The sequence below is a fragment of the Alexandromys fortis genome, unplaced genomic scaffold (assembly GCF_014885135.2).
Source record: "Alexandromys fortis isolate MF-2015 unplaced genomic scaffold, M_Fortis_MF-2015_v1.1 scaffold_258, whole genome shotgun sequence".
Classification (NCBI taxonomy): Eukaryota; Metazoa; Chordata; class Mammalia; order Rodentia; family Cricetidae; genus Alexandromys; species Alexandromys fortis.
This window is the reverse complement of record NW_026068132.1, coordinates 1,399,964-1,466,447: the sequence shown is the minus strand read 5'-3', so window position 1 is coordinate 1,466,447 and position 66,484 is coordinate 1,399,964. Positions and strand designations below refer to the sequence as shown.

Genomic DNA, 66,484 nt, shown 5'->3' with positions numbered 1-66,484 from the left:
CAGCCACAGGCTTGAACGCCACGTCTGGACAGGATACACAACAGGTACAGCCACCCCTTCCTGCCAACCCTCCTGGGGGGCTTCCGCTGGTGGGCGTTTTCATGAGCCGGACTTATTTCTCTGCCCATCATGGTGGGTGGACCCATTTACCAGGACGTCGATCGAAGTTGCAGCCATCTGGGCACCATGGTGGAATTTGCAGTGGCCCTGGGGTCTAAGCTGGATATCATCAACAAGCACTCATTCAATAACTTCCGCCTGCGTGTGGGTGAGGGGCCTCCTTTGCTGGGGCAAGGGGGTACCTCCCCTCCCCTCCCTAAGACCTTCCTTAGCTGCTCTCCAGCTCATCCCTGAACACCCTCCCTCTAGACTTGCTCTCTAGCCTGAAACATAAGCCCACGATCTGAGAGCTAAGAGATTCATCCTTCCCTTCCCTTTTCTTCCCCAATCCTCTCTCCACCAACCTCTAAGACTCTTACTAAACCATCTCCTTTAATCTCCTTCTTCAAAGTTCGCCCCCATCAAAGTCCCTCCTTACCACATTTCTTATCAGGGTTGAACCATGGACCAGTAGTAGCAGGAGTGATTGGGGCGCAGAAGCCACAATATGACATCTGGGGGAACACAGTGAATGTGGCCAGCCGCATGGAGAGTACAGGAGTTCTTGGCAAGATCCAAGTGAGAGAACTATGATGTAGGGGTGGGGGAGGGAACACGGAAAGGCTACGCTCCCTTACCCTTCTTCCAATTGCAGGTGACTGAGGAGACAGCTAGGGCCCTGCAATCCCTGGGGTATATATGCTACAGCCGGGGTGTCATCAAGGTCAAAGGCAAAGGGCAACTCTGTACGTACTTCCTGAACACAGACCTGACAAGAACTGGATCTCCCTCAGCACCCTAGGCACCTCAGCAACCCCTCCTTTAAGATCTTCAATAAAACGTTTCCTGGGCATCTGAAATCAGTCCATGGATCAGAAGCTGCTGAGGTAGCTGGAAATCGCCTCCTTGCTCCTCAGTGGCACAGTTTCTTCCCGAACTGTCTTCCTAAACATCTTGTTTACGGGATTGGGCATGGCTTCTGAGAGATGGCAGGTACTGATGCACAGAATTCTGGAAGATGGGATTTGATGCCTGAGTCCCCAGACTTCTTTGGGAGATGAAAAGATGGAAAACCTTCTCCCAGGACTCTCCTGAGAGGGTGTTAGGTTTACATCATCAAGGATATGTACCACCAACTTCTGGGAAGACATTTCACAAGAACTGGTTTTCTTAGGAGGTGCCTTGAGTCATGACTCTAGGGCCACACAACGAACCCCTTTAATATCTCCTTTAGGAGTCAGTAGTGTGTTTTTCTAAGTCGGATCTGCAGGTCATCTATTTCCGAATTAGGAAGGTAGAGAGCTCTATCTGCCCATGTGTTCCTTCCAAAACTGCAAACCACAGGGAACTGTTGAGAGGGACCCCACCAGAGTGGTCCCTTCTGGAAACCAATAAACATCCCCCAGTGCCCCATAATGTACACCTCATTCACAGGCTTAAGCTTATTTCAGACTTTAGTTTTAATCGTAAAGCTGCCTGCAGAAGCCAGGCCAAAGCATACAGTCTCTTTGCCCTGACTCCCCCCACCCTTCCCTCTTTTCCTCTTGCGTCCAGTCCCCAACCTGTTCTCCAGATACAGAAGTGGGTCAGACCAACCTACTACAGTTCACCTCACTCAGGAGGGGGTGGAGGAGGTCATGGAGGCTTCGGTGGGACCTTGCTCAGGACAAGCAGGTGTGGCCTTCTGGGACTGGCACAGGGTGCCCCCGCGGCGGGTACTGTACACCTCGGAGCCAGTGGCCTCCAGCAGCTTGACTACGAAGCCCACGCCCGCTGAGCGGAGCAAGCCGCCGCCCGCGCACGCATACAGCACCGGGTTCACGCTGCTGCTCAGGAAGGCCAGAGCGATGAGGACGTTGCGGGCCATCTTCAGATGCCTCCCCACAGAGTCGGTCTTGTCCCAGCCCGCCAGCGCGCGGCCGGCTTCCACCAGGTTCACCAGGTGGTAAGGCAGCCAGAAGGCGGCGAAGGCCAGGATGATAAGGACCACCAGGCGGCCGGTGCGGCGGCTGCGACGGAAGCGCCGAGCCTGCAGCCTGCGTCCGATGTCAGAGTAGCTGGCCACCACCGCCAGAAAGGGCAGCAGGAAGCCAGTGATGGTTTCAAAAAGCAGATGGAAGGCCATATGCCCATCGCTGGGATAAGACGGCCGGCAGATCAGAGTCCTGTTGAACCGTTCTTCTACGGAACGGTACACAATGACCGGTGTAGCCAGCAGAAAAGACACCACCCAGATGCTTGCCAGCACCCATCTGGCAATCGTCTTAGTGCGCACCTTCTGGGACACAAAGGGCTTGGCCACTGCCAATGAGCGGTCCAGACTCATGATGGTGATAAGCAGGACGCTGGCATACATGCTTACTCCACAAACATAGTGGCACAGGCGACAACCGGTCACTCCAAAATTCCACGTGCGTCGAGCCAGGAAGTGTAGAAAAAAGGGAGCAGTGAGCAACACAGCCAAGTCGGCCAGAGCTAAGTTCAGCACCAGCAGGGCGGTGACGGAGCGTTTGTGCATCCTCTTCAGGATGCTCCACACCACAAAGCCATTGCCAGGAAGCCCCACAGCCAGGGCCACAGACAACAGGGCAATAGGCAGAGACAGAGACATGCCACCAGGAGAGGAAGGTGCCGCAGGAGATGTAGTGTTTGGAGCCATCAAAAGGACCTAGAGAGTAGGAAGTGGGCACACCCATGAGAGAAAGTCAAAGAATTCTTGACACCTCATCACATGAATATGAATACTCTGATTTCCAAAATCGCCTCCAAATATATACCACACCCTCACTGTCAACCCCGTTGTCTTCAAGAGACCTGGTTGAATAGGAAGACTAATTTCCTAACTGGCCTGTGGGGCCCCTTCTTCTCCACAAGCCCTGTTGCAAAATAAACAGCAACAGCCGCATTTCACCGTCTTTCCCTTAAGGGACCCGGGAACCCAGCACCAGACTGGGCGACTTTCCTCCCCACGGCTGAATCCCGTGAGAGACCAGCTCTTCCATCTCCTCTCCTGAGAGGCCGCTTCACTTACCCACTCTCTCAAGAGCTGACCAGCCTGCACCAGGGAGGATTGGGACAGGGCGGGGTTAGTGGACAGACACTAAGAACAAGTCCTTTTACACAGGTCAGACTTTCTTTGGAGTTTCTTTCTCACCGTCTCCCCAGCTACACCTGCCACACACACACACACACCACGGACACACTCACATACACAAACTCACACACAACACACTGTCACACTCATATTCACGCTCAAACACTCATATACAACACACTGACAAACACACACACACACACACCACACACACACCATCCAATTCCTAGGATACTTACAAGGTTTTCCAGATGCTGATCAGAAGTCAGTGCCACGTCTAGGGTCAGGGCAAAGTGGTCGGACAGAGAATTCCTGAATCTGTCCTAGTGCTAGGTCTTGGTCCTGCTTCTAAATCTGCCAGTTAAATCAGCCAGAGAGGAAGTACCACAGAGCAGAGGAGGGGGAAGATGCATCTCTGAGGGTGAGGGCTGTACAAAAGCCCCACACCCTCCTTCACCGTTAAGGAGGGACAGTCTGTGTTCCAGAGCAGCCCAGAGGGAGGACCGCTCCTGGGGTGGAGCTAACTGAGGAGTACCCAGGAAAGGCTGGTGAACTAGAACAGAGGGGTGTCAGGAGTGAGCTGGCTGGGGTGTGGTCTAAAAATGCAGGTCTAGACTGGAGAGGTGAACAGAGTTAGGGATTATATCACAGGCGAAGGAAGCAAGGACATGGGCTCAGAATAAGAGTGCTGGTTTAAAAAATAATATCTTTGTACTTCATGTTAAAAATGTGAACACGGTACAGTTTTTAGATTCACGGGAATCATATGTATTGGTCTATGTATTGTTGTGGGTTAGGTGACATCATGATATAAAAACAACATATTGGTGTCAATGCCACCCTAGGTTATATGAGCTTGAGAGAGCGCTAGATCAACACACACGGGGGGGGGGGGTCAATGAGAATATGCAAAAAGTGGATGAAGGGGGAAGCAGCCTATTCTTGCCTTCAGGTCAGACCATGATCTTGGTGAGGATGTAGGGACAAAGCCATCTCCAGCACCTCCCATTACAGGTTAGCCACCTCTCCATTCTTTTTGAGAGAAGAATATGGCTTTCTTCCCTTTCCCCTGCCCATTTACCACATAGTAACCCTGATGGACTTTCTCAGCGGGTGCTAGGCAAGGATTGGTACCACTTCCTCCCTACATCCTTACAGCCTTGCTGTTCGCCTTTTAACTTGCCACTTGCCAGGAAAGATAAGAAGCTTACTGGTGGCCATCGAGGTCCCCTATGTTTTCCAGTGCCCTCACTTGCTGTACACTGAGGAAAGCCAGATCAGCACTGACCCAGTAACTGTCAAGCAGAGGATATGATGTAAAAAGGCTGAAACCACAACGCGAACTGAAGGCGGAGTTGAGGAAGAGCTCTCTGACCACACCGGCTGTGTAAGGTGAAGCACTTAAAACAGGAAGTTCGGGAACCTCTACTCCAGAATGCCAGGCTAGGAAGAATTCTGTGTTCGTGGACAGAAGCTTCTGGATCAGAGCTCTAGGGCCATCCAGAACCGTTTTGAGCAGACGGTGGGCTGCACTTTCCCTCACTCAGCGTGCTCCATCTTCCTTTGGGAGCAGTCTCCCCAGAGACCAGGCACTCTAAACATACTTCCTCCCTAGGTCAGAGGTCACTTCAGCACCAATTCCAGTGTTTCTAGCATGACCCTGGAGACTGGCTTTCTCTTTTTTTTCTCTTGGCCTCTGCTTGAAGGGTGAGAAAAGTCATTGAAGAAGAGCCCAGAGTAACCATTTGGGAGGTCAGCCACCTCAGTTGGCTGGGGACCGAAGGGTCTAGGAATAAGAAATTGAGGGCTAGTAAGAATGTTCTGAGACAACTAGATGGACCGGTCATATGTGTGTCCGCATTGTCCCCTAAAGAAAAAAAAAGTGCATTCTACTGTCACCCAAATCAAAAGGGTCATTCAGGTTCTAGATCTAATCATAGGGAGAGTCCAGAGGTGGAGGCTGGGAAGCAATGGGGACAGGCTAGGGACAGCTAGCATCCTGGGAAGAGGGAGGCAGCAGAGAGAAAAAGACAGGAAGGAAAGGCGCCACCTTCCAGAATGGTTCTTTCAGTTTTCCCTATCTTCTAGCCATTCTCCACATGGCCTCCACATCAATCCTCATGCTTCCTCTTGCAAAGTGTGCTGGCTCCTGAGGCTCCCCACAGGCCTGGTGGCTTTTGGAGGGGTGTAGGGGTGAGCAGGGGGATAGAGGGAGAGGTTCAGTCTTGCAGCCCCAGGCTCCTGTACTACCCTTCAGCCCTGTGCCTCCCTCTCCCTGCGCTGACTGTAAGACAAGCAGAACCCTTCCCTTTTATACTGCACAGATTTACTTCCTCCTCCTACGTGCCTCTAAGAATGGATTTTATACATCCCTATCCAAAATCCACAGTGCTTCTAGAAACGGGTCTGGGAAATCGGGTCCCCTGGATGGGGAGGCAGGACAGAAAGCCACTGAAGACCGGCACTGTCTAGTCCTGGCCTTGCCCAGCCGAGAGCAGGTGGCTTCAGTACAGCACAGGCATATGACTAACCACTAACAGGAACACATCTAAGCCATTAGTTGATGGCTTCCCCGTCTATTTCACAAGAATAGCTGCTGGCAACAGGTAAGCATTTCTGGAACTTGAATCCAGGCTGTACTGCAAGCCCCAGTTTTGAATATAGGCCACAGTCACCCACACAATCCCATGGTTTGGAATAATCTGGGCCTATGGAGTAAACCTGTCCAGCCCAACCCAAACTGCAATCCGAGGAGGATCCCTCCAACTACCCTAGAGCTCCAGGAACAATGGAAAGCGGAAGGGAAGTCCCGAGTTTGAGGCCTTGGCTACCATTCCTGATTGTCCTTCTCCATCCTGCCTCCGCCTCCAGGATCTCCATTGCCCCTGCCCTGCCCCACTACTTTCAGCCTCGGTGTAGTTCGGAGCTCCATGGTACCCTCCCTAGAGCGGCTGCCCCCTCTGGTCTCCCCAGAGCCCTCAAAGAGCCGAGTGAGGAACCGGGGCCCCGCCCGGGGCAGCAGATCCCCCGCAGTGAAGACGTAGAGCACCGGGTTGACGCTGGAACTGAAAAATGCCAAGGCTGTAGTTCCAGCGCGCGCCGCCTGGCCTGCCCCTCCAAGCCTGGCCAGGAGCCCTTCCGGTGGAGCGAGCGCAGCCACCGCCTGCAAGAGATTGACCGCGTGGTAGGGGGTCCAGAGCAAGGCAAAGGCCAGCACGATGGCGCTCACCAGACGTCCCACCCGTGTGCCGTGTCGCCCAGAGCCCCAGCGCGCGCCCCGCAAACGCGTCAGCGTCACGCCGTAGCAGCTGAGTACTGTTCCAAACGGCAGGACGAAGGCAGTCAGGGTCTCCAGGCTCAGATGAGCAGCGGCGTGCACGGCCGATGGGTGGCACAGTTGACACACGCGATCGCCCCAGAGGTGGCGGTAGACAGCGGCCGGAACGGCGAGCACCAGGGCGGCCAGCCAGACCCCCAGCAACAGGCGGCGGGCCAGAGCCGGGCTACGTAGTCGAGGAGCCAGAAAGGGTCGAGTGACAGCTAGGCAGCGCTGCAGGCTGAGCAGTCCGGTGAGCAGCACGCTGGCGTACATGCTGAGAGCGCACACGTAGTACACCGCCTTGCAGCCCACCTGGCCCAGGGGCCAGGCCTGCCCGCTCAGGAAGGCCACAAAGAGCGGGGTGAGCAGAAGGACCGCGCCGTCGGCCAGCGCCAAGTGCAGCACAAGTGTGGCCGCCAGCGGCCGCCCCGCGGTGGGTCGCCACCCCACCAAACTCCACACTACGAAGCCGTTGCCCGGCAGTCCCAGCAATGCCGCCAGCAGTAGGAAGGCGGTGCCGGTGGCCCGCGAGGCCTTCCAGCTCAGCAGCGTCTCATTCCCAGGCGGACGGTAGCAGACTGACATCCTCCTAAAAGGGGGCTGCAAAAATCCACCGGGTGGAGCATTCAAGATTGGGGCAAAGGCCCACACTATCTCTAATACTAGATGAGAAGGCACTGTGCCCACCCCACCACCACCCCCAGCTTCTCTGCAGCTTGCCTGTGTCTTCTTTCCAGGAAACCAATTCAAACATTTCCTTAGAACCTATGGTCCCTGTTCCCAGTCAGCTGAACTCCCCAGGTCTCAGCATGATTCCAGAGGCCGCTGGTACCGAAGCACTGGTGTTCCCAGTCCTCCCTGCAGACAGCCACTATCTCCACATCCGGCCTTCTGGCGTAGCCCCCTCTTTATCCAATCCCATTGGTAATACTTCAGGGCAAAGGTGGCTGGTGGGGAGTGAAGGAGAATGAACAGATCTACTTACCCAGCTGGGAGAGGACAGCGTTGGGTGTCAAGTTTAGGAAGGATGACAGGTGAAGCCACAGTGAATGAGATCCCTAACCCTGCCTCATGCCTGTCACAGTGGCAGAGGGTGAGGCAAGAATGAAGAGGGACAAGATGGTGCTCATCCCCAGCCTTCCTGGGCCCTCCTTCACCCTACTCCTTCCCATCACTGACAGGCCCGGGCACGCAGGCCAGCCTCCCTGGGAAATAGAATAAGGCTGAAGAGGTGCAGGAAGGCACTTGGGCCATTTTAGAAGAGTAGGAGTTCTCTGCTAAAGGCTGCTGGCACAGCTGCCCACCTTTGGCCCCTGCCCTTTGAGCCCACCTTCTGCAATGGTTATGTTCTCTAGGCTCCTTGGTTTGCCGTGAACAAAGAAGGCGAGCCAAGCAACCCACTTTCCCAGCTGCTCTCTCTTTGCTGGTCTCAGCCTCCTCTCCCTGCCAAGCTTCCTTTTCTTCTGCTTCAATCTGCTTGTGAGCCTGTCAGAGTCCCTCCACTCTCCAGCTGTTACTGAGTGGTCAGGGACAACTTTTCCGTGTGAGACGTGATATTCAGTCCCAGGGGAATAGGCTAAACGTGTAGGTACAAGGAGCTCGCAACCTGCTTGGGGGGAATCCGCGGCATACAGGAGTGAGGGAGCATGCTAAGGTCAGGGAGAGGCCAGCCATTCCGTGCATTTTCATTGCACGCCAGCAGAACCCCGAGGTATACAGAATGCCCGGGGTAGAAGACTGGGGAACGTTTTATGGCTGAGGATTGTCCCAGGGGCACTCGTGCCCCTATATTTGCCCTTTATTGGGGCCTGGCTGGGGCTCCAGCCTGCATGAGAAATGAAGCTTGTCCAGCCACAAAGCTGGCCAGGACACAGGAAGCTGGGAGACGCAGAGAGGCGAGAAAATGGGGACTGTGATGATTTAAGGGCTAACAGTGAACCTCAGTTTCTGTGCAGCTGTCCATCATAGCTACAACTAAAGTCATATGAAACCCAGAGCATCAAAACTGAAGTCCCCAGGCTGGGGAGAGGCTCAGTCGGCAAAGTCCTTGCCCTACAAACATGAGGACCTGAGCTCAGTATGTTAAAGGGGTGCATTTAGGAGCTAAGATATGGAGATCGGGAGTTCAAGGTGGCCAAACTAGGCTAGAAAGTAAAACTGTATTTGGGTAAGGGGGAGGGGAGAGTCAAATACCAAATTTCACCCTTCACAACACATCTCTAAAGAAGGCACAAAGTACTTCCATCACTACACACAGGCTCCTCCTCCTCCTCTTAGACTTTGTCCCTTTTACTCACCAGGCAAGGGGGGACAGAGTCCAGGCTTGACACATCTCTTACTTCACCAGGGCTAAGATCTCAGCTTTATTCAGAAACAAGACGTCAGCCTCGGAACAACAGAGAAGCGCACAGCCCCAAAGCCACAGGAGCCTTACCATGGAGTACCTCTCAGCCTTGAACCCCAATGGACTGCTGAGGTGATTTCTAACCCTTTCCTTTATACTCCAGTGCTGGAGATACGGGCAGACAAGGCTAACATTCGTTCCTAGAAGACTCACTTCCCTGCCTCTACAGATTTATCCAACTTGTAAACTACTCTTGTTCTCTCTCCATAGTCTCTCCTTTGGCTCTGTAAACCTAGACCCTCTTAGCCACCCCACCCCCATCATTATCACTAAATTTACCAAATCCGCCCCCTTGCCCCTTCCGGTGTTTTCTTCCCAACCACCAGGTCGGTATCCACTATGGGCTCTGAGCTTGGCCGTAGGGTCTGGAACTCAGCTCCACCTCAACGACCCTTCCGTGTCTGCGATCACAAGCGGAGAGTCCGGAAAGGTCTGACAGCGGCCACCCGCGAGGAACTGCTAGATAAGGTAAGCGGTCAGGCTCCCGGAGTAGAGAAGCCAAGGGACTCAAAAATAGTAGGATGGCGGAGCAGAAAGTGTGCAGGTTACGAAGTTACCACCCCCAGGTGGCTGAGAAACACTAGGCCCGGTGACCCATGTTGCATTTGGGTAAATTACCTATTTTCTGAGTAGTGAGCTTTCTTTGGCAGTCAGGGAACAGTCAAATAAGGGCCGGACAAATGGGCTCAGAAGTAATTCTGATTTGCATGTTTTCTTGTGATGCTGGGAATTAGAGCTCTAGGTAAGGGCTCTGCCGCCCATTTAAGCTCCTGACCCTTGATTTTTATGAAAAGCCAGCTTCAAATTCTGATTTTGCTACTTCCTAGCAGTCAACCTTTGGAAAGTCGTTCAATCCATCAAAACCTGTTTTGTGAACGTTTGCCTTTCTTTTGAAACAGGCTTTTACTTTTTAGCCCAGGCTGACCTTGCCCTTATTCCTCCTGCTTCAGGTTTCCAAATACTGAAATTACAGACACATGCCACAAAACCTAACCTGAAAATGTTTTCAATGGTGGGCATCAAATTGAGGTCCTTGTACATACTAGGCAAACCATTCACTTCTAAATCATTCCGCAAGCCTTCAGTTTCTTCATCTTCTCAAGAGAAAAATAAACCAGCTTTGAGGGTTACTGATAGGAATAAATGAAAAGGTCCTTATAGCTATTTTAGCAGATATTGGGGAGGGGATGCCTCTTGGCTCTAACCTTGAAGGAACAAATTCAGTCGAGACAATTTGAGCAGGTCTTTATTTAGCAAACCCCAATCTAGTTAGTAAGGCTAGTTAGACTACCCCAGAGACTGGAGTGGGCTGCCCACCGAGGGAGCAGCCTACGGACTGAGTTGTGCTGGGTAGTACTCTTGAGGTTAGGAGACTTTCTTTCCCCAATCATGGTGGAGTGGACTTTCCTTTTGGAGAATTTTCTCCTGTAATCCCCACAAAGGGGAGAGGGGTGCAGAACTGGGGAGATGGCTCAGTAGTTAAGAGCATGTGATGCTTTTGCAGAGGACCAGGGGTGAGTTCCCAGTCCCCAGCTGGTGGCTCACAACCAGTGTAACTCCAGCTCCAGAGTCAATGGCTCCTTCTGATCTCTACACACTCAAATGCACAATACCCACTCACCCTCACACACTATCTAAAAAATATATAAAAATGGCTTGTTTAAGGAAGGTGTGTCAATCCACAAGCTGAGTGGTATGAGGTTGTCTTTAGAAGACTCAGACCTGCCGGGCGGTGGAGACACACTTAATCCCAGCACTTGACGGCAGAGACAGGCAGATCTCTGTGAGTTTGAGGCTAGCCTAGCCTGGTCTAGAGGAAGCTCCAGGAGAGCCAAAGATACAGAGAAACCCTGCCTCGAAAAAGAGATTCAGACCCTTTGTGAATTCCACATCCTGGTGGAAACCCTGGGGCCTTCATTCCTGATGTAGGGCAACAACCTCAGGGCAGCTTCAAGGATGTTTAACCAGAGTCCTATCAAGATGCACCACTAAGATGCAGCTGAAGCTGTCCAGCTCCTTCTCGACAGGGTGGTCTGGGGTAGTCTGGTCCCTAGGATAGGTGGGTTACTCAGAAGCTGTCCTTAGAACCGAGTCTGCTGCAATCAGATGCATTAGAATGAGTCAAAGGGTAACAGCGCCTGTATGTCCCTCAAGAGGGCCTCACAGGAGCCGGTCGTAGCCTTGCCCTTCCTGGTTACCTGTCAGCTGAAGTCCTTTTATTTCCCACCGCTATTATTCCTAACCTAATTCAACCCTGACATTTCTTTCAACACTCCCAAGTTCTCACTTGGCACACAGTGAGCCCTCAGAATGGTTAAACAGTGCTAACACTGAAAATAGTTATGAAAACAGGAAGACATGGGAGGACACTGGAGATAAGAGAACATAGGTTTTACCTGTTTAGATTTTGTTTTGTTTTTACTTTATTCATATTTGGAGTCAGAGTCCAAAACTGTTAAAGTCTGGTCTTAAACTTCTGGGCTCCAGTGGTCCCTCTGCCTCTGCCCCCTAAGCAGCTAGGACTGTACGTGTTTTACCACACCTGACTATGACTAATTGTCAATTAACACGAGTGGGAGTGGCTTAGAAGGGAGCAAGAGTAGATGAACAGGAGCAAAATGAAAAAAAAAGGTCTACCTCTGGTGAGAGGCAAAAAACCCAAACAAAAAGAATCACCATGTTTACAAAGAATGAGATGGAGTATTCATGTCTACAATCCCAGGACCCAGAAAGCTAACAGAATTGCTTGCTGAGTTTGGGAGCAGGCTGAACTACACAAATACTCGGTCTCAAAAAACAACACATGGAAGATGGCAAACCAGGAAGCAGAGTAGATACCAGTGCCTGACCGATGGCCATCTAAATGGGGAGGGGGGGGGGAGCATGCAATAAGACCTGTCCTTTGTCACCAACAGGTACTGGAGACCCTGCTGCTCAGTGGAGTGCTAACCCTGGTGCTAGAGGAGGACGGGACCGCCGTGGAAAGTGAGGAATTCTTCCAGCTGCTCGAAGATGACACGTGCTTGATGGTGCTAGAGCAGGGACAGAGCTGGAGCCCCAGGGTGAGAGGCCCATCGTGGGCTGCTTAGGCCATCAATCCTTTCTGGTTCTCCCCATCTTCTTCCCTAGCCTATCTGGGGGCAGAGGCACTGGGGGCGTTGGGACAATACTGGGGAGGCAAAAGGGGTCTGACCTGGCACTGACAGAACTAGATGTCAGGGTACGAAGGAGGCCCCACTTCAGTAATGGACCTCTGTGTCCCACAGAGTGGGATGTTGTTACACGGCCTAGGACGGGAGAAGCCCAAACACAGCAAAGACATTGCCCGCATCACCTTTGATGTCTACAAGGAAAATCCTCGAGACCTCTTCGGCAGCCTCAATGTCAAAGCTACATTCTACGGGCTCTACTCCATGAGCTGTGATTTTCAAGGAGTTGGGCCCAAAAAAGTCCTCAGGTCAGAGAACACGTCATACAACCCTACAGATGGGTAGTCCTTCAAGTTCCATCTCTTGTACCCACCCTGTACCCCCACCCCAAGCTTACAGACTCAAGGCCTCCTCTTAGCTTTCCCTAATCACGTGGTTTCCTCTCACCCTGCCCTTCAGGGAGCTCCTCCGTTGGACTTCCTCCCTGCTGCAAGGCCTGGGCCATATCCTGCTAGGCATCTCATCTACCCTTCGCCACGTGGTGGAGGGGGCTGAGCGGTGGCAGTGGCACAAGCAGAGTCACCTCCATTAATAATGAAAAATGCTTTGAGCCTGTGCCAAGACTGGTTCCACGAGACACCCGAGAGCTATAAGGCACCATCGTATCAGAAGCAGTCAGCACATTGCCTTGGTCCTCCAGCCTGCACATTTCCCGAAGGATGCTGACCCTGACCTACATCTCCTGTCTTCTACTTACCCCGCAGACACACAACCCTGTCCCCTGGCATCCTGACCCACCATAATTGCTGCTACACCTAGGTTCTTACTGATCCTATCCCAAAGATCTACATACCAATGACCACTGTCCCCAGCTTTGCCTTGAGATACTGTTCCCCTAAAAAATAAAATATTCCCAAAAAAATACAAAAATGTTTATCAGTATGCCTGGAGCGGGGGGGGGGGGGGGGGGGGGGGGGGGGGGGGGGGGGGGGGGGGGGGGGGACGGACAGATGGACAGAGACAAACAAAAGGATGAACAGGATCTGGCTACCACAGACCAGGCTAGCATTGAATTCTTGGCTTGGGGTTTTTTTTGTTGTTGTTGTTTTTGTTTTTCAGTCTTGTTGGCATACCTTTAATCCCAGTGAAGTCTTTATGTTCTCGTTTCAACCTTCTGAGTAGTGTAGGTTTACAGGTTTGTGTGTGTTACTACATCTTCTCCGATTTAGAGCAGGAAGGACAGTTATGTCCCCTCACCCTCCCATCAACACCTATCCCCAGGCCTTGAGGCCTCAGTCTCCAAGTATAGAGTTCAATGCCTGTCTCCTCTTGGCCACAGCACTCTGCTCCTGTTCCCAAGTCGCTCGCCGCTTCAAGAAGGTAGTCAGGGCCACATTCCGGGCCACATGGTGGCCAAAAGCATCTTGAATCAACTGCTGGTTCTGCTCTCCTGCAGTACGAAGATTCATAAAAATGGGTTAATTTAAGTTACAAGCACTAGTTACAAACAAGCCTAAGCTAAGGCCAAGCTCTCCATAATTAGTCTCTGTGCCATTATTTGTGAACTGGTGGCCCAAAGAAAACTCTAGCTACAAAACACCTCACCCATTAAAAGCCAGATAAAGGGGGAGGGGTAAAGTGCAGAGTCTGCAAAAAGAAAGAAAAAGCAGAGCAAGACTCAGAGCCAGCCCATCCTCCTGACATCAGCTACCAGGCGCAGGAGAAGTCAGTTTGGAGACATCACCCAGTGGCAGTGGAACTCACCCAGTTCTGCAGCGATTTCCTTCCGGGCCCCTAAAGCTGCTCCACTCCAGATGGCATCTAATACTCGGCTGCCATGGCGGCTACAGGCAAGAGCCACATACTGCCCCTGCATTGAGACAAGCAGGGTAAAGTCCCTCAAGGGAAGGACACAAATGTGTTTTGGGAGTGGGGGACTAACTCCAGAAGACTCGAGAGGCACAGTTAAAACAGCACAGGAACTATATATGTACCCTGCCTCCGGCTCTCAGGTCGTCCTGAAGGAAGCGCATTTTCTCTAAAGCAATAATGCAGGGACTGGCGCAGAAGTCTAACCTTTAGGGTCTTCAGCACACGGCGACGCTGCTTCTGCGTCACAGAGGGGCTAGTCAGGATGGCATCGAATACATGAGAACCAGCAGGGCTTTGGGCCAGAGCCAGGAGCTGTGGTCCTGTCAAGGCGCTCAGACTCCGAAGTACAAGTCCAGGGTTGGAGAAATACAACAAATGCTGGAGCAGCAGAGACCCAAGTACGGTCACTTCCCTCAGAGCTCTGGCTGAGGCAATTTCTTCCTGGGAGTACAATAAGACGGAATTAGGAGGCAGTGATCAGACCAGATGGATGAACTCATCCCGAGAGCACTGTTGCCTTCTCTCCAAAAAGGTTAGAAATCTCAACACCTCAAACACTAAGACGCCTGGCCCCCAAATAGTCACTGGCTTGGCCCCTTCCCTACCTTACCTGATGCTCTGCAGGCACTGCCCCCTCCTCCTCCGTCAGTTCATAGTAAACCTCATAAGCCAACAGAGAGGCAAAGAGAGGTGCACAGGCTACTTGCCGGGATGAGGGCTCTGCACAGTGGAATGCCTGGATAGCAAGACAAAGCACAATGATGCTTAAGAACCGTCCCATCCCTAACACAATGATGCTCTGGACAGGAGAGGCCTAACTCAACAGCAAAGGACGCTCTGTGAGGGCAAAATCTCATTTGCCTTGTTCTGTCTCCCACTTGTAGGGATTGTTGTGTCTGCACTTGTAGGGATTGAACCCACATTTATCTCTCAGAGTTCTCTAACTTCTGGAGGAACAATTTCATTTCAGGGCTGTTCTTGGACTCACCTGTCTCTGTATCTATAAGTTCCTCCACATTAAACCTCTCACATGCAAATCAGACAAATCCTAAGTAGCAGAATTACATCGAGGACCGGCATGGATGGCTCACACGTAGTACCCACTCACCTCCAATAACAGCTGCAAGACCTGGGCTTGGTGAGTCCCAACCCTGCGGCAGGCTTCCACCAGAGCCACAACTACCCCTGGGTGGCCCTGGGCCAACACAGCTTCCAAGGCAGGACTCAGCTCCTCAAACACAAGTGACAGCTGAGAGGAAACATGGATTGAAGAATCGTTGTCAGTCAATGATGGTTAACGAAAAAGTTAATCAGAAAAATCTTCCTACTTAAAAAAAAAAAGCTAGATAAGACAGATAAACCATCGCCAACATCAGAATTTACACTGTGCTGTGTAAGACTCAGAAGAGGAGTCACCCTAGAGGGAAGAATCTAAATATCCCTTCTGTACAAGTCAGGGAGAACCAAGGGCAGGCAAGTCTAAAATTAAACCTGCCTTCTACTCCATGTGTCAACCTAAGGGACCGCAGGACACCCCTACCCTCCTTCCTGTGGGGAGCAACAGGGAAAAGGGGAAGCTACAGCAATGGCTTCAGTGCCCCCTGAGGATTTAAAGACAAGCAGCCACAGAACTTCTAGCTGCAAACTAGAACTAAGAGGACAGGCGGTCAGACCTGAGAAGCTAAAACAAATCTCAAGGAGAAGGGTACCATGATCCTAATTTTTGGAAAACTCTCCAATAACTTCCCATGGACAATGGGCAGTAAATTGTTAGAGAGGCACAGAGACAAGCACACAATAAAGTAAGGCCCCAAAGTGATGCACGCCTTTAATTCCCACACTCGGGAGACAGAGACAGGCAGAGCTCTGTGAGTTTAAGGCCAGCCTGATCTACAGAGTGAGTTCTAGGGCAGCCAGGGCTACATACAGAGAAACCCTATCCCAAACAAACAAGTAAATAAACAAATAAATAATAAGTAAATAAGGCCCAATGATTAAGAACAGCAGAAAGAGACCAGGTCGCATTTCCAACTCACCAGCTCAGGTGAAGTGATTGCATTCAGTAGGCGCTGCAAGGGGAAGTTAGCAATGGGATGCGCAGCCAAGGAATGCAGCTGACCCTGGAAGTGATCCTCAAAGAGGCGCTGGAGCCTCGCTGGTTCTAATACCAGCAGCACCTGCTCCAAGAGTCTGGAGCTCGTCTGATCCCGGAGAAACAGGAGTAGAGGGCTAGCGGGAAGAAGAGTGAGACGGGGCTGGAGCAATGGCTGTTAGTTAAGACTACTACTGTGCCTGCAGTGAGCCTGGGTCCAGGGGCCCTCTTCTGCCCTCCACTGGCCCCTGCACAAATGTGGTGTACATACATATACACAGGCAAAACACTCAGACAAATGAAATACAAATAAATAATTTTAAAAAAAAGTTGGTTTGGTAGTGGACCGCTTTAATCTCAGCATTCAAGAGGCAGAAGCAGGTGAGCTCAAGGCCAGCCTGGTCTATAAACTGGAATCCAGGTGAGCTGGCACTACATAGAGACCTTGTCACACATAGACGAAGAACAGACTGGGGCTCAGTGGTTAAGAGCACGTTCTGCTCTTGCAGAGGACCCAAGAAGTTCAGTTCCCAGCACCCACAAGGCAGCTTCTAACTATCTACAACTCCAGTTCAAGAAGCTCAGACATACTTTTCCAGTCTCCAAGGGCACTGCACGCATGTGGTACACATATATACATATATAGGCACAACTTCATAAATATAAAATAAAAAGAAATCTCTGTGTAGCTTTGGAGCCTGTCCTGGAACTCACTCTGTAGACCAGACTGGCCTCGAATCAGAGATCCGCCTGCCTCTGCCTCCCAAGTGCTGGGATGAAAGGTGTGTGCCACCACCGCCTGGCCAAAATAAAAGTATATCTTAAAATAAAACTAAGTCAGGCATGGGGAATGTAAGTTTTTAATACCAGTACCTGGGAAGCAGAGGGAGGAGGATCTCTCTGACTTTGAGGCCAGCAGGATTACACAGTGAGTCTGTGCCTCCCGGGTGCTGGGATTAAAGTCATGCACCACTGCCCAGCAGTAACTATTGTTAAGAAGATCAAAGAGTCTAAACTTTATTCGCACAGCTCCACTAACTCCATTCATCTCCCCAGCTGCGGTTACTCCTGACAACCAATCATACCTGCCATCTGCTGAAGAATTACGAGAACTCAGGTAATCAATTATAGCATCACAGAGATGAGCACAATGCTGAGGTAATTTATGGTGTAAGATCTGTAAGGCCACTTGAAGACAAAAGCTGGAGATCTTGCCGGTGATAAACACTGTAGGAGGAGGCAGAAATAATAGCTTGTCCCAAGCCCAGATTACCCATACAATTCACAAAACACAAGTAACAAGGAGGGCTATATACATAAAAATGTCCATACAGAATGCCTTCTAGCATTGAACCAGACAGGCATTAAAGAGGAATGACCTGCAGTGAGGGTCCTGCCTGGGGGAAATCCTCAGAGAAGATTACAGTCTCTTCCTACTTTCCTTCTATGATGGTTAACCCTGACTGATCACTTGATGGGATTTAGAATCATTACAAAACTAACCTCTGGCCAGGCAGTGGTAGGGCACACCTTTAATCCCAGCACTGGGAGGCAGAGGCAGGCGGATCTCGGGAGTTCGAGGTCAGCCTGGTCTACAAGAGCTAGTTCCAGGACAGGCACCAAAGCTACAGAGAAACCCTGTCTCGAAAAACCAAAAAAAAAAAAAACAAAAAACCAACCTCTGGCCATGTCTGTGAGTTTCTAGAGTAGGTTAATTGGAGGGGTGGGAGGGGGCAGAGAGTGGGACAACAACCGCCCAATATGTGGGTAGCACTAGCTGTGGCTGGGGTCCTAGACCGAATAAAAAAGAAAACACAGCTAAGCAAAGAATTTATCTACCTCTGCTTCCTCACTGTGGCTACAGTACAGCTAGCTACAGCCATGATAACAATGGACTAGACCCTTTGGCTGGGAGTCAAACCTCTTCCTTAAGCTATTTTGGTCAGGTATTTGTCTCAGCAACTTGTAAATTAACTAATACATCTTTTTACCTGCAATGTCCTTCAGAAAGCAGGCGCTCAGGTCCTGAAGGTGATTCAAGAAGGTTTTAGGAATCTCAAAATCAGTGCGCTTACATTCCCGAGCTGAGGTCCTTTGTGTTTCTAGAGAAAGATCAAGAGCATGAACAATAGTGAAATTATAAATAGGAAGAACTCCACAGAATAATAATGGCTCAACTTAGAGATGCAGGACAGAGGTAATACAACACAACTCAATGTCTCTTGTGGATGAGTAAAAAATTGTTTTAATTTTTCTAAGGATCTTCAACTTCCTTCCCTATGGTCTAGGGATCATATTTCTCAGTCAGGTATTTAAAGTAATCCAAATTCAGACCTCATTTATACTCTAACCTTATTTTCCAGAATCCTAAAATGTAGGTCATATCCTATGACTGTACCGTGAGACAAAGTTAGTGGTCTCAGTCAGCATATTTTTAATAAAATAGAGAATAAAATTTAAAAGGAAAGAAAATATCAGAAAAACAGAAAAGGTATCTTTTCCTGAACTTTTGTTTGAATTCAACACACACACACACAGAGAGAGACTAAAAACACATCAGGGAAGCCAGGCCATGGTGGTGCATGCCTTTAAGCCCAGCACTTGGGAGGCAGTGGCAGGCGGATCTCTGTGAGTTCAAGGCCACCCTGGTCTACAAGAGCTAGTTCCTGGAGTCGGGCAGTGGTGACCCATGCCTCTAACCCAAGCACTCAGGAGACAACGGCAAAGGGACCTCTGTGAGATTGAGGCCAGCCTGGTTGGCAAAAAGAGTTCCAGGACAGCCAGGGAAACACAGGGAAACCCTATTTCAAAAAAGAAAAAATAAATAAATAAATAAATGTTAAAAGTCAATCTCCTAGGCAGTGTAAAGGTATGCATCCCTGATTCCAGTATTTGAGAGGCTGAAGCAGTGAGTTCCAGACCTTGTCCAAAGGGAAAAAAACAAAACAACAACAACAAAAAAATCAAAACCGAACAGCAAATAGGCAGGCATGGAAGCACAGGTCTGTAACCCCAGCACTCAGAAAGGCAGAAGCAAGCAGGAGAAACAAGCGTTGAAGGCCAGACTCTGCTACATTCCCAAGTCAAAAACCAGCCTAGGTTATACGGGAGACTCTGTCTCAAAATAAAGGGCCAGGAAGGTTGTGGTAAGGGAGACTGCGGCTAAGCCTGACAACCTGAGTTCAATATACAGAACCTGAAGAACCTGAATGGTGGAAGGACAACCGACTTCCCCAAGTTGTCTTCTCCCCTCCAGAAGCACATGTATGTGCAGAAGGCACATAATTTAGTGTGTACACGCGCACATACATATTTTAAAAATTAAAAAAAAATAAATTTCTTACTGAGAGTTGTGGAAATAAAAATGTGAAATCCATTGCTTTAAGTGAATTATCTCCTCGCCCTGTCCCTATGCGAGTAGCTGCTCTCTAAGTATAGGCACACCCTTTCGTCTGTCTAGACACACTGTTCTTTGGCCTTCTAGGCTCTGCCCCACTGTTCCGCTAATTCTTCACGGCCAAACTCCACCTTGAAGATTAACTCTTCTGTTTACTGGCTTCTGAACTCCCGAAACTCTCCTGCTCACCAGGCCCACTTCCTTTTCGTAAAATACTACTTACCAGATGACTGGGAAGCACGAGACCTGGTCCTCTCAGACTCCAGGAGAGTACCTCCTAACACTTGCAGCAGGGTTCTGACCACGAAGCTTCCATGCGTGTCTCCACAGAAGAAAAGAAAATCGTCAGACACTTCAGCGGCTAGTCCCAGGACTAGCTCCTCCAGGGACTGCAGGGGACCATGCTTCCCGTCCTCTTCCTCCTCCTCCTCCTCCGCTTCTGCAGGACTCCTTAGCAACCGAGGCAGCTGCAGCAAAGCACTTTGCAAAACGTGGACTCCACACCGATGACAAGCCACGAAGCGCAACTTGGGGCGCAGAGCAGCCCACACTCGACAGAGAGGTTTCAAAGGACTGAACCCCAAAAGTTCCTGCAGCATTTCGCTACCAGTCCTGTTCGTGGCCAAGGCTAGAGCCTGAGCCTCCACTTCCTTCAAAATATTGCGCACCATCAAGTCTGAAAACACGAGGAAACAGACCGTTAGAGAGACGGAGAGAAGGATAAGGCTTAACCACCACTTAGGCAAGAACTCCCCGGGAATCCCTCTGAAAGTTCTCTGCGTGGGTTTTACAGTTACTTCACGGCGTAGCTGCTCCTACCTCGTTCTTCCGCGGCGTCGGGAGCCTCTTTCAGCGCTGACAGCGCCCGTCGGAAATACCCGAGCGCATCGGGACTCAGGTGCGGGAGAGCTTCTGGGGCCTGCTCCCCACGCGCGGCCGCCCCCGGCGGCCGCGGACACCCATCGCGGCCCGGAGGGGGACGCCCGGAACTCGGGGCCCCGCGCCCCCGTCGGCTGGCACCCGGGAACTGGCGTCGCGCCTTGTGAGCAGAGCGCGGACCCAGCCCCATGCGTGCTCCGGGACCTCGCCTCCTCCACGCTTCCGGGCAGCAGCTCCCACAGCCGCCAGCGTCGCACTGCTGACGCGCGGAGACGTCATCGTTCTGCGACGACACGGGCGAGCAAGGTGGGCGTGTCTATAGGGTGCGGGTTTGCTTTTGCGGATTCCTCTCGCTGGGCCCGACCCGCGATCTCCCGGGCTCCACTCGCTTCGCCTAGTTCTAGCTCATCCGCACCCGCACCGATTTCTGCCCCAGGCACGCACTCTCACCCTGACGTGACCAGAATCAAGGTTCTCGAACTACACGTCCCCCTCCGCCCCCTGGGACGATAAAAGTTCTCGAGCGAACTAGACAGACAGAACCCCAGAGGCAGCGTCTGCGGCAGGTAAGGCTCACAGGCTCTGTCCACTTACGGGTCAGGGCTTCGCGGTTCCCTGTGGAACTGCACCGGTAGCCAGAACTCCAGAGGGAGGGCCCAGGACTCTTCATGGACATAACTTATTGGACAGACTCGCCAGATTCCCCACCAAGTTAGCCCCACTCTGAGGGTCGCGTACGTGTAGCCCCGGAGAGGCTCCACCCAGCCCTGTGCCTGGGTGAAGACAACAGCCTGGCCTGGGACCTGCCCTCAGCTATCCACCTGTGAAATTTCTCTCCCCTCAAAATACTGCAAGCTTAGCAAAGACCTGTCTCTGCAGACAATCTACAGGATTCTTCAAAGCGACTCTTAACTCCACAGATATCCCCGTTTGACGTGAGACATGGTAGCGCCTATGAAGGGCCAAGTGTGTGTGGTAACTGGTGCCTCCAGGGGTATTGGCCGTGGCATTGCCTTACAGCTCTGCAAAGCAGGGGCCACAGTGTACATCACCGGGCGCCATCTGGACACCCTTAAAGCTACTGCCCAGGAGGTGAGTGACCACCTGAATTTCTCATTGTGATTATTACTCATCACTTACTTGATCATGATATCTCCCGAAAAAATTACTAATATTTACAGAGTACATACAGTAAACAATATAGAGTTGAATTTTTATGCCAATAGCACTGGCTACCCTAGAACTCACTGCGTAGATCCAAGCTGGCCTCGAACTCACAGAGATCCACTTACCTCTGCCTCCTGAATTCTAGGATTTAAGGCCAGTGCCACCCCACCCCCCCATGAGAGTTTACTTCTTAACTGGATTTCAATAAAAACAATACTCAAGTGACCAAGTGATAACCAGATAACTTGATAACTTTGTAACCAGAGTTACCAAGTGATCAAACACAATTTTTTTAATTTTATTTATTTATTTATTTATCTTATTTATGAGTGCTCTGTCTGTATGCATGCCTGCAGGCCAGAAGAGGGCATCAGATCCCTTTATAGATGGTTGTGAGTCACCATGTGGGTTCTGGGAATTGAACTCAAGACCTCTGGAAGAGCAGCCAGTGCTCTTATCGGCTGAGCCACCTCTCCAACCCCCCAAACACAATTTTTACTATTACAAGATAGGAGTCTAACAGGAAGTCAGATTTAGAAAACAGTCATTTCAATGTACATGTGCACAGAATGTTTGCTCTAGGGGCACTGGAGGGGCATCTAAATTAAAGGTAGTTAGGTCTTTAGACAGGCTTACCTGGAACTTGCTGTGTCGACCAGAGTACCCCTCAAACTCAGAGATGAAAACCACCCCTGCAAAGGGTTTGGGATTAATGCACCTTTAATCCCAGCACTCAGGAGCCAGAGGCAGAAGTCTCTCTATGAGTTCAAGGTCTTCATAGTGAATTCCAAACCAGCCAGAGCTACACAGTGAGGCCCTGTCTCACACACACGCGCACACACACGCACGCGCACACACGCACACATGCATGCACAGCCAGTATGTTGAACATGTCTATAGCACCCAGCACTGGAGAGGTTGTGTGAGGACTGGGAGTTTAAGGCCAGCTTGAGCTGTGTAGTAAGACCCCATCGAAAAAAACTTCTAGGCTTTCATTGTTTGATTGGTGATCCAGTTAGAAAATTTTTTTAAATGCATGTGCTTTAGCTAATTCATACTGACTGGATTATGAGGATTATGAGGATTTAAGGAAAAAAAAACTGGAGGTCAAAGGAGCATTAAGACTTGCTGCAGTTTGAGCAAAGAAGTGGTAGGTCAGGATGCTGAGCTTGCTTTGGAGAGCAGGTGCTCTTCGGCCTCTAAAGTTGGTGGGGGCACACTTTTGGAAGGCTAGGTAGAACAGGAAGTAGCAATAGTTTATGCCTGATAGCTTTGATTTTTCAGTTACCAAGTCAGAGCATTGGCTGAGTGAGAGAAAGAGCTAAGGCTGGGTAAGAATTCCAAGGGAGTGGTAAAAAGAGGGGCATGAGCGTTGGAAAGGAAAAAAAAATAGTTACTTGTTTCTGAGAGTGGGTGTCATACCTTGTCTCTTACCCTGGAGTGGCAGAGGATTTACCAAGGTCCTGCATAAGGTCCCATCTACCTGGCTCTTTTGCAGGAGGTCCTACTGCAAAATTTCTAAAACGGACACCAGGGGGAGCCATTGCACACCACGTTTTCCCAGCTGTTGGCTGAGTGCTGTGTGTTTACCTTCTCAGTTCCTAAACTAACTTGAGTTAGGGAAAAGACACTGCTCAGAACTCATACTCTGTTCCTCTCCAGGCACAGTCCCTCGGGGGCCGGTGTGTGCCGGTGGTGTGTGATTCAAGCCAGGAGAGTGAAGTGAAAAGCCTATTCGAGCAAGTCGATCGGGAGCAGGAGGGACGGCTAGATGTGCTGGTCAATAATGCCTATGCTGGTGTCCAGGTATCCTGGGAACCTGAAACAACTCGACACCCCAGACCTCCCCAAACCCACCCTGAGTCTTCACCTCCATTTGTTGTCCCACTATTCAGCCCTTTGTCACCTCCTGCCTTCAGATGGCCGAGAGTCACCTTCCCTGTCTTCCTATCTTCTTCTAGGCAATCCTGAACACCCTCAACAAGCCGTTCTGGGAAGCACCTGCCTCCCTCTGGGATGATATAAACAATGTTGGACTCAGGTGTGTGCTTCACTCCCGGAACCAAGGTCCCTCCCCTTTAGGCTGCCCCAGACCCACGGTCTTTGTTTATTTGTTTGTTTGTTTGGTTGGTTGGTTGGTTGGTTTTGTTTTGTTTTTTAGAGACAGGTTTTCCCTGTGTAATAGTTCTGGCTGTCCCGAAACTCACTTTGTAGACCTGTCCGGCCTTGACCTCAAAGTGCTCTGACTGCCTCTCCCTCCCGAGTGCTGAGATTAAAGGCATGGGCCACCACCACCCAATTCAGTTTTTAAAGAAGATCTCAGCCTTGCTCCTCCCTCTGTCTTTGCCCACCCAAGTACAAGTCCCACAAGGGAGTATTCTCTCAGTGTTGCCCGTATTCCGTAGGCTATGGTTTTAGAAATGGTTAAAAGGTTCAAATTGACTAAATGGATGGACTAGTTAATACAGTATTGTTTGATGTTAGGTCGTAGGTGCCTCAGTAGAGAGAGAAGCTTACCGAGATGCTAAGCCTTCATTTTCCAAAGGAACAGAGGGGTACGGCCTTCTTGGAAAAGGATGACACCCACCTAGCTTATTCCATTTACTTTATTCAAACATATACAAGGTTAATTGGAGCTGGGAAAGGTTCCAACTATCAAAGTCATCTCGTTCTTGCTGCCCATGAGAGCAGACAGCCCACACAAATCTCAGTCCCTTTTGACTGTGGCAAGCCATAATCAAAAGTAAGAATTTCAAGTCTGCCAGTACTCCGTTCAGAACGAGGTCAAGCTCTTACATAGCACCAAGTACAGACTCCAGAGAAACAACTCTTCAAGGTTTAAACAGTCTCAAAACAATTTCTCAGCCTCTACTGATCAACCCAAACATAGCAAAGCTTGGCTGAAACATTTCACTCCAAGCCAGACACAAAGGCTTCACTCTTTTGCTTTAAACTGGACATAACGGCTTTTCATAGTGCTACAGTGTGGGGTGTATATGTGCATGTCAGGTCTTCTCTCGGGCATATGTATATTGTGCTTGGTCCTCATTCCTCTCATCCCCGCTGCCCTCTCCGTTCCCCAGCCTCTCCAGTCGGTTCTCTCTTCCCCAGTTAGTCCTACTGTTTCTGTTTCCTCTCTGTTTTGCACCTGCTCAGGCCTCTTCTTCCCTCTTCTCCTCCTTATACCTATAAATACACATGTGTACACATGTGTGGACTCATATATACACACATGTAATTTTAGACCTAGAACCCAAATATGAGAGATAACATGGGATCTTTGTTTCTGAGTCTGCTTGTTTTGCTTAATATGATGGCTTCCAGTGCCTGAAGAGGTGGCGCACGCCTTTAATCCCCGCATTTGGGAGGCAGAGGCAGAGGCAGGTGGATCTGTGAGTTTGAGGCTACCCTAATCTCATATATATATATATATATATAAGTATCAGGACCTCCAGTGCTATACAGAGAGACCCTGTCTCAAAATTAGTAACAATAATAATAATATGTTTTCCACATGTATCCATTTTCCTGCAAATGTCATGGTTTCATTTTTCTTTGCAGCTGTACACAATTCAATTCCATATATGTTCCACATTTTTTATCCACTCATTAGTTGATGGATGTCTGTGTTGGTTCCATTTCCAGACTATTGTGAATAAGTCAGCTCTAGAAATGCAAATATCTCTGTGGTTTGTTGGCCTAGACTCCTACCCACATGTGGGATAGCTGGGCCACAGTTTTGTGAGAAATCCCCACACTGGCTTCCACAGTCACAGCACACAGCACACAGTCACATTCTCACCAGCAGTGTGTAAGGGTTGCTCTCTGCCCACGTCATCACCAGCAGTGTGTAAGGGTTGCTCTCTGCCCACATCATCACCAGCAGTGTGTAAGGGTTCCTCTCTGCCCACGTCATCACCAGCAGTGTGTAAGGGTTCCTCTCTGCCTACGTCATCACCAGCACTTGTGAATTATTTTCTTTTTTTTTAATATTTATTTATTATGAATACAATATTCTGTTTGTATGTCTGCCTCCCGGCCAGAAGAGGGCACCAGACCTCATTACAGATGGTTGTGAGCCACCATGTGGTTGCTGGAAATTGAACTCAGTACCTTTGGAAGAGCAGGCAATGCTCTTAACTGCTGAGCCATCTCTCCAGCCCCGTGAATTACTTTCTTGGTGATAGCCACTCTGCCTAGGATGAGATGGAATCACAAAGCAGTTTTAATTTACGTCCTCCAATGGCTGTAGTTATTTAACATTTCTCTGATATTTATTTTGCAATTTGAATTTCTTCTCTTGAGAACTTTCTGCTTGGGTCATTTGCTCATTTACTGGCTGGCTGGTTTGGTTTTTGTGTGTTGGTTGTTGCTGTTTTGTAACAAGGTCTCATCTGCCCAAAGCTGGCATGAAATTCACTGTGTAACCAAGATGTCCTTGAATTCCCCCTTCTCCTGCCTCAGAGTGCTGAGATTATAGTTTGTCCCATTAACCCAGCTGACCAGATACATGGCCTAATTCGCCCTGAACTATTTTATGTTTATAGTGCAAGATCCCCTTCCATTATGTTTGTCATGTGTAGATCACCCTTTCTCATCTGCCATTAATTGTATCAGTTTTCTCCTTGGAATGGCCTATTCCTAATTCCCCAGGTCCTCACCGGCTACTACACAGTCTCCTATGGTGCTGACAGTAGCTACTGAGGACCCAGGAAGCAACTGAACCAGCATCCACACAATTCATTCCTTCTTCTCTGCCCCCCTTCTAGAGGCCACTACTTGTGTTCTGTGTATGGGGCACGGCTGATGGTACCAGCTGGCAAAGGACTCATCGTGGTTGTCTCCTCCCCCGGGGGGCTGCAGCATATGTTCAATGTCCCTTATGGTGTGGGCAAAGCTGCGGTAAGGACCAGTGCATAGGAGCCAGGGAAACAGACAACAGGGTTGATAGTTGATCTGGTCCCCACTGATCAGAATAGTAAGACTGGTGACCTTCACCTCTCTCTCTGCCCTACCCACTGATAGTCGCTTTGCCTGGGCCTCCCTCCATCTGCCAGAGTAGGTTTCAGATGTGGGAAGAGGAGTACCAGAAACATCAGGGCTCTCAAGAATGATGGGGGCCGGGGATATCCTCGTGGACTGAGGGAGAGCAGAAAAGGAGGGTGAGTTAGGCAGGTGTCCAGGTTCTCATTCTGCCTTCTCTCCCTCCACAGTGTGACAAGTTGGCTGCTGACTGTGCTCACGAGCTACGGCGTCATGGAGTCAGCTACGTTTCTCTGTGGCCAGGGTTTGTGCAAACAGAACTGGTGAAGGAGTTTATAGAAAAACAGGAAGAACCAGAGGATCCTGTGTTTAAGAAGGTTGGCACAGGCCAAGCAGTGGTAGTGCATGCCTTTAATCCCAGAACTCGGGAGGTAGAGGCAGGCGGATCTCTGTGAGTTTAAGGCCAGCCTGACTACAGAGTTAGTTCCACTTCCACAGCAGGCTCCAAAGCTACAGAGAAACCCTGATTCAGAAAGACAAAAAAAAAAGAAAAGAAAAGGCAGTCTCTCCAGACAGTACCAAGTATAAGCATGCCCCATGGTGGCAGGCTATCTATAATTCCAGCACTCAGGAGGCAGAGGCAAAGGGATCTTTGGCCAGCCTGACTAGAGTTCTAGGCCAGCCAGAGCCACACAGTGAGACTCTGGCTAAAAAGAGAAAGAATAAATGTCCCCACTCATCAGGTGCTTACTAGGGCAGACACAGGCTGAGTGAGCATGTGCACACATTATTTCTTCAAATCTTGTAAGGCAGATAGTAACTCCATTTTATAGATAGACGTTAAGAAACCTGATGCTGGTGTAAATGTAGCCCAGTGGTAGAGCGGTTGCTTAGGCACAGGCTCAGCTCCTGGCAATGAGTAATGAAGGAAGGAAGGAAAGAAACATGCTCCGTAGTATGCATCGCCACAGGAAAGGCTGTCTGACGCCAAAGCCCGCATACTTGGCCTTGCCATCATCTGCCCTAGAAGGTCCAGCACTAGTTGTAAAGATCTGACCCTTCCATTAGTAGGAGCAGCGGTCCTGGGTCCAGGGCTCACGTGTACATGGGAAAGGTGGCTCCAGTGTCGTTTAAGACATGACCTTGCAAATCCTGCTTAGGTTTGTGTCCTGGAGAAGGCACAGGCAGTGCTCTTGGAAATTAACCCCTAACTTCTCAACCCATTTTTTAGGCCAAATCAGATTTCTCATCGGCAGAAACCACAGAAATGAGTGGCAAGTGCGTGGTGGCCTTGGCAACAGGTGACGACATTGGGGTGACAAAGTTCATCTACAGGGCACTGACAGCCAGCTCCTTATTTTGGTTTGGGAGGTGATTGGATGCTCTTGTCAGGATTCCTGGTTTGAGGTGTGAGGTCTTTGAACTAGCTGCAGGGAGGCGTGGCCGAGCCTTTGCCTGAGCCCTGTCCCATTCAGCCAAACTCTGTCAGTGCACACCTCCCAGCGCCCACATTCCTAAGCGTATGTGTGCCCACAGACCCCCATATCCTGGACTTGAGCGGGAAGGTGCTGCCATCCTGTGACCTTGCCCGGCGCTATGGCCTTCGGGATGTAGATGGTAAGCAGTCACTCTGGGCCAGCCTTACCTGATGAACCAGACCATTACCCCTTGCCCACAAGTTGTCACCTGGTGCTGTGGTGTCTCAGGAGCTGGAAATAGGGGTCTAATTGTCTTTCTGTTGATCCCAGGCCGCCCTGTCAAAGACTATTTTTCTTTGAGCTACATCCTCTCGCATGTCTCCAGCCTGGGATGGCTGACCTCCTACCTGCCTGGCTTCCTCCGTGTGCCCAAGTGGATTGTCACCCTTTACACCAGCAAATTCTAAGCTCCTGGCCTGCTGTCCCAGCCAACCAGGTCCTCTTGTCACCGAGGCTCAGGTGTTGGGGCTGTCTCAGTGAAACAAGGTAGTACTCTCACGCACCCATGTCCTCCTGGGAGAGAGGACAGATGCCGGGCACCTAGTGAGTTCTGGGGGCTCCAATAGACTCTTTGTGCCTTCGTCTTCCCTGTCCCTACAGTACTGAAAAGTCCTTATAAACAGAAGCTAATAAAGGTCTTACCTCCCCTTCAGTGTGTTTGTGAGCTCTGATTCTGCGTTAAAACAAAGTGGTAGATATTTGAGGAAAGAGTCAACGATGTAAAAATGTGTAGCTTCTCAGGCTGAGATGATTCAGTAGACACAGCTCTTGCTGAGCAAGCATGAAGACCAGAGTTCAAATCCCAGAACCGTTTAAAACTGGATGCAGTGGCAGCATGCCTGTATGGAATAGGAGACCCAGGTGGAAGAATCCTGGATGCTCTCCGCCGCCTAGCCTGGTGTTCACAATGGTGAACAGCTAAAGACCTTGCCTAAACAAGGTAGAAGGTGAGCACCAGTAGCCAGGATTGACCCACACATGGAGAGTGTACCCAAATTCATATGCACATGTGTAAACACAACAGGTCCTTTAATCCCAGCACTGGGAAAACAACCAGGAAGATCCCTGAATTCCAGCCAGTCTGGTCTACAGAGTGAGTTCAAGGATAGCTAGGGCTACACAATGAAGTTCTGTCTCAAAAAAAAATAAAAAATTTAAAAGTAGGGTCAGGCATGGTGCATGGCACACACTTTTAATCCTAGCACTCAAGAGGCAGAGATGGGCGAATCTCAGTTTTGAAGCCAGTCTTTCTATGTAGAGTTCCAGGCCTGCCAGGCTTACACAGTGAGATCCTGTCTCAAAAAATAAAAATCAAACGTATAGGTACTAAAAGGGCTCCAGCCCCCCTCTTTCCTTCAGAACTGCTCCTGCCTTTTCTCATGCTAGGGGCAGGGTCTCTCTCCAAGCAGGACACCCTGGTCTCTGTTTTCAGCATCTTTCCACCAATAGCTGCTGCTTTCTGCTGGGCTGTCTCTGCCCAGCACAGGCAGACCTCTTGCTGTCTTTAACTTCCTGGGCCTAGAAGAGAAGGTGCTTCCTGATTCCAGGTAAGAGACAGAAGCACTATCAGGCGCTGGCACACTCACCCTTCCTCTTGGGACTGTGTCACCAGAATGAGTCGCCTTCTGGAGAACTGACTGCCTGAACCAATCAGGCCCGCCTCCCAGAGCAAAGCTTTTCCAGGAGGCCAAGGGCAGTTCTCCAAGAGTGACAGGTGTCAGTGGTGAAAGCACACTGAAGGGGGTATCAGGCCCGAGACAAGAGCACCCAGTGCATGCGGGCAAACACTGGCACTGTCAGCTCCAGGAAAATTGGCATGATCAGACGTGGTAGAGAGGAGCTCACCGGAGCTGAGGTGTGGGCAGAGGAAGAAGAGGTTGTAAGCAAAAGATGCTGGCCCAGCGTCAGTCTCACCAGGAATCTGACAATAATACAGGTGAGGGCTGAGAGCTTACAGGAGGCAGTGTCCACAGACGGGACCTGAGTCAGAACAAGACTGCCACTGCGTGTCTCCCTGGCATGGGGGACACCAGCAGCAGGCACAGAGTAAGAATTTTTTTGAGAAGCCATCTTGTCTGAGGTTAGCCCTGGCAGGTCACCAGGGGGCTAGTTGAGATTCAGCCTACCCTTACTATAAAGATAGACGATGGAGCCCAAAGAGGATTGGAGGGAGACTTGATTGTCAGGCAATATTCATGGCCCAGAATTCAAAAGCTTTTGAAGAACGTACAGTGGAAAGTCTAACCCTGTCCCATAAGTGCCCTGTGCCCAGTCCAGGTCGCTAGGTACCAGCCCTAGACTCAGACCCCACCCCTCCATTCCTTCTGGGTATTTAGGCTGTCACCAGCAGGATGTGGAAGAATGTGAAGACTTAAAGAAAGAGCAATGGGGTTCTGTGACAACCTAAAGAGATCTGCCAGGCCTTGTCCTGGTCTCCTGACCAGTCAGCTCACATGGATGTGTGTCACAGCTACAGCTGATAGCCATAAATTAGGGGTCTCAAACACTGGCAATGAAGTACTCGAGATGGTTCAGCCATTATGAGCACTTCCTACTCTTGCTGAGAACCTGGGTTCAGTTCCCAACACCCACATGGAGGCTCACAGTCATTCATAGCTCCAGTTCTAGGGGATCTGGTGCCCTCTTCCAAACTCCTCAGGCAGCAGGTATCCTTGTGGCATACATCCAAACATTCAGTCAAAACATTCATACAGCCACATAAAAATAAACCTAAAAATAACAAGGAATGTCAAGGGGTTTTGTCGCAAGCTCTAACCAATAGCCCCATCCCAAAGGCTGGGCTAAAGAATCTGATAGCTTTTTTTTTTCTCTTGTTTGTTTTTTTTAAATTTGAAGGGTGTGGTATATGCCATTATGTCTGAGGACATATGTTATGTGTGTGCATGTGGAAGCCAGAGGAAATCCTCTGGTGTTGCTCAGAAGCCATCCACCTTGTTCCCTGAGTCAGGGTCTCCTGCTAGGATCTGGGTCTCACCTATTAAGTGATGCTGTTGGCTAGCTCTAGAGACACCCACTCCCACCCCCACCCCCGTCTCATCTCTGCAGCACCAGGGTTGTGAGTACAGCCACTCCTGGTTCTTTACTTCGGTGCTACGGATTGAGCATGGGTACTCACGCTTACATAGCAAGCACATTATGAACCTGAGCCTGAGAGTCCAGTTTGGGGGACATGTCATTGGTCACCCAGTTCCATCAACTGCTGAAGGCCTCCTTGGGCCCAGGAGTAAGAATGGAGATCCCTGGTAGCTAAGGGAAGTGATGAAGTCATGTTAGTGGTGGGGGTGAGGTCTTGGACATGAAGCAAGACAGTCATGAAAGCCTCACAGGAGCCTGATCAGGCAAGATGGCTGAGACCAAAACTGCCTTTCCCCCTTTCTTATCCTGGATCCTGCCCATCCTAGATACTAAAGACCTTGACACCACCTTTGATGTATCATGTGGGATACGTGGTCCTCTCGAAGGGTTCTCAGGTCCTTGAGACACGCTCCTGCTTAGACGAGACACATCCTTCTAGCTGCTAGCCCTTTGTAGCGAGTGGCCTAAGGAGAGGTCCAGGGCTGTTATCAGTACAGGCTGGAACACAAAGCAAGCTTCCAGGCAGCACTGAGATTTCTCAAGAAGGCACTTCAAGGATGGCAGGGACCACCCTAGGGAGATGCTATGTATATGTATACAGCCATTATGCTAGACTTTGTTAAGTGTCTTAGTGAAGGGATATGAACAGTCTGGTTAGTTTTATCAACTTGACACAGACTGAAAAGAGGGAACCTTAACTGAGATATTGCCTCCATCACTTTGGCTTATGAGCCTGTCGTGGGCCCTTTTCTTGATCTATGTCTGATGTGGGAATGCCCATACCACGGTGGACGGTGCCACTCCTGGGCAGGTGGTGCTGGGTTGTACAATAAGCAAGCTGAGCAAGTCATGAAAAACAAACAGTAAAGCCCAGCACTCAGGAGGCAGAGAGAGGCAGATCTCTGTGAGTCTGAGGCCAGCCTGGTCTCCAAAGTTAGTTCCAGGACAGACATGACTGTTACACAGAGAAATCCTGTCTTGAAATAAAAATAAATATTAAATAAAGCAAGCAGTAATCAGTCTTCTCCCTCATCAATCTCTGCTTCAGTTTCCGTCTCCAAGTTCCTGCCTCAGCCTCCCTGAATGATGAGCAGGAGATAGAAGTGCATGCTCAAATAAACCCTTTCCTCCTCAAGGTGCTTTTGGTCATGGCGTTTATCACAGCAACAGAAAGCAAACCAGGAGAAAGAGAGAGCTCTCTTGGGCCAAGAGGCCTGCAGTTCTCCGTGGGCTGCTGCTGTATACTGCCCTCATCCCAGGGACTTCGCAAGGACCTGGTATGGGAGATGAGCAGGTTTCCCCAGCCAGGGTTGAGCTATAGGCTCAGCTCAGAACTATGCCGAGGAGTCACAGGTCACCTGCACTGTCAGGAGTGGAGAGGAACTGGAAACCACCTGCACTTCACTTGATAATAGAGAAATCAGAAGACTTTCCTTGGACCTGAAAGGAATGCTGGGAAAAAGGCAGAGGGAAGAAATGGGGCAACTTCACGTAATCTCCATCAACAAGTGAGGAGGTCTTGGCATTCCTCCTGATGGAAGAAAGAAGCAAGCAGAAGTGGACATGACCTGAGCACCCCTCAAGGGGTTCATGCCTGAGGGTGCACAGGGGACTCGGCCTGGATTTTACCATCACTTCAGCACAAAGGAACAGCCATGGTTTATTAGGCACTTGCAGTGACTACCTAGATCTCACCCCAGCTTCTCACCTGCCCTGGGAAGCAAGTATTTCTTTACAGTAAAAGAAGCCACCGCTTAGAAAAGTTGAGTGACTGGGCCAAAACTTGCAGTTCTTTGCAAGAGAAGAGTCCAGATACAACCAAAATGTGTGATCCCGGAATGGAAGCTCTTTCCCCTGCACCGACTGCCCTGCTGTTTAGCTTCCTGTTTGGCTTGGGCTCTGGAGAACTTTTCCGTTTCCTGCAGAGGGTGTGTTGAGGTTGGTAGCCTGCTGAACTTTCAGGTCAAATTCAGTCTCGACTTTCTCTAAGTTCCTCGACACTTTCTTCCCCCAGACCTTTGCTTGAGCAAGTCTGGTCTCTGCAGTACCTCTCACTCCCAGCCCCTAGCCCCCCAGTTCCTCCAGCCCCCAGGATCCCTATCCCCAAGCCCTCAGCTACCCCCCCTCCCCGGCCAGGATCCCAGCCCAGATCCCAGACCCATTTCTGCCTGCCAGAATTCATCCCATAAAGTCTATCTCAACCTTCTAGAAGCTTCTGGTTTTTTCTGACCTTGCTTTTGTCTTTTTCTGGGGAACGTTTTCCTGTGGCATTCACTTGGGTCTTGACTAGTATGAGAGACATAGATGTCCTTATCCATTTCCTATGTGAAACTGAGAAACACTACCCAAGCCATCGCTGAGTTTTGGGATTCTTGTCCCTATTTCCCCTGTGGCCATCTTCCACACACACAGAAGTATACATCCTGAAGCACAGAACTGAAGAGCGCCAAGCCACCCAGAGTGTGGCTAAATTCACAGGGCCAGGGAGACCCACTGATGAGAGCCCCTTCTTCCCTCTCCGGGAGGCAGATGATAGCCACTCCCAGGTACTAGCCTTCTGAGAACTCCTGCCTCCAGGAATCCATCAATCCTTGCCTGCTCAGGGACCTGGGGATTGGGTGACTACTCCCCAGTCAATAGCCCTATTAGCTGTGGGAGACATGAGTGTCTCTTGGGGTCCTTCCGCTCTCCCCAGTCTCTGGGTCAAAGCTCAAGCCTGAGTCATTGAGTACAGGGGAAACACAGCCTTGCTCCTGTCAGCAATTCTGAGCGTGCTCCTTCTTTACTGGAGTGCTAAGCTTTTGCGCCACTCCCTGCTTGCTTCCTCTCCGTGCTCCTGTGAGAACTGGAGTGCACCCACCCTGCCTGACTCACCTGGGCCATGCTTCCTGTTATCACTTCTGATATGCCCAACTTCCCTCCTAATCCCTTACCAGCCCAGTGAGGTACAGCCTGTCTCGCTCTCGCTGCCGTGGCTCATCAAGTATAAATTCCTTTTTCTTTTTTTAAGGTTTTGGAGTTTTATTTATTTTTTTTTTGGAGAACTTCATACATGAGTGCCATATTTAATCATTTTCCCCCTCCCTCTCCCTCCAATTCCTCCCATGCCCCCAACTCCCTCTCAAATTCAACTCCCTATCTTCTTTAATCATTATTGTTTTATATGTGTGTATATATAAATAAAATGCATACAAAACACCTGCCCAACCCACTTAATGTTGCTCTTACGTATACATAAGGGATGTATACATTTAGGGACGACCACTTGAGCCTGGATAACCTAACGGGGGGCTCATCTCTGAAGAAGACTAATCCTCGCTCCCTCAGTAACCAGTGAGTCCCTGTGTCTCTTCACCTGGGGTGGGACCTTGTACCATTTCCCCTGTTGGCACTGGCATGTTGACTGGTGTTATCATACAGGTCTTGGTAGGTAATTCTAATGCTGAGACGTTGTAGGTGCAGCTTCCCTGTCGCCGAGTCTGAGGTGTGGGGGCTGAGGTGTGGGGGCTGTGAGCTGTAAATGAAGCGGTGGTCACTGATTCTCCACCTGTGACCAGTTGTGGATCTCTACAGGACCCTCTGTTCACTGAAATAAAATGAAGCTTCTCTGATGAGGGGGAAGAGCTACAACTCGCCTGTGGTTATAGGGATAAGCATTTAGAATGCGGCTAGAAATTGTGTTTGTTTAGGGGAAGTGGCAGTAATAAGTTCCCTTCTAGGTATATGAGCCTCCAATCTGTGGTATTGGTTGGCTTTCCAATACCAGGAATGAGAGCAGGCCCTAAGTGCAGTTAGACAGTGGGTAGTTACCCCCAGGGTTAGAGTGTCACTTTGCACCACTGGGGATAACTTGTTGGCCAGCCATTGTTGTTGTTCATAGGGTTAAGAGCTCAGCAGGGCAATGGATTACTTTTCTCTGTTGGCAGCTTGCATAGTGCCTTCAGACACTATGGGAGCTGGTCCTCGGGGAGAAGGCATCCACATCAGGTCCAGCTTCGGAACTCTGGGTCTCTCAACAAAGTCTTACCTTTGAGCTCTGAGAGGCAACCAGAGGCAATGGCAATGGCCTATATTGTTCTGGGAGTCTCTTGGGCCTTCCTGATGAATAACTCAAAGGGATATTTTCCATACCTGACACTGAAGTTTCTGTTAGTCTATGGCTCTTGTGGGGAGCATTCTCACCCTGTGCAGTACAACTCCATTTAAAATTATATACATATATACATTCATACATAAATGTATATATACACGAGTGAACACGATTTGCATGTATGTAACACAACACACACATATATATATGCAATTATATTTTCTTCTATTTTTATACAAATAGGTGTTTTGCCTGGATGTATGTTTATCATATGCATGCAGGGCGCCTGGAAACCAGAAAGGGAGTCAGATGCCCTGAGAGTGGAGTTTCAGATGGTTTGAACCATGCGGCTCCTGAGAATTGAACCTGGGTCCATTGGAAGAGCAGCCAGTACTCTGCTGAACCATTTCTCCAAACCCTTATATATTTTTAAGTAAGCTTCTAAAATAATAGGTCTCCCTGTGGCCTTTTCAGACATGCTTAGTAGCATTTATCTTTCTTTTTTAATAAAGACTTGTTTTATTTATGCGTCTGTGTTTGTGCAAGTATGTGTCCCAAACGTGCAATTCCCACAAACGCTGAGAGCCTTGGATTCTCTGGAGCTAGAGTTACAGGCACCTGGGTGCTCGGAACTGAACCAAGGTCATCTGGAAGAATAGCTAGTGCTCTTAACCACTGAACTAGCTTATCATTCTGTCCCAAGACCCCCAGTGCTCTGTGGAGAGCCTAGCTAGCTATGTTTCAGTCCAGGGTTTGATTTCCTCAGGTATTTATGATGCTTGAAATTACCTGCTGTATACATTTCCTTCCACAAACTCTGTTTCCCCAACTAGAATGTAGATCTATGAGAGAAGGAATCTTATCTGTCTTGGATCACTTTGTGGAATTGTGCTAGTAACCAGTCATTGTGGCTGATGAATGACTAGCTGAACTGTTTACCGAGTAACTGCTATGGTAAAGGGACCCTGGTGGTTGAAGGGGAATGCAGGCAACTGAATCTCTTTGACTAGAAGCGGAAGCAGGGTGCTGCACCCCACATGAAGTATAAAGTAGTCACAATACCACAGGACCTGGTGCAGAGAGGCACAGAGAAGGTGTGCAAGCAAGGCCCAAGGCCAGCCCACCTCTGGGCTCTCTCCTTCCAAGAAGTCTACTTTCTTCCTAGGCAGTACTGTCCCCAACTTGGTGTACACCCAGCACCACATACGTCTGCTCGTGGATTATTTCCATCATCCAGAAGGTTCAACTAGACAGCCATATGATTAGAAGGTCCATATGATCAGATGTAGAAGGAGCTGCGGGCTGCGTTCCCTCCCAGCTCCCAGCCACCTGGCTAGCTTATGCCCCGAAATAACAACACACAAACTGTATTCATTTAAACACTGCCTTGCCCATTAGCTCTAGCCTCTTATTGGCTAATTCTCACATCTTGCTTAACCCATTTCTAATAATCTGTGTAGCACCACGAGGTGGTGGCTTACCAGGAAGGATCTTAACCTGCGTCCATCTTGGAGAGGAGAGCTATAGTATCTGCCTGACTCAGCTTTCTTTCTCCCAGAATTCTGTTCTGTCTTTCCCGCCTACCTATTTTTCTGTCCTATCAAAGGGCCAAGGCAGTTTCTTTATTGACCAATGAAAGTAACACATAGACACATGACCCTCCTCCATCAATCAGAAGGAAAAAGATCCATTTGTCTCATGGTCATATTCCCTGTGCAAGCAGATCCAGCACAGAGGCACTTGGTTACTACTGCACAAAGAATGATGGGCCAGGGAAGAGTAAGCACTTATCCTCTGAGCTCACCTGTCAGTCAAAGCATCTCACACTTCCCCAAGCACTTATAACCTCTCATCCTATCCTTGGCCCATAGCTCACCTGACACAGAACTTCTGGGGTCTGTCCTAAAGTAAACTCAATAGTGCCACCATGGAGCTGTTCAATGGCTTTGCCAGGCTACCAGGTAGCTGGCATCTTGGCCATACTCCCAACCCTACCAGTGCAATTTAAAGTCACCAGTTTTACCAACCATGATGCAGTGCCTAGCTCCCATACCACAGGCTCGGGTTCTGGCTCCAGGAGTTTTTTGAGCTTTTCAGACTTATTTCCTGGTTGTTTTCCTTGATCTCTTCCTCAAAGACATCAGCCTGAGTCAGCACCTACCACTTCCTAGGTGAAATAGGATTCTCTGCCACAGGGACTTTCCCTGATTTTGTATTTGAGGCCCTGCCTTTGGGCTGTGCCCTTCCACTCACTGGCCAGCCCGTTCCCTCTCCTTCCCTAGCCAGGAAGTATGCGGTGTCCACAGAGTAATACCACTGGCCATCAGGAGACCTCACCAGGCTGACTCAGAAGGAACTGGGCGTCAGGAAGCGAGAGAGAACCCATGTACTCAAGGAACCTCCGGACTCTGATGGAATGAGGAGAGTAAGGACATTCTTGAGCTCTGAGTCCCTTGTTCCCCTTGTCCACCTCAGCAATCAGAACTTTGGAAAGTTCAGGAGGGGCAAACACTTGCCCTCAAATTTCTTCTCTCTCTCTCTCTCTCTCTCTCTCTCTCTCTCTCTCTCTCTCTTTGTTTTTGTTTTTCTGGATAGTGTTTCTCTGTGTAGTCCTGACTGTCCTGAAACTTGCTCTGTAGTCCAGGCTGGCCTCGAACTCAAGATATCTGCTTGCCTCTGTCTCCCAAGTGGTGGAATTTAAGGCGTGTGCCACCACCACTGTCCGTGCCAGACTCTATTACCTCTTTTCAAAGTGGTTGAGTAACAGGTGCTTTATGACCTCATGTAACAGTGCATTTACCGGTGTTCACTGAGGCCCATTCCACCTTTGGCCAGCTCCGATGACTAGAAAGCCCTTCATGTGGAGTCTGGGTACTCACTGGTCTTTGTTCTTTTTGCTCAAGAGATACAGGATTTAGCTGGAAAGATGGCTCAGCAGTTAAGAATGCAAGTTCCTCTTGCAGAGGACCAGAATTCAGTTCCCAGCATCTACTTTGGGCAGCTCACAGCTGCTTGGAACTCCAGTAGATCCAACACACCCCTGGCATTCAACAGAGAAAGAGAGAGGGGGGAGTGAGGAGAGAAGGAAGGACAGAAGGACGGAAGGAGGGAGGAAAGGATGGGGGGGGTCAGTACAGCTTCTATTCCAGGATTTTGAAGACTATTATTTTCTGCCTCCTGAGTCTTGTCTTCCAGTTCAGGCCCCGTGTGCTTGTCCACGCCATCCTCATGTCTCCCTCCTGACTTCAATGTGTCTCTGTGTCTCTTTAAAGGGACCACTGGAACCCGTACTGCTAAGCAATGCAGGGCGTCTACTCTTACCCTCTGAGCCAGCCAGAATCCCCTCTCCACGCTGTTGTCATTCCACCTTCCACCGTTCTTCTTAGGCAGACCGCTACTTGACGACCAAAGAACCTGATTTTGAAATTATTCAGTCTATAAAATCCATCCCAACAAACTGGCCATCCCATGACCCATTATTTCTCTATCTTTGGGAAAAAAAAATGCCACCATGAAGGGCCTGCCACAAAGCTGACAAAGACGCTAGTTACCGCTATCCAGGGCCTGATACCCACCAGCTGTAGCTATATTTACTACCTATGACACCATTTTGAGGTTAACGTATGCTGGTAATGTTTCGAATGGCTACCAAAACGCTGAAATTCAGAAACCTGGCTGTGACCCTAGTCCCCACCTCAAGCACATGGAGTGTGTGACTTTCTTCACTGAGTATCTCTGGGTTGCTGGGGACTCATTGGGCCCTCCTGCTTTGACATCTTGTTCAGGAGAGGTCAGGGTGGGAAAGAAAGACCCCCGAAGCTGGTGGCAGGGGAGTTAGCATCTTCAAGGCCACAGAGGATACCAACAGGGCGCTTCTTCCCCGTACCTTGCGACTGCTCTAGCTCTTCCCTTGCAGCTACAGGCGGCCTACTCAGACCTTCCTCTTTCCTTTCCTTTCCTCTCCTATGACTCGGTCTGAGCCTCACACTTCCCAGCGCTCAATTTCTCCTCAAGTCCCCAGGCGCCGCCTGAAACAAATTTCTAAGTACCCATCACTTGAGATCTGCTGAGAGCTACGTCAGGCGAGGGCCCCCCCTTCTTACTCCTTCCCCCAGTGGGTAGGAAGCGACTCTCTAACATGCCCACCTCAGCTTCCCAGAAACCTGCAACACATCCTTGGGACTTCCTCCCACGTTTCCTGCTGCCGTCTGCTTAGTAGGGTGCAATATGGAGAGAATGTGAGGGAGGGGAGCCTTCTGGAATCCGACAGCCTGGACACCAGGCTCACTCCCTGAGCAGAGTCCATCTTCTGGCCACACAGGATCTACAGTGCCCAGTCATGACTGTGGCCATGGATAACGGCTCTGGGAACACAGGCCATTCTTTCTCTTTCCGGTGTCATTTCCCTCTGCTTCCCCACTGAGGTTGCTCCATCCAGTACTCCCAGCCCTGCCCTAACCATGACTCGACCAAAGCCTGTTTGTGGGTTCCCTCATCTTCCCTCGCCCTGAATGGCGCATTCCCTGCCACTGTGTAATTACAACGTGCACATGCCCGACACCCACGCTGTCCTCCTCTGCTCTGGCCTCTCAACCTCTCTCCAGACAGCTGTTTGTTGCTGCCTCAGGACATCCCCAAGAGAGCAGAAGTGGCCCTTTCTCTTCTCACATCACCTTCCCTCCTTCTCCCTGCCACATTCCAAAAGCTCTGTGGAAACCACACATCATCATCATCATCATCATCGTTACAGGGTTTTTGAGACAGGGTTTCTCTTTGTAGCCCTGGCCATCCTGGACCAAGCTTTGACCTTAAACTCAGAGATCTGCCTGTGTCTGCCTCCCAAGTGCTGGAATTAAAGACAGGCACCATCACCACCGCCCACTGGCGACAGAAACCACAAAAACATTTTGTATAAACAATATACAAATTTGTTTGCTTGTTTGTTTTTTGAGCCAGGACTTCTCTGTATATCTCCAGCTGTCCTGGAACTCACTTTGTAGACCAGGCTGGCCTCAAACTCACAGAGATCCGCCTGTCTCTGCCTCCCTGAGTGCTGGGATTAAAGGTGTGCACCACTACCGCCTGGCTAGAAACTACAAATTCTTAAGTCTCTCTTTTATAATCTGCTGATCTACTGTGTCATTGTTAGAGTAGTTCGACCCCATCTGCTCCCAATCCTGCTTGTTTTTCCTCAGAAGCAGCTACCCTTCCCCGTTCTCAGAGAACACCTGTTACCATCTCAGCATCTTGATTGGGTTTGTCGGGGAAATTAAAAATAATAACGCTATTATTATTTATTTAATACAGTCACTATTTCAAAGAACCTCAAAACAAAACAGAACAAAGACAGAAAATAACAAATCAGTTCCTCAACCGCATTCCTCACAGTCTAGCGTGGGACTGCTGTACTGTGTCATGCAGACAGGAAATATTTTTCATGGTCTAGAAAGTTAAAGTAGAGGGTGTGGGGGTTCATCCTGCTCTTTGTTTAGTATCAACAAGGCTCTAGGATCTCCAGTGCTAAAAAGAAAAAGGGAGTGGGGGGGGGACTGAGGCTCGGGAGACGACTCAGTAGGTAAAATGTTTGCTATACAAGTGTGAAAACCTGGGCTGGAGAGAGCAGTTAAAAGCACTGACTGACCTTCCAAAGGTCCTGAGTTCAATTCCCAGCAACCACATGGTGGCTCACAACCATCTGTAATGAGATCTGGCTCCCTCTTCTGGCCTGCAGGCACAACACTGTAACATAATAAACAAACAACAAACAAATCTTTTTTTTAAAAAGCGTGAAAACCTGAGTTCAGACCTCCAGCACCCACATAAAAGCCTAGATGCATCTTAACCTCAGCAGTGGGGAGTGGGGGGTGGGGATAGTTACAAGGAGATCCCAGGGACAGCTAGCTGAAAGTGGCAAGCTCCTGGTTTAGTGAACCCCCCCCCTTTTTTTCTGAGACAGGGTCCCACTATGTAGCTTTGGCTGGCCTGGAACTCACAATGCAAAGCAGGCCTTAAACTCACAAATATCCACCTGCCTCTGCTTCCCGAGTGCTGGGATTAAAGGTGTGCACCACCACTGCCCTGCCACAGAGAGTTCTATTATTACAACCTCCAAGAAGGTAGATTTTTGGGGGGAGCCTAGCACTAGTCCCTGGAGCCTAAGACTCTGTGACAGCCTAGCACTGATGCTAAAGATGAAGTGACTGAGAATACACACCCTGTCTCATGTGGCGGAGGACCCCAGCTTCAGTACCTGCCTCTTCCTTACTCCGCCTACCTCTGGAGCATGGCTGCCAGCCCAACTTTGACTGTGGCTCATTGTCCCTTCCTTCCTTCCGAACCATATTTGGTCTCCGATGGGCTCAGGGTCCTGGACGTCCTGTGTGCACAGCTGCTCCACACCCCGCCCCCTTGCTCACTCTGTGATATGGATGACACCTACTCTTGTCCTCGGAGCTCTAAGCACGCAGACTCGTCTCTACTGACACACCACGGCTTTCACAACGAGCAGATATCAGAGCACAGCCCTCAAACAGCTGCCTGCGTCCCACTACCTCACAGAAAAGGCCAAATATAACTCATGACAGCTCCTCTTGCCATTAAGTGTGTGTCATCAATTCTATTGTCCTTATCTGTGAGGGCACCTGGTTTTTAGCTTCTCTCTGCCAGCCAGCTTAGTCTGTTTGGTTTCCTCACCCCCATCTTCATGTCACACATGTCTGAAATGCCCTTCCTGCCTTCTCTTTCCAAAACACAGGCCCCACCTTTTCGAGTGCAGATGTCTTTCCCAAGACTCACTTCCTCTCAGCCCTGCCTGACTCAGCTTTGCCAGTTTCAAGATCGCTAATTATTAAATAGTCTTTCATGCTTACCTCAACCTTCACCACCCCCTCCCCTCCTCCCTCGGTGACTATGATGTAACCCTGTGTTTGGCAAACCTTCGCCAGTTGCCATCGGTGTTCCTGGTATCTGGTTGAATAGCTGAGCACCTTTAAGATCCGGAAGTAGCAAAACAGACAGCAACAGCAAAAAAATGGATGATGAGGTGACTTAGACTAGACCAGAATCACATCGAGTCTTATCTTCCTACTTACTACGTGGGTGGCCCTCAGGAAGCTACTAATCTTCTTGGACATCAGTTTCATGTATGTTTATCGGGGAAATTAAAAATAATAAGGCTATTATTATTTATTCAATACAGTTATTATTCAAAGAACCTCACATGGTTTATTTAATCTTCATGTCAACTCAAGCATCTAGATAAAATTTTTCTTCTGTAACTAGGTTTTTTGAGACTATGTGGCAGAAGTTAGCCTGGAACTCCTTTTCCAACCCAGGCTGGCCTCAACCTTGAGATTCTTTCTCTCCTCACAAGTACCAAGGTTACAGGAGTTGTCCAAGATGTCCAGCTTTTTTTATTTTCCTTCATTTTGAAACAGCATCTTACTACATAGCACAGGCTGGCTTCAAACTCAGGACCCTCCTGCCTCAACCTCCCAAGTGCTGCCATTACAGGCGTGAGCCACCATGTTAGGATGAATCGTATTTTTATTCTCTCTGCTTCTGCCTCTGCGTGTGGTCGTGTGTGTGTGTGTGTGTGTGTGTGTGTGTGTGTGTGTGTGTTCACATGTCTCCCATATATACAGAGCTCCCATCACAATGCCAGGAGCAATGATAACTTAAGTATGCTTTCTTTCCCGACTGGGACTGCAGTACACAAGACTAGGAAAAACATCTCTTTTCCTCTAAAGTATGTTATAGGACCTAGAAAAAGACTGGGTACATAGTGCGTATTTTAAATACATTTCCAGGTCACAGAACATGAATTGATAGCTTGGTGGCGCACGCCTTTAATCCCAGCACTGAGGAAGCAGAAGCAGGCAGATCTCTGTGAGTTCGAGGCCAGCCTGGTCTACAAGAGCTAGTTCCAGGTCAGCTAGGGCTGTTTCACAGAGAAACTCTGCCTCAAAAAAACAAAACAAAAAGATGAATTGATAGAAGAGGGGACATGGCTGGGATGAAGACCATTTCACCACTTCAGTGGTGACTGGAATGGAGAGGATATTAACGGGTAAACTAAAAAGCAGAGGGAGAATTGTGCCGTGGTACAACACAAAAAGAAAGCCAGCAGAGACAGACAAGACCGTATCTTTTGCTTTTACAGTTTAAAATATCTCTAGGACATGCAGGTTATACTGAACTTTTTTTAAAATTAGAAATCTCACAATTCCCTAAACTGGCCTTAGACTTTATAGATTCTAGAGTTTAAGTGGTTCTCAGCCTGTAGGTCACAAACCCCTTTGGGGTCGCATGTTAACTATTCTGCATATCAGATATTTATATTACGATTCATAACAGTATAAAAATTAGTTATGTGGTAGCAATGAAATAATTTATGGCTGGGAATCACCACATGGAGAACTGTATTAAAGTGTTAGGAAGGTCGAGACCCTCCTGCACCGACCTCCTGAGAAGCTGACATTTCAAGCACCACCACTGCCCCTGGATTTTTCCAATGGGCTTTTGAATATGTCAACGCGTACGTATACTAATATATAAAAATAATAATAATTATTATTATCATTAAGCTTGTGAACATCTGGGCTAGAGATTCGGGTACCATCACCTTCCCGATGGTAGCCATTAATGTGGATGAAATTAATAGAACAGGAAGGAACCTGAGAAATTTTTTAACAGCCAGAATTGGCTGGTGTCAGGCTGTTGGGGAAACTTCTTCAACTAGGTTGCAGTTTAAGTCGCTAACAGGAAGAGCCTTTCAATGTCATTCACACATTCGCTCACACTCTCCTGAGTGCTAACAGAACTTGCTGACAGGCACGCAACTCCCTCTCCGAGCCTGCAGGGGGCGCAGCGCCTCGCCCTCACACGGCCCGGAGCCCCTCTAGCCAGGCTGGGACTCGGTGGCGGCGCCGGGCTGCACGTCCCGACACCTCTTCCCGGAGCAGGTGGGTTCGCCCGCGGGGGAGGGGGCGCTGGAATCCGCGGGACGGGCGAGCGGGCACTGCTCTCTCCGGGCGCGGTGTGTGCCTCGGCTCGGCCTCGGCCTACCGGGGCTCTGGTTGTGGTGAGCGCCTCCTCCCGACCTCTCACGAGCAGGAGGACCTCTTTACACCCGGGGATCCTTCGCTCAGGCCCGCTGGCAGCTTCCGGGAACCACCTGGAGGCGGGGCTGTGGGGGCGGAGTTCCGTGATTGACATCTTTCTCCGCAGACTGAACGGGCTACCTCTGGACCCCTCCCCTGTCCCCCAACGCTGAGCCGACACCATGGTGAGACCGCTGATTCCGGCCCCTTGTCCCTGCATGCCCACGCCCTCACCCCGCGTGGCTGTCTCTTGGGCCTCTGCAAACCTGCCCTTGCTGCGTGTATTCTTACCCCCTCCCCATCCCTGTAGCATGGGCGCCTGAAGGTGAAGACGTCCGAAGAGCAGGCAGAAGCTAAAAGGCTAGAACGAGAGCAGAAGCTGAAGCTCTACCAGTCAGCCACACAAGCTGTCTTCCAGAAGGTGGGGGCCCTCAGAGGTAGCCCCAACCTCCAAGTAAAACACAGAGGCCAAAAGCTTGACCCTAGAGTCAAACTATAGGAATCCAAATCTGAATTCTGTCTGTTGTTGCTGTGTTGTTGCCGTGGGCGAGTCACTGAGACTCTTACTGTCTTCAGTTTGTTCAGCTGTAAAATGGAGCTAATAATTGTACATGCTGCATAAGACTTAAAGATTAAATGAGAAAATCCCTGTGAGGCTGTATAAGGATCTGCACAGTACCTGTTGCACAGTGCCACTCTTGGGTGGTTCCGAGTTTATAATGTTTAGCCTAGAGCTGGGAAAATACTGTGGTTGCTGACCCTGTAACCTGTCTCCTTAGCGGCAGGCTGGTGAGCTGGACGAGTCAGTGCTGGAACTGACAAGCCAGATTCTGGGAGCCAACCCTGATTTTGCCACCCTCTGGAACTGTCGCCGAGAAGTGCTCCAGCAGCTAGAAACCCAGAAGTATGTAGTGGTTCAAGTCCCTGCCCTGGTGCTGCCTGGGTGCAGAACTGGAGGAGGAATGGGGTAAACCAGGGGCATAGAGATAGGATGGTGGGGGACCAGGTAGAGGAAGGGAGGGAGAAGATGCAGTTGGGTGTTGAAAGGCTCTAGCCTCCTTTTCTCTTGTGGTGCAGGTCCCCTGAGGAGTTGGATGCTCTTGTGAAAGCAGAGCTAGGCTTCCTAGAGAGCTGTCTGCGCGTGAACCCCAAGTCCTATGGCACCTGGCACCACCGCTGCTGGCTTCTAGGCCGCCTGCCTGAGCCCAACTGGGCCCGAGAGCTGGAACTGTGTGCTCGCTTCCTAGAAGTTGATGAGCGGAACTGTAAGGGTTCACAGCCCTGTCCCCACATCCTCACGTGCCCTACATCCTGACACTGGGTCTTCACTAAGGTCCAGACTGGGGAGGGATGTGTGGGACCCAGCACCAACGTCCACTATGGTAGTGGATGGCGGAGCCAGATGGAGCCTGTGTAGTTGGCTCGCTGAGGGAATGCTGGGGCTCTCAGTGGGGCGGCTCCCCTCTGTCCTGCTCCTGAGATAGGTTCTCCCCCTCAACACCCCTAGTTCATTGCTGGGACTATCGGCGGTTTGTCGCTGCGCAGGCTGCTGTAGCGCCTGCAGAGGAGCTAGCCTTCACTGATAGCCTCATCACCCGGAACTTCTCCAACTATTCCTCCTGGCATTACCGCTCCTGCCTCTTGCCCCAGCTGCACCCCCAGCCAGACTCGGGCCCACAGGGACGCCTCCCTGAAAACGTACTGCTGAAAGGTAAGTGGGCCTAGAGTAGTGGTCCCAACCCCTGGGGGAGTCGAATGACCCCTTCACAGGGGTCGCCTAAGACCATCGGAAAACACAGATCCTCACACTGCCATTCATAACAGTAGCAGAAGTACAGTAATGAAGTAGCTATGGAAATAGTTTTATGGTTGTTGGGGGGGGCACTGTATTAAAAGGTCATAGCCTCAGGAAGGGTGAGAACCAACCACTGGCCTAGGGGATCCTGGTAAGGATTCTGCTGCTTCACCCCAGTCCTGGTGTCTGTCCAACCCTGTTCTGAGCCTGCCTTACTGAGCTTCTTCCTGGTCTTTGGGGTATGCATACCGCTCAGTTCCTGGCTTCAAGGAGCTCAGGTATCCGATGGTAAAAATAACACTGACACTTGTGATGCCTGTGTAAGGCCAGGGTACAAGTGGAGCGTGGGGCTGGAGAGCTGTTGGGATGGCGCTAGGATCCTACGCACATGCTCACAAACCTCACGCCTCCCTGGCCCCCACAGAGCTGGAGTTGGTGCAAAATGCCTTCTTTACTGACCCCAACGATCAGAGTGCCTGGTTCTATCACCGCTGGCTCCTCGGCCGGGGTAAGCTGTGGGGAGAGGGTAGGGTGTTTGAGCCTAAGAAGGAAAGGAAGAAGATTTAAGACGAACCAGGCTGTCTCTCTCCCCAGCGGAGCCGCAGGACATTCTGCGCTGCCTGCACGTGAGCCGGGATGAGGCCTGTCTGTCAGTCTGCTTTTCTCGTCCCCTAATAGTGAGTCAAGTGGCTTTACTATAAAAGCATCATGGGACTCTGAGGCTGAGGCTGTTAACGCTGACGAGTCTCTCTTTGTCTCCTGAGCAGGTGGGCTCCAGGATGGGGACTTTGCTACTCATGGTTGATGAGGCGCCTCTGAGTGTGGAGTGGAGGACTCCAGATGGCAGGAACCGGGCCAGCCATGTCTGGGTATCCCAGAATTGGTGGGGCAGAAATGAGGGCTTGGGACAGAACTAGGGTGGGACAGTCAGAATGACAGTGAGGCTGCAGATTTCCTTGACCCGATGCTCCTAGCTATGTGACCTGCCCGCCGCCTCTCTCAATGACCAGCTGCCCCAGCACACGTTCCGTGTCATCTGGACAGCAAGTGATGCCCAGAAGGAGTGTGTGCTCTTTAAAGGTGATGCTGCCTAAAGCTCCACACGGTTCCTCGGCCTTCTTGCTCCTCTCCTCACACTGTCCCCTTTCCCTTAGGCCGCCAGGAGTGCTGGTGCCGGGACTCAGCCACTGATGAGCAGCTATTCAGGTGATGAAGGAGCCCGTGGCCAGAGAGGGGCTCTAGGCACCGGGCAGCTGGGACGGGAGGCCTGGGCCTGGGGGAGGGGGATGGCTTAGACCTGAGAACTGTGGGCTACACACCCCCCTAACCTGCCCACTCTCAGGTGTGAGCTGTCGGTGGAAAAGTCCACAGTGCTGCAGTCTGAGCTTGAATCCTGTAAGGAGCTGCAGGAGCTGGAGCCTGAGAATAAATGTGAGGATGGCCCCTGAGCCAGCTCCCAAGAACCACGCCGAGAAAACCTGCCCACCGAACTTCCTTGAGGACGGGGTCTCAAGAGACTGTAAAGATTCCTCTGCCCTCTCCCCAGGGTGTCTGCTGACCATCATCCTGCTGATGCGGGCCCTGGACCCCCTCCTCTATGAGAAAGAGACGCTGCAATACTTCCACACCCTCAAAGCAAGTTAGGCCTGGGGGAATGGGCCAGGGGAGGCCAGGTGGGCGAGTAGAAGAGAGCTGACCCACGTAGCTATCTGCTTCGTCCCCACCAGGCTGTGGACCCAATGAGAGCAGCGTACTTGGATGACCTGCGCAGCAAGTTCCTGCTGGAGAACAGCGTCCTCCGGATGGAGTATGCTGAGGTGCGCGTGCTGCACCTGGCTAACAAGGTATGCGCTCAGCACATGTCCTTCTCGAGGCCTCTGCCTGCTGTTGTCACCATGTCGCACCTCTGCCTTCCTAGACATTTCCTCCCCACCAGGATGAACCCATCACCTTTCTTTTGGCCTACTCCTTTGCTAGGTCTTGCTTGTTTTTCTTTTAAATTTTTATTTGTCAGTCAGTCAGTTCAGCATCTTGTGTATTCCCTGGTTCTGAATCCTGAGTCATCAAAGCTGTACTAGGGATATAGCTCATTGGTAGATCACTTGCCCAATGTATAGAAAGCCCTGGGTTCAATTCCTACTACTGAAAAACAAAAAAAGTAAGAAGGCCCTTCACTACCATGCTGTGCCTCCCCGTGCTTCTCATCCTGGATCAGGGCCCCCAAGCCTGGAACCTGAACAGTTTGCAGAGATTTTCTGTTTCTCGTCCTTCCTAGTCTGCGACAGGGTTTCTCTCTGTAGCCCTGGCTGTCCTGGAACTCTCTCTGTAGACCAGGCTGGCCTCAGACTCACTGGCCGCGATCCTCCTGCCTCTGCCTCCTGAGTCTGGGATTAAAGGCGTGCATACCACTGCCAGGCCTTGCTAGACATCTTAACAGATCAGTTGTGCCTCCTCACTGCAGCCCCCTCAGGCCTCCTGCTCCCTTTCCTGTGTGCTGGAGAACATGCCGCTGTCCTCTGTCCCTTCCATACTTGGGGTTCCTCTCCCTGTCCACCCCCACTAGCCATCCCACCATAACCGTTTGTCTGTCCCTTCCCTGACACGGCCTATGCTCGTATGCATTGCTCTGTGTGCTTCTTACATTCTGCTGGCCTCTAGCAAGAGTCTTCTGAGGTCCATGTGGAACACAGGACAGGTGGCTAAAGATCTCCTAGCTCTTGCTGAGTTTTCCACCCCTTCCCCCACTCCTAGGATCTGACAGTGCTCTGCCACCTGGAGCAGCTGCTCTTGGTCACTCATCTTGACCTGTCACATAATCGTCTCCGAACCCTGCCCCCAGCCCTGGGTGCTCTGCGCTGTCTTGAGGTAAATGGTCATCCTCCCTTGCTGTCTGGGGTGGCCCTTTTCCTCTTTTTCCACTCAGAAAATTGCCTGTGTCACAGCAATGTCCAGGACCTCGTGGCTCCTGAAGGTAACTTCTTTCCCAGCCTACTCTACTGCCCAGTCTGGCCCTTTGAGCTTTTTGACATACCTAAGCTGGTCACTCTGGGCTCCTCCATGGCTTGTACCCATCTCAGGCTGACTGTTTGACCTTGTATCTCCCCAATTTCCTGCTCCTCAGGTGCTGCAGGCCAATGATAATGCCCTAGAGTCCTTGGACGGTGTGGCTAACCTTCCCCGGCTGCAGGAGCTGGTACTATGCAATAACCGTATCCTTCTGTCGGGTTTGCAGACAGCTCATAGGGTGAGGAGCAGGCCACAGAGAGACAAACCGCAGACACAGACAGGGTCATCTCAAGGCAGGGCAGGAAACAGGGCTTGGGCAGGGTAAACCTAGGGGAGATGATAGCCTGGTGCTGTCTGGGACTGTTATTAGCTTTTACTCTGGAGTTCTGTGAAGTGTAACTTCCTTAAGCCAGGGTGCAGACATAGGCAACCTGTAAGATTCTTAGGAACCACACAGTAGTCTAGATATCAGGAAGTTCCAAATTTTTTAAAAATCATGAACTCTGATTCCTCTTGAAAATGGGAGGAGAGAGCCCCTCTGACCCAGAAGCCCCTTGTGGATAGTAAGTGCCACTCACCAGCCTTCCACACCTGATGATCCCACAACCCCTTCCTTAGCCGGACATTTCCAAGCTCTGCTAAGAGCTTTTTTTCTCCAGGGACGTGGATAAGAGACTATCCAACGTGCTTCCAAGCAGCAGCGTTTAGTTTTGGGGTGTCAGTAGCAGACATCGGGGTGGGGTAGAACTACCGAGCTTTCCTTGACTCTCCTGCCCAAGGCCTCCATCAGTCTGCAACTCTCCAGCCTCTTGCCTCTTGTCCCAGGCTAGTCCTCCTCGACCTGCAGGGCAACGCACTGTGCGAAGAACAGGGCATCTCGGAGCGTTTGGCTGCAATGCTGCCTTCCATCAGCAGTATCCTCACCTAGGAGGCCCTGCCCTCGCCCTTACCCTTTAATTTATTGGGACTGAATAAAGAATGGACAGGCCCCCTAGGCTGCCAGGCTACCATTACTGCCGCCATTAGGCCACTACCTCCGTTACCACCACGGTGCATTTTGAGAAAAGGGCCTTGGGGTGTGGGTCTCCTCTGTGGTAATACTCTCAGCTTTGCTCTCAGCTGTTGTGGAGGGCCAGAACCTCATGTTTACAGCTGAAGTCAGGACCAGAACTGGATTTGAGTCCAGCTCCAGGTTTGGGGCTGCCATTGGGACCAAACGAGGCTAGGATAGGAGTTGGGATCAGGTTCTGGCTTGGGCTGAGCTTCAGAACAGCTGACTCTAGCTGGAAGAGATCGTGAAAACTCCCGTGACCCCTGCGACTTTCAGACTCTGCCCCAACTCTCACTTTATTCACAACTCAGTTTCTGGAAGACTGCGTCAAGGCACCTTGCTCCACCCTATTGAAACAACCTTGGTCCCTGTGAATTACATTCTATGGTCGAAAGGTCCTTGGAAATATCCGATCCCATTAGATCCTCATACACTCTCGGGGATGCGAGATTAGAACGTTCGAATTGATGAAGAAACTGCTACGACTCCCCAAGGCCGCTGAGCTGCGTGCTGAAGCTGGATACTAAACACCTTGCTTTAGTGGCTTAGCTTCTTTTCCTATTTCTTTATTAGTATGAAATGATTAAACAGAGCTCTGCCTGGCCCTGAGGTATTAAGATGGGTGTCTACTCCTGAGGTGCACCCACACCGCTCTGCACTGTGTTCAAGCTTTGAAAGCTACAGGGTGCAAGGCCTCCAGGGAGTGGCTCAGGGGTTAGGGCACTGAGTCAAACTTGGCTTAGCGGGGAGAGAGGATGACTGATTAGAAGAAGAGTTTGGCAAACCAGGCATTTTCCTGGTTCTCTGGGACCTGCTTGGGCGCATGTGGGCTCACATGCCCCGCCCCTTGAAGCTCTACCTCTTCTCGTATCCACAGTGATAAGCAAAACAATCTCACGGTGAAGCCCTTTGGCTGACCTGCCACATACCGGCCTTGAATTTTGATTTCCCCTGGTTTAAACTGAGGATGTTGGAAGTGGCGCAAAACCTCTGCTAGGTTCCAGGACTTGCTAGCTCAACAGGGGAAAACCCACATGATGCTTGGTCTGTGGGCCCCCTCTTCTGTAATCCCTGCATTGGGAGGCTAAAGCAGGAGGATTGCTGTGAGTTCAAGATCTGCCTGTGGGCTATATGGGAAACCATTTCAAAACAAACCAAAAAGTTAGTGTGGGTGGAGATTTGGAGCTTCTGTTCCTGCTCCCCAAGATACCTCTGCACAGGATACATGTCCAAACAGATTGTTGCCACATTTGCTTCTGGGTCTTTTTTGCCAACCCTGATTTCACTGTCCTCTGATTGGTGACCTGTCGGTAGAGCTGGAACACCAGTGTGATAGAGTAAGAGGTTCTGGCTGGTGGTGCCAAGGACGAGACCCAAGGAGAGCCTGCCTAAAGATGCCTAGCTCCTTACTGCCTTGGGGCTCTTAATGACATCTCTGACGTTCCTCCCAGAGCTAGAGTTAGGAAGTACAGAAGGTAGGTTCCTGGAGCTGATTGGTCTGGATTCCCAAGAAGAATCTTAGAAATGAGGGGAAATGCTCGCCTCCAGCTGCCAAGACAGACGCAGTGAAAGATGGGAATACCAGGTAGCCTGGAGAGGAGGCCCCTGTCCGCCCAGACCTAAACTTCCAAGATGGGAGGGGGAAACAAGAGTGTTCCTTTTGTGAACTCCTTAATCTCAGACTTAGGAGACAGAAGGAAGTGTGGGACGGCTCCACTCATCCCGGGGGCTGTGGAGTGGCTGGAAGGAGAGACAGACGGGAGTGCAGTAACTGAGGGATATGAGAAGATCTGGTAGAGCTGGCTGGTCAGGGACTGGCAGGTGGAGCCAGTTTGAAGGCCTGGTTGCTGATGTCATCTGTCTGCAGCCTGGGGTACTGGGATCTTCCTGGCAAAAACGAGTTCCAGGCCCAGAGACCATTTCCACAAGGCCAAGCCTGCTGGGTACCACAAGTAAGCGAGCGTCTCCAGCTTCGAAATAAATCTGCCCTACAGGGCTGAGAGTGGAAGAGGAGCCCTTCTCTGTGCGCTCTGAACGCGCGATGTGGCACGAGTCAGGTTGGTGTGGGGTTCATGGCCGAAAACCTTCCGTTTTCACCTCAGCCCCAGGTCTGACAGGACTTGACCCGACCCCCCTCTTTATCATGATCTCAGTTCCTAGAAAGGAGAAAGTCCCGCCCCTACTTGGGGACAACCCCCAGAGACTGGCCTCTTGACCGACAGGGGATGAAGCAACCATCCTACCCCTTTTCCCAGAAGCTCAGCCCCGCCCACCCTCCCCTCATAAACCACTTACCCGGCCCGCCCTACACCTTCCACTCGCGTGGCTGCGTCCAGCCTGTTGGTCCCGTCCCATACGCCCTGACCTGCTCCACCCGGGCTCGGGACCCAGTGGTGCCATCCCCAACACCGCTGCCAGGTGAGAGGCTCGGGCGTCTATCTCGGTGCTGAGCCACAGCAAGTCGTCGTTTGGTGGGACACACAGCCCAAACTCAGAAAGGAACGCTCGTCAGTGCGCACCTGCTGTGGGTTGAGACCCGGGTTTCGTGGGGCCGCTCTGCTTAAGCCTGCTGTGCCCTCTCCACAACTCTGCCTGAAGTTTGCCCTGACGTGAGGAGTGTGGGGGACCTTGCCTCCCGCCCCAATCCACCTACCTGTCTTTATGGGAAGAACTCTGTTAAATGGTCCTAGAGGTTGGACCTCTAAACTGAGAAGCCAGCAGGTGGAGGGACCAGTACGGGGTTTGGGGTTTGGGGCTGTGACAGCTGTGACAGGTGTGACAGGTGTCCACTTAGGGAACAGTGCATTTCCTCAGGTGGATCCTCGAGGGTTTCTCCACTGGACATTGCTTTGGGATGAGATTTGAGAGTACCTATAGCAAGGTGAAGAGGTTTTTCTCTGCAGTATGGGGTGCTTTTTCTGGGTGACCAAATGGGGTCTTTGGGGGCATCTCTGGGTTAGAATAAAATTATCTCAGTCACCTAGCTGTTACTGAACCAATTTATCTGAAGAGTTTCTGGGTGGGTGGGGTGGGCATCTGGGGTACAGGAGAGCTGAGTGGGTTAGAGCGTCCCATGCCTTTTCTTCACAGGCACAATGGAAGGTCCTCGCTCAGACACGGGCCGCTGGGGTTGGAACCCCTGGCAGCCCCCTACCACCCCGTCGCCGGAACCAGAGCCAGAGCCAGACAGACGCTCGCGTTCCCGCCGAGGAGGAGGCCGCTCCTTCTGGGCTCGCTGCTGTGGCTGCTGCTCCTGCGGGAACAGAGCTGATGATGACTGGGGGCCTGAACCTTCTGGCTCCAGAAGCCGAGGGTCCAGCTCCCGGGGCGGCCGGAGACCTGAGTCTCGGGGCAGTGCTGTGAACGCAGCTGGAGATGGCACCATCCGAGGTGAGGCTATCTGCCTTGATGGGGGGTCTAAGATTTATCCTGGCATCTCCAGCGGGGCTGAACGACTTCTGGGGGGAGGGGGGGTCTGGGTTCCTTGTGGACTCTTCACTGACCCAGGAATGTGGCCTTACAGAGGGAATGCTGGTTGTGACGGGTGTGGATCTACTGTGTTCACGCTCGGACCAGAACCGCCGAGAGCACCACACGGATGAGTTTGAGTATGATGAGCTGATTGTGCGCCGTGGGCAGCCCTTCCACATGATCCTCATCCTGAACCGAGAATATGAGTCCTCTGATCGCATTGCCCTCGAACTTCTCATCGGTGAGTGAGGCCTGGAATGAGAAGGGGCAAGGCCCAGGGCTTGTTGGAGGGAAGGCTAGTGTTAGGTTAAAGAGGTCTTTAGGCTCCTCCCTGTCACTCCTCATCTCTGCCGGGAGAGGCAGGTGCAAGATTCTTCGTGTTCCCCTGGTGGTGCTCTCTGAGAGGCTTTGGTGCTGCAGCTTGCCCAAGCTGGCTTTCCTCAAGCCGCCAGGGGCAGCTACCACACAGCACTTCCTCTCCGGGCTGGCCTCTTTGTCTTTCGGCATTGTTGGCTCGGTGTGCCCTTCTTTCTGGGTCTTGCTCGCTCATTCGCCTAGCCCCCGTGTGCCCGTCTCTCTGCCAGTCCAGGCCATGGCCCAAGGCAGGTGCCTCCCTCACCATGTTGCTTAGTGACCGTTGACTGCCCAGGCTGGTGATTATACAGCTGCTGGGGGCGGGTGACTCTTCTTACCCTCTGATTAGAGCCCAGCCATGTACACCCCAGCCTCTAATTTCCCAAGTCCCCCTACCACCTCCAGAAATGCTCTGGGCTCTAGAAGCCGTGACCCCAGGGAGCAGGCCACACTGACCTCTGGTATCTGGAGTGTTCTTTCTTATGGGGCAAATGGACCCAACTTAATTTCCCTTCAGTTCAGTAGGACAGGGCGGGAGCCAGAGGGTGACAGTGGCCCCAGTGTCCTCTCCCTACTTGAGTTCATTGTCGGGGGAACAGGTTTGGGATGTTGAACTGGGGCTCTGCCCTGACACGCAGGAGAGCATGGGGCGGCCACCATGCTGCTCTGAAAAGATTGTCACAAGCTGGTGTGGTAACCCTACTTAGGGACATACAAATTGGCTCACAGACCTCTTGGGTGGGGCTGAACAAACTCTTAGTGTCTCTCCCACTTCCAGCAGCTCTCTCACTACCTAAATGCTGACCTTGTTATCCTAGGAAACAGTCCTGAGGTGGGCAAGGGTACCCACGTGATCATCCCGGTGGGCAGAGGGGGCAGTGATGGCTGGAAGGCCCAAGTGACCAAGACCAGCGGACACAACGTAAACCTGCGCGTCCATACCTCCCCTAACGCCATCATCGGCAAATTTCAACTCACTGTCCGCACACGCTCTGAAGCTGGAGAGTTCCAGTTGCCCTTTGACCCCCGCAATGAGATCTACATCCTCTTCAACCCCTGGTGCCCAGGTAAACCAGCTGGGGTCAAGAGCAGAGGGCAAGTAGGTCAGGCTTCCTTTCCTGGGATCAGATGCCTGAACATCTGGTCATAAGGAAAGACACCCACTCTCATTGTCCAGGAGAGGAGATAGAGGCCCACTGTAGAAAAGAGACGCCCACCTGACTTATTCCGATGAAGGACCCTGGCCACAGCCAACCTTCTTTCTCACCATCCTTCCTTAGAGCGAGCAGTCCTGTCAGGCTAGAAGAATCCCCACCCCCACCTTCTTCTGTGGCTATGAATTCTATAGACCTGGCTGAGGGGAAGGTAGGGCCCAGGAAGAAAATGGATAGAATTTGCTATGTGCTTTTGGGGATACAGAGGACTTGGTGTACGTGGACCATGAGGACTGGCGGCAAGAATATGTGCTTAATGAGTCTGGAAGAATCTACTATGGGACAGAAGCACAGATTGGCGAACGGACCTGGAATTATGGCCAGGTATGGCTGGGCTGGGCCTTGTGCACTCGAGGGAGATGGAAGGGAGGGATGTGGTGGACTGGGCAGGATGCTAGCCTGTGGTCTGAGCATCGCTTTGAGGGACTGTGGTCACCTCTTCCCTCCTTGCTTCCAGTTTGATCACGGGGTGCTGGATGCCTGTCTGTACATCTTGGATCGGAGGGGAATGCCATATGGAGGTCGTGGGGACCCAGTCAGTGTCTGCCGGGTCATCTCTGCCATGGTGAGCACTCTTATATCCATAAGCCCTTTCTGTGTCTTCCTGCCCTGCCCTTTATGGATTCCCCCACCTAAAGAGAGTATTGAGAGTGAGGGAAATGGGTTCATTCCTCTTTTTCCCTTCCCTGCCTGTACCCCACCACGCCTTTCATGCTTTCTGTACCAGCTCCTTTGGAATGTGGGGCCAAGCCCCAAACTTGGCACACCCAGTATTCACATTCTGGCGTTACAGCAAGGGGCGTGGGGGGCAGGTGTGTTGGGGGGAAGTGGGTGGAGTTTAGGCTGGTGTCTAGTTCCTGAGGTTGCAGGGTTAGGGGCTGGGGAATCCAGAAGATCCTGAGCACCTCCCCAAACCCAGCCACACCCTGTCTTTTCCTGGGCAGGTGAACTCCCTGGATGACAACGGAGTCCTGATTGGGAACTGGACTGGCGATTACTCTCGAGGCACCAACCCCTCAGCGTGGGTGGGCAGCGTGGAGATCCTGCTTAGCTACCTGCGCACCGGCTATTCTGTCCCCTATGGCCAGTGCTGGGTCTTTGCTGGTGTTACCACCACAGGTAGTAGAGGGACTGGGTCAGGAATAGCCTGATCTCTGTAAGGAGGGAAGGGTTCCATTTCTGTCGAGCCCAACTGTGGCTACAGGATAGGGCACCACTAAGGGTGGATGATAGAATGACCTTAATTATCATTAATTAGTGTTAACAACCGAGAGAGGCCTAAGGGAGAGAAAGAAGAAGCAATAGTCAGGGCTTGAGTCAAGCAGGTGGCTTTGTAACCCAAACTGCTTTGCAACCCAAAGATACTTGGGTCTTCTGACCCCTAACTCTGGTGGTCCCTCCAAGCTTGGCAGACTCAGCTGCCCTTTCCCTCTTGCTGATGCCATACCTACAGCCAGCCTCTGCCCCCGCCCTTAACCCTGGCTCCTCCACAGTGCTGCGGTGCCTGGGCCTTGCGACCCGTACTGTCACCAACTTCAACTCCGCACACGACACAGACACGTCCCTCACCATGGACATCTACTTTGATGAGAACATGAAGCCTCTTGAGCATCTGAACCACGATTCTGTTTGGTGAGCACAGGGCGAGGAATGGCCCTGCCACTTGTCCTAAAGATGAAGGTGGTCAGAGGCTGGGATGCTGAGCTGTGGTCGGGATGGGAACTGGGGAGGACCTGAATGGGAACTGTGTGCCCCTCTAGGAACTTCCATGTGTGGAATGACTGCTGGATGAAGAGGCCAGATCTGCCCTCAGGCTTTGACGGGTGGCAGGTTGTGGATGCTACACCCCAGGAGACCAGCAGTGGTAAGGCAGGCCTTGCCCCGACCCTGTCCTCATACCCCTGTCTCGGCTGGAGAGCCAAGCCCTTTGACCCAACAGTTCCCCACGTGAACTTATCAACTGAACCACCGTGAATCTATTAGTTTATTTTCTTCTCTTCATATAGCTACTTGACTTCATTTTATTTTATAATTTATAATGACTAAAATACTCAGATAGTTCCAGAGTTAGAGAAGATTCAAGAATATTCAGTAACACGTTTCCTTCCCCTGAAAAACCAATTATTCTTACTTGCTTTTTAACTTACATATTCCAGATATAATTAATTAAAGGACACACACTTATGTATATGTCTAAAAGTCATAATTAGGTCTGGATTCAATTCCCAGCACACACACACACACACACACTACACATGAAGAAAAAGTTATAAGTAATATGACCTCTGTACATGGAAGGAGAAAACAGAATTATTGAATACCATAAGATGTAAAAGTTATTTATTTTCTATTAGATGTTTATAAAGTAAATTTCTATTTTGGAGGGGTTCCCACCCCAAAACCTGAACATCAAAACTGATCCATCAGAATTTCCGAGGATGGGCGTATCTATTTCTTCCCAGTCCTGGTTTTGAACCTGGGGCCTTGAGCATGCTCAGAAAGTCTTTAATCCCGGGCTGTACCCATGTTTTTCACTCTCTGTTTCAAAAATTCCCTTGGTGATTCTTAAGGTCCCCCATGTTTGGAACCCATCCTAAGCCAGTGGGACACTGGTAAAAGGTGGCTCTTGTAGGTATTATAACTTTGTCTGGGTCTCCTCCAGGAGAATGAACCCTGGTCTCCCTTTTGTTCCCCTGTGCACTGCATACATGTACAGTATACAGAAAGCAGGGCTCAGACAGGTTAAAGGGAAATAGCTCTATAGCTCTGACATGACCTGGGGTGGCATGACCTGTCAGCTGCTTGTCTCTTATTACTCTCCATAGAGGTGATACCTGACGTCTGCTCTGCTCTCACAGCCTCCTCTCCCTCTGGCTTTCAGTCTACCTGCTGCTTCTTCTCGCCTCCCCTTTCCTCGAGTACATAGCCTTGGCCTAACTTGCATTCTTCTTCTGGTCCCTTCCCAGACCACTCCCTGCCCATCATCTATGTAAAAGGGGTCCTGGGTTGCATAACCCAGCAATGCTTGCAGTGTACTGGGAAACTTGACCTCTGGTTCAGCTCTAAGAAATAATGAGGTGGATGTCAGGCAGGGGCTCTGGGCAGAATGGCCAGGACCTAAGTCTACCATGGCTTGGACAAGTGATATTGGCAAGGAAGCATCTTTGTGTGCCATGTTCTTGAATAGAATGCTGTGTGTATACACCATATGGTGTGGATGGATGGACACCGTGTCTCAAAGAGGACTAGCAACATGCCTACAACAGTAGAGCTACTGGGTAAATCGAAGCTGTCTCCAGCTGCCTTTTAAGACAGGGCAGCCTCCTCACTGGCTGAGCCTGTTTCCCCATCTGAAAGAGGAGGCCAGAGCATTCCGTGTTAGGATCCTTTCCTGTTGGATAGCCCTCACTTCCTGTTTGCACTTTCTGTCCCAGCCAACCTATTGCAGCCAGTTCACCCTCTCTCGGAAGCCCTCCTGAGTACAATAAGGACAGTCTCTTCTTTCCCATCACCCTTCTCGCTTCCCAGTAAAGAGGTCAGAGTGTGCTGCACAGCAGAGGTGTTTCTGAAATAGTGATGGTGGCGTACTGCTCTCTCAGCCAACCAGAACCAATGTGGGCCCTGAACTGACTGTGAGGAAAGATTGGGGGAGGGGGTCCTGAGCTCTGCGGATGGTGGACAGAGCAGCCAGCCAGTGCAGAGGGCATGCTGACAGCCTGGCTCTATGGCTGTCTGTCCAGCTGTTAGCCAGGCTGTCCCTGACCCCTCCCGCTCCCGCCATGCCTCTGGGCCTCCTTAGCCCCATCACCTGTCTCACTTCCCAGGCATCTTCTGCTGTGGCCCCTGCTCCGTGGAGTCCATCAAGAACGGCTTAGTCTACATGAAGTATGACACGCCCTTCATTTTCGCCGAGGTGAGGGCTGGGCTCCAGGTGCCTCCTCAGCAGTCTGAAGCAACCAGAGCCCCGGCTTCGGTCCTGAGTCCTCTGGTCCTGACTTCACCGCTGACTGGCTAGCTGTGTAACCTTGGGCAAGTCACTCACTCTAGAGTCTAAGTTTCCTCAGCTGTAAAAAGGACATAATAATGGCTGCCTTGCTTCCTGTACTCAGGATCAAAAGAGATAATGGATATGGGGCTGCTTCATAAGTTGTAAAGCCAGCAAATAACCATAAGGGAAAACTGTTATTAATGCCAAAATGGGCTACAAGGAGCCTCCTAGGCCAGCTTCCTCCCTGCTCCTTGACTGTGGCTGGTTCAATTGCCTGCAGCTCCTGGGGTTGAGGGAAGAAGGCTCTGGGGGTCAGGCCTGTTTTCCTGGCCCACTATAGTCCTGCTTTTCTCTGCTCTCTCACAGGTTAACAGTGATAAGGTGTACTGGCAGCGACAGGATGATGGCAGCTTCAAGATTGTGTATGTGGAGGAAAAAGCCATTGGCACGCTCATTGTCACAAAGGCAATCAGCTCCAATATGCGGGAAGACATCACACACATCTATAAGCACCCAGAAGGTAACATTCTTCCCACCCAGCCAGCCAGCTCCTGGCTGAGGGTTCCTCAAGAGCATTGGCCTACCCCAGCAATGGCTTGAACTCACCCCTGACTTCAACCCTCAGGCTCAGAAGCAGAGCGGAGGGCTGTGGAGAAGGCTGCTGCCCATGGCAGCAAGCCCAATGTGTATGCCACTCGGGACTCTGCTGAGGACGTGGCAATGCAGGTGGAGGCACAGGACGCTGTGATGGGACAGGATCTGGCAGTCTCCGTGATGCTGACCAATAATGGCAGTAGCCGCCGCACCGTAAAGCTGCACCTCTACCTCTCTGTTACCTACTACACTGGTGTCACTGGGCCTACCTTCAAGGAGACCAAGAAGGAAGTGGCACTAGCCCCGGGAGCCTGTAAGTGCTCCTTCCCCAGCCCTGCCCCTAGGTGGTACTCCTTCCCCAGCCCTGCCCCTAGGTGGTACTCCTTCCCCATCTCTGCCTTTAGATAGTGCTCCCTCCCCAGCCCTGCCCCTAGATGGTGCTCCCTCCCCAGCCCTGCCCTTAGATGATGCTCCTTCCCTGCCCTATCCCTAGATGGTGCTCCCTCCCCAGCCCTGCCCCAGATTGTACTTTCCCATCTCTATCTCCTGGAGAGTGCTTTCTCCCCAGCCCTGTCCCTGAATGGTGCTCCCTCCCCAGCCCTGCTCCAGATGGTGCTCCCTTCCAAGCCCTGCCCCTAGATGGTGCTCATTCCCCAACCCTGTCCCTAAATGGTGCTCCCTCCCCAGCCCTGCCCCAGATGATACTTTCCTATATCTATCTCCTAGAGAGTGCTTCCTCTTCAGTCCTTCTCCTAGAAGATTCTCCTTCCCCGGCCCTGCCCCTAGATTGTACTCTCCCTCTAACCCTGTCCCTAGATAGTGCTCCCTCCCCAGCCCTGCCTCTGGGTGTCCAAGCACATTGGCTTTGGACATGGAGGCCCTATAGCAACAGAGAGCACTTCTGGGAGGCTGGATTTGGGAGGAAAGGCCTGTGATTACTATGCATTTTCTTCCCAGCGGACTCTGTGACCATGCCTGTGAGCTACAAGGAATACAGGGCCCACCTCGTGGACCAGGGGGCAATGTTGCTCAATGTCTCAGGTCACGTCAAGGAAAGTGGGCAGGTATTAGCTAAGCAGCACACCTTCCGTTTGCGCACCCCAGACCTCTCTCTTACGGTGAGTGTGACTTTCTGGTACCCAAGGGGTGAATAGAGAACAGGAGCCTGGGGCTATGGGAAATGATGGGCAAGCCTGAAGCAAGTTGCCCTGATAAGGTTAGGGACCAGACCTGACCTTGGTCTCCTCATCGGTAAAACAGGTTCTCAGGTCTGAGTCCGCAGCCTCGAGGTGTAGAGTGGATATGAGTTTCCTCCCTGGTATTTGAGGTGGTTTCTTTCAGGGATGGAAATGTGGGGCTCGGCGAGATTTCGGTTCTAACATGTTTCTCCTTTGGGTGCAAAATATGGGCCCTACATGTTTGGTCAGGATCTCTAATAAGGTCTCTGTTTCCCTCAGTTACTGGGAGCAGCAGTAGTTGGCCAGGAATGTGAAGTACAGATTGTGTTCAAGAACCCCCTGCCCACCACCCTCACCAACGTCGTTTTCCGGCTTGAAGGTTCTGGGTTACAGAGACCCAAGGTCCTCAACGTTGGGTGAGTCTGACTTCTCTAACGCTGCTGCTACCCTCCTTTCCTCCCAGGCTGCCCCGAGCCTCAATTTTGCTTCTCTTTTTGGTCAGGACCCCACAGAGCAGCTTGGGGCCAGCTAGCAGTCTCTGGCAACTCTGGTCAATTCAGCCCAGGGCCTGCTGAGTGCCTCGTGTTGCACTGCGTCCCTGCCCTGCCTCACCTAATTAGGGAGCTGAAGCTCACATGGGAATCATTAGTAGCCCATCCCTAACATTTGGCAAATATGGAAATGTTGACCATGCACTTTCAGGAATATTATCTCATTTGGAGATCATGCAGGCCTTTTAAAGTACATTAGAGACCGTCATATAATTAAACGGAGAACTGCGAACTCTAAAGGCTTAGGTTCGAGCCCGGCTGCATGCTCCTGACTAGGTCTCCCTAGCCAGGTGCCTCTATTCGTCTCAGCCCAGTGACCATAACAAAGCCTCTGGGCTAGTTAGTCCAGCGTGTGGTTTAGTCAGTCTCCGCTACTAGTTACTTTTTCACTGTGGCCCTCACTGCCCCACCTTGTGAATGGCTAAGCCTCATTTCACAGCTCATGAGGGCAGGCAGGCTCTCTTTCCCCTTCAGGAGCACAAACCACCAGACACTTGGCTTGCTCAGTGGTCGGTGCCATGAGAACAGAGAAGTGAGCCCTGCCTCCTGACCCTCAGCCAGCTTGGATCTGATCTCTGCTGGTGTGGCTCTGGGCCCAGTGAGGGCACATAACACTCATGTTCTGTGCCTGTTGCTGTCACCTGGCACAGACGCTTGTTGCTCATCCCGCCCAGGAAAAGCATGGCAGGAAGGAGAGGGCAGATCGTCTAAACCAGCTTTCTTCTGATAGGAGTGGGTGACCTGTTCTAAGAGAGGGGCTGTGAGAGGGCCTTTCCCTAGCCTGCCTTTCCCCTCATACCTTATGCTGGTAGCCATGACTTTTGTTATCAGGCCAAAGGTGAGTTTATGGTCTTGTTCTTTGGCCTAGCCTGGGACTCAGAGGCTTTGATATAACAAAGTAGCACCAAGTAGACCCTACAAGGGTCCCTAGCAGCTCAGATGGCAGGGGTAAGATGTGTCCAGGGATATCAGTCAGCTGCATTCACACCACAAAGGAAGGAGTCTCGTCTTCGGCTCCCTAGAGGCATACACCCTGGCCAGGCTCACGAGGCCTCTGACTGTCTGGATGCTCCCCCTAGAAGGACAGGGCCACTGTGCTAGGTGCTAGGAGAGCTGGCCTCTGTCTTGGGTGCAGGGCTTGTATGGCATCCTGGCGTCACCCTCTCGATCAAGGTCTCCACTGCAGGAGCTGGGTGATGCCTGAGCTGGCAGTCTTCCTGAACACTCTGCTGCTTCTTAGTCGCTGAGATCCTGGAGCAGAGAGCCTCCAGGACACTTGGTAGCCTCAAGGGGATATATCAGATTCCAAGTTGGGTGTTACTTTGCCGCTCATTTACACATCAAAGGCTGTGGCATGGAACCCAATTATACCACAAGGTGTGCCACCCCAGCCTGGTGACTGGCCACTTAATAAACATTCCAGGACTCACTCCTCCGGTTGGCTGTGTCACCAGGGAGGCTGGAAGTTCTTGGGAATTCCCCCAGAACTGGAATCACACTCTGGCAACTTTAGTGACGGCCGTCCATTTGCTAAGAGAACATTTAGCTTTAAGGAAAAGGCTGAAGCAACTTAGAGTTAAGATTAATTACCAAGGAAAACAAAGACGTAGACAATAATGTCTGTATCATTTAGAAATTATGCATACCACAAAGGGGACATGGGTGCACGCACCTGCCTGTGAAGGATGGAGAGGAAGGAGGAAGAAACAGAGATCTGGGATGGCTGCGGCCAAGGAGAGTTTTATTACCAACCAGCTGGGATGTTAAGGGACATCCCAGCTTTTGCAGCTGACTTGCTCTCAGCTCAAACTCAAAAACAGGGGTGTGGCAAGGGCCTCGCCTGGGCTATAAGAACGTTTCCTGGGCTAGGGAAGATTCTGACGTTCCTACCTGGAAGGTGGATAGCAGGGTTTTGTTTAGAGGAGGTGGGAATGATGTTAGTGGTTGTAATCTAAGTTAGCTTCTGAAATGTCACAACTCAATTATAGTAGACTTTTGAAGGTTACCGTATGACTAAGCAACCTTTAACCTTCCATCTATAGAGAAATGAGGAAAAGTAAGAACACAAATATTTAGCCAGCCAAAGCATAACCTGTTGAATTATAGACTTAATTTTTTACTTCCTGTCGTGACACCCACCCAGCCACATCATCTCACTTTGCACTCATTCTGTCTTATGAACCAGCAAGTGAGGACCAAAGAAGTAACTTGTCCTAAACACTGGTCCAGAGAAACCTCAGAAATAGCCTCCAAGCTAAGTGCTTCATTCCAAAGAACCCTAATCTTCAGAATTAAAAGATGCTGGCTCATTCTGTTGGCAGACTACTGTGTGGGGTTTAGTGCCCAAAAGAGGGACCCCAAGGCAAGCTTGGGTTGGACTGGGAATAGGAAGTACAAGTTTATGAAGAATCAGGAGGTAATCTAACAGTCATGAACTGACTCCACATAAATGAACCATGCTCTGATTTAACGTGCACTGTGTCAGGGGAGACGATAAATACCTGTAATTATCGTACTGGAGAGGCCGAGACCCAAGGGCTGAAAACACAAGGCCAGTGTCCATCACACGGTAAATTTGAGACTAGTCTGGGCTTCGTGAGACCCTTTCTAAAGATCCTGTAAGTAAAAGAATTAAGTATGTAGACTGAAGGAAGAGCCTAGAAAAAAAAGAGATTCATTTTCTTGGGGACAGAAGGCACTCAGGGCGCCCTTGTGAGGCAGTGCTGTGAGCCAGGACTTAGAGAAAGAGTAGAGATGAAGTTGTCAGAACTCGGAGCTCAGGGCAGACACCACCAACACTGCAGAACATAGTGGAGGTGACTTTGGGCGAGGAGAGATACCCCATGGGGCTGGTCCAGAGGAAGAATGGTGGGGTGATGCAGCAGGTGGGAGCTGAGTCAGAGTGAGCCTGTACGGCAGGTTAGGGAGTTGACTTCTCTTTCAGAAGTGCCAAGGAAGCCCAACCCTTGAGGGATTTAGTTCACTTCCCAGGGATTAGCAGACTGGAGGAAAGGTGAGACGGCCAGTGAGTCTAGTGAATCCTGATCCCGAGAGGGGTTCTGGGAATATATTTTCAGAGCTCCCCGAGGAGAGGATGACACTGGTGTTAGGATCACACACATAACACACACACAGATATGAGAGTGTGTCATTTTAAAAATGTCAATTATCTGCCAGGCAGTGGTGGCGTACGGATCTCTGTGAGTTCAAGGCCAGCCTGGTCTACAAGAGCTAGTTCCAGGACAGTTAGGACTGTTACACAGAGACCCTGTCTTGAAAAACAAACACAAAAACAAAAACAAAAAAATCGGGACGACCCTTTCCACGGATAACATCCTTCTGTTAACTTAGTACATGAAGCTGTGCCTCGTGAGGACAGCTGTGTCCCATTTCTTTAGCTTGCTACTCTGGCAAAACTGACAGCATTTGAGATCCTGGCTGGGCCTCCAGGTCTTGCACTAAAGTTCCCTTGGCCTTGAAACCCTTGTGAGGAGGTGTGGTTTTACAGCAGGGGCAGCGGGAATCGAGGCTGCTGCCTGCTGCCAATTATTAGTAGTCTCTGACCAGTGGGAACAGGAGTGGAGGAGGCCAGGTGCTGGGGAGACAGCTAGGTGTGGAAGTGTGGAGGTGGCCTGGGGTGGAGGCTCTGTCCGGGCTGTGGGTGTAGATTCCAGCTGAACTCAGAAATGCCTGGATGGCCCCACCTCTTGCTCTTTCCTTCCTGGCCACTCTGGGCCAATGTTTGCTGCTGACTTTACCCTTAGTTACTCAAGGCTCATGATGCTGTCTCTGTCTACAGGGATATCGGGGGCAATGAGACAGTCACACTACGCCAGACATTCGTGCCTGTGCGGCCAGGCCCCCGCCAGCTCATTGCCAGTCTGGACAGCCCACAGCTCTCCCAAGTGCATGGTGTCATCCAAGTGGATGTGGCCCCAGCCTCTGGAGGCGGTGGTTTCTCAGATGCTGGAGGTGACAGTCGCCTAGAGGAGAGCATACCGATGGCATCTCGAGGTGGAGCTTAGCCCTGAGCCAGGAACAATGGAACTGGAATCAGATGAACAAGGACATTACCCCCAACATGAGGGACCACCACAAAGTAGCTCCCCAGGCTCAGGCAGGAAGGCTGGGGCACCTGGGGAGGCAGTCGACCTTCACTATCACTATCAGTGATGATAATAAACTATTGTTTCTTTTTTTTTTAATGAAGATGCTATTTAGTACACCTGTCAATCTAGGCCAAGAGGTATGAAATCACACTGTATCAGAGATTTATTTGGCAATTTTTGGGACCCATGGTTCTGAGAATTGTGGCTGGGAAGTAACAGTGTCATCTCAGGCACTCCTGAGAAAGCCTGCTTTGTTTCCTGGCCACCACACCTAGCCCAAACTGTGTTTTGAAATATTCTTGAATAAATTGGGCCTGATAGCACAGGCCTGTGATCCCAGCTGCTTGGGAATTTGGAGGCTCTAACATTTAAGACCTGCTTGAGTTACAGCATGAGTTCAAGGTCAGCCTAGGTAATTTAGGGAGGATCTGTCTCAAAATCTGAAGAGAGCACTGAGCCCAGGAATGTGAGCACAGTGTTTGCCTGGTATCCTTAAAGCCCTTGTACTAGAAAAAAAAAAAAAAAAGAAGAACTTTTATAGAAGTAATTAATTATGCTCATTGTTGAAAGTTAACAGAAATAACAGGATCTGCAAGGTGAGTGAGCCCATAGGTGAAGGTTTTGTCACCAAGACTGATGACCAAAGTTTCATCCCAGAACCCACACGGTAGAAGGAGGGAGCCCGTTCCAGCTCCCACAAGCTGCCCTCTGACCTCCACATATGCACCACATGGCAGCATTCAGAAGGTAAAGGCAGAAGAATCATGAGTTTGGGCTGCACATCAAGACCCTACCTCAAGCCGGGCGATGGTGGCCCACGCATTTAATCCCAGCACTCGGGAGGCAGAGGCAGGCAGATCTCTGTGAGTTCGAGACCAGCCTGGTCTACAGAGCTAGTTCCAGGACAGGCTCCAAAGCCACAGAGAAACCCTGTCTCGAAAAACCAAAAAAAA

The 66,484-nt window shown here is 50.7% G+C and overlaps 7 protein-coding genes across 13 annotated transcripts in view; 5 read left to right on the top strand and 2 right to left on the bottom strand.

Moving 5' to 3' along the window:
• Positions 1-1,601, top strand: part of Adcy4 (adenylate cyclase 4) — a 16,393-nt gene extending 14,792 nt beyond the window's left edge. For both annotated transcript variants that reach the window (XM_050126063.1, XM_050126062.1), the window contains exons 23-26: positions 1-44; positions 154-268; positions 554-678; positions 755-1,601. The exon at positions 1-44 is cut by the window's left edge and continues 64 nt beyond it. In XM_050126063.1, the coding sequence (XP_049982020.1) occupies positions 1-44; positions 154-268; positions 554-678; positions 755-901 (431 nt within the window). In that variant the 3' untranslated portion in view covers positions 902-1,601. The remainder of the gene's footprint in view (positions 45-153; positions 269-553; positions 679-754) is intronic.
• Positions 1,602-1,712: 111 nt separating this feature from the next.
• LOC126490853 (leukotriene B4 receptor 1-like) lies at positions 1,713-8,681 on the bottom strand. 3 transcript variants are annotated; one of them, XM_050126069.1, is made up of 3 exons: positions 3,433-6,007; positions 3,131-3,154; positions 1,713-2,767 (listed from the first exon to the last, which is right to left on the bottom strand). In XM_050126069.1, exon 3 carries the CDS (start codon positions 2,756-2,758, stop codon positions 1,715-1,717), a length of 1,044 nt encoding a protein of 347 aa, XP_049982026.1. In that variant the 5' UTR covers positions 2,759-2,767; positions 3,131-3,154; positions 3,433-6,007; the 3' UTR covers positions 1,713-1,714. The 3 variants fall into 3 exon arrangements, with proteins under 3 accessions (XP_049982026.1, XP_049982024.1, XP_049982025.1); XM_050126067.1 differs by lacking the exons at positions 3,131-3,154; positions 3,433-6,007 and adding an exon at positions 6,423-8,681; XM_050126068.1 differs by lacking the exon at positions 3,131-3,154.
• A 141-nt stretch (positions 8,682-8,822) lies between these two features.
• Positions 8,823-12,995, top strand: Cideb (cell death inducing DFFA like effector b). Its single transcript, XM_050126073.1, has 5 exons — positions 8,823-8,988; positions 9,243-9,384; positions 11,832-11,978; positions 12,183-12,373; positions 12,525-12,995. The coding sequence occupies exons 1-5, from the start codon at positions 8,948-8,950 to the stop codon at positions 12,655-12,657; spliced, it is 654 nt and encodes a 217-aa protein (XP_049982030.1). The 5' UTR covers positions 8,823-8,947; the 3' UTR covers positions 12,658-12,995.
• On the bottom strand, positions 12,983-20,516 carry Nop9 (NOP9 nucleolar protein). Its single transcript, XM_050126065.1, has 10 exons — positions 20,246-20,516; positions 19,650-20,102; positions 18,021-18,131; positions 17,115-17,256; positions 15,974-16,166; positions 15,046-15,186; positions 14,548-14,673; positions 14,142-14,378; positions 13,830-13,935; positions 12,983-13,515 (listed from the first exon to the last, which is right to left on the bottom strand). Exons 1-10 carry the CDS (start codon positions 20,493-20,495, stop codon positions 13,358-13,360), a joined length of 1,917 nt encoding a protein of 638 aa, XP_049982022.1. The 5' UTR covers positions 20,496-20,516; the 3' UTR covers positions 12,983-13,357.
• Positions 20,517-20,621: 105 nt separating this feature from the next.
• Positions 20,622-28,585, top strand: Dhrs1 (dehydrogenase/reductase 1). The gene is made up of 9 exons (XM_050126072.1): positions 20,622-20,871; positions 21,226-21,397; positions 23,135-23,278; positions 23,434-23,513; positions 26,242-26,374; positions 26,686-26,832; positions 27,687-27,756; positions 27,992-28,072; positions 28,204-28,585. Exons 2-9 carry the CDS (start codon positions 21,248-21,250, stop codon positions 28,338-28,340), a joined length of 942 nt encoding a protein of 313 aa, XP_049982029.1. The 5' UTR covers positions 20,622-20,871; positions 21,226-21,247; the 3' UTR covers positions 28,341-28,585.
• Positions 28,586-43,995: 15,410 nt separating this feature from the next.
• Positions 43,996-50,009, top strand: Rabggta (Rab geranylgeranyltransferase subunit alpha). Of its 3 annotated transcripts, none has more exons than XM_050126176.1 (17): positions 43,996-44,082; positions 44,234-44,405; positions 44,531-44,641; positions 45,000-45,124; positions 45,298-45,485; positions 45,728-45,931; positions 46,440-46,523; positions 46,610-46,692; positions 46,783-46,884; positions 46,990-47,095; positions 47,170-47,221; positions 47,358-47,446; positions 47,562-47,650; positions 47,743-47,859; positions 48,767-48,880; positions 49,137-49,224; positions 49,801-50,009. In XM_050126176.1, exons 2-17 carry the CDS (start codon positions 44,403-44,405, stop codon positions 49,947-49,949), a joined length of 1,704 nt encoding a protein of 567 aa, XP_049982133.1. In that variant the 5' UTR covers positions 43,996-44,082; positions 44,234-44,402; the 3' UTR covers positions 49,950-50,009. The 3 variants fall into 3 exon arrangements, with proteins under 3 accessions (XP_049982133.1, XP_049982135.1, XP_049982136.1); XM_050126178.1 differs by having other exon boundaries at positions 43,998-44,082; positions 44,348-44,405; XM_050126179.1 differs by lacking the exon at positions 43,996-44,082 and adding an exon at positions 44,183-44,201 and having other exon boundaries at positions 44,348-44,405.
• Positions 50,010-52,352: 2,343 nt separating this feature from the next.
• Positions 52,353-65,868, top strand: Tgm1 (transglutaminase 1). 2 transcript variants are annotated; one of them, XM_050126166.1, is made up of 15 exons: positions 52,353-52,490; positions 53,163-53,462; positions 53,596-53,784; positions 54,716-54,964; positions 55,317-55,435; positions 55,569-55,676; positions 56,056-56,230; positions 56,605-56,743; positions 56,872-56,975; positions 58,936-59,024; positions 59,466-59,619; positions 59,725-60,006; positions 60,651-60,811; positions 61,151-61,287; positions 65,222-65,867. In XM_050126166.1, exons 2-15 carry the CDS (start codon positions 53,168-53,170, stop codon positions 65,445-65,447), a joined length of 2,427 nt encoding a protein of 808 aa, XP_049982123.1. In that variant the 5' UTR covers positions 52,353-52,490; positions 53,163-53,167; the 3' UTR covers positions 65,448-65,867. The 2 variants fall into 2 exon arrangements, with proteins under 2 accessions (XP_049982123.1, XP_049982124.1); XM_050126167.1 differs by lacking the exon at positions 52,353-52,490 and adding an exon at positions 52,562-52,681 and having other exon boundaries at positions 65,222-65,868.
• Positions 65,869-66,484: the final 616 nt, after the last annotated feature.

Bases quoted from the DNA above. Each gene is read 5' to 3' on its own strand.
- LOC126490853 (XM_050126067.1), bottom strand. From the start codon at position 7,097: ATGTCAGTCTGCTACCGTCCGCCTGGGAATGAGACGCTGCTGAGCTGG. The intron at 2,768-6,422 runs GTGAGCGCCATC...CCTACTCTCTAG, and splicing joins GCACACGGGTGGGACGTCTG to GTCCTTTTGATGGCTCCAAA.
- Rabggta (XM_050126176.1), top strand. The intron at 45,932-46,439 runs GTAAGTGGGCCT...TGGCCCCCACAG, and splicing joins TGAAAACGTACTGCTGAAAG to AGCTGGAGTTGGTGCAAAAT. The intron at 47,222-47,357 runs GTGATGAAGGAG...GCCCACTCTCAG, and splicing joins ACTGATGAGCAGCTATTCAG to GTGTGAGCTGTCGGTGGAAA.
- Tgm1 (XM_050126167.1), top strand. From the start codon at position 53,168: ATGGAAGGTCCTCGCTCAGACACGGGCCGCTGGGGTTGGAACCCCTGG. The intron at 55,677-56,055 runs GTGAGCACTCTT...TTTCCTGGGCAG, and splicing joins GCCGGGTCATCTCTGCCATG to GTGAACTCCCTGGATGACAA. The intron at 59,620-59,724 runs GTAACATTCTTC...TTCAACCCTCAG, and splicing joins CATCTATAAGCACCCAGAAG to GCTCAGAAGCAGAGCGGAGG.
- Cideb (XM_050126073.1), top strand. From the start codon at position 8,948: ATGGAGTACCTCTCAGCCTTGAACCCCAATGGACTGCTGAG. The intron at 11,979-12,182 runs GTGAGAGGCCCA...TGTGTCCCACAG, and splicing joins GACAGAGCTGGAGCCCCAGG to AGTGGGATGTTGTTACACGG. The intron at 12,374-12,524 runs GTCAGAGAACAC...CCTGCCCTTCAG, and splicing joins GGGCCCAAAAAAGTCCTCAG to GGAGCTCCTCCGTTGGACTT.
- Dhrs1 (XM_050126072.1), top strand. From the start codon at position 21,248: ATGGTAGCGCCTATGAAGGGCCAAGTGTGTGTGGTAACTGGTGCCTCC. The intron at 23,279-23,433 runs GTATCCTGGGAA...ATCTTCTTCTAG, and splicing joins ATGCCTATGCTGGTGTCCAG to GCAATCCTGAACACCCTCAA. The intron at 28,073-28,203 runs GTAAGCAGTCAC...TGTTGATCCCAG, and splicing joins TGGCCTTCGGGATGTAGATG to GCCGCCCTGTCAAAGACTAT.
- Nop9 (XM_050126065.1), bottom strand. From the start codon at position 20,495: ATGGGGCTGGGTCCGCGCTCTGCTCACAAGGCGCGACGCCAGTTCCCG. The intron at 16,167-17,114 runs GTATGATTGGTT...TCTTCCCGCTAG, and splicing joins AATTCTTCAGCAGATGGCAG to CCCTCTACTCCTGTTTCTCC. The intron at 14,379-14,547 runs GTAAGGTAGGGA...TTGTACTCCCAG, and splicing joins CAGTGCCTGCAGAGCATCAG to GAAGAAATTGCCTCAGCCAG.